Source organism: Artemia sp. Qi Xiang Cuo, chromosome 14, assembly GCF_049724085.1.
Source record: "Artemia sp. Qi Xiang Cuo chromosome 14, ASM4972408v1, whole genome shotgun sequence".
Classification (NCBI taxonomy): Eukaryota; Metazoa; Arthropoda; class Branchiopoda; order Anostraca; family Artemiidae; genus Artemia; species Artemia sp. Qi Xiang Cuo.
Window position 1 is genome coordinate 31,274,274 of NC_142807.1, and position 72,089 is coordinate 31,346,362.

Sequence of the window (72,089 nt, forward strand, 5' to 3'; positions counted from 1 at the left end):
TTTGATATTATTAATAACCGTACCTAAGAATGTTTTAATGGCATTTTTATAACTGGTGTCGATTTTCACAGTTATAATACAAGAAATGCAGATGCATTTCGGCGGCCGCAGTGTGAAGCAACCCGGTCACAGCTCTCTGCTCGGCATGTGTTGCCGAGCTCCTGGAGTCATTTACTAATTGGGGTTGTGCGTGAGTATGACCGAAGTAGTTTCCGGGGAAAATTGAGCGATTTTTGTAATAATATCTATCAATTTGTTTGATTTTTTTTGTTTTTTTTTAGTAGTGCCATAATAGAATTTTTGTTTGTTTTGTTTTGTTAGCCCGTCGGCGGGGAATACTGTTTTGTTTTTATTTATTTATATTGAATTATGTGTTGGAAGTTGGAGTTGGCCTAACGAACCGAAAGGTTCCTTGGCGTTTGTTTTTTGTAAATTATGTGTAAATAAAATTATACTCTTGGAAAAACAAATCCCTCCGTTTTCTACTACAAAATGTTTCCGTATACAAGTGGCAATTTCATAATTTTTTTGGGCCTTATCCAAGAAGCTCTGGAGGTAAAGACTATCCCGAAGGCGTATTCATTTTATCTTTGGCTGTTGCCCAGTACAATAGCTATTAAGAAAATCTGATAAATTTCTTGGGGGTCTCAGGAATCCCAGTCACTTTCCGTTCATAATCTGGCCCAGAAAAGTGAAGGAGGGCTTTTCGATTTCCTATCGAATAAGCTAACAATCCTTCCAACCACAGTGATCGGGGAAAAAAAATACATACTAGGCATACGATTCTGTACTACTTTAACGCCAAAACATTACCCTTGATACCAATCAATGTGCAAAATTTCTGACAAAATTTCTGTAAAATGACAGTACAATACTAATGCAGAATGGAGAATCTTCTGAAAAGTGACACTTTTTAATAGCTTCAAAGGTCCTATAAACTTTATATATAAAGCATTACAAGACAGTAAAAGCTGTTGAAGAGCGGTTTCACTTACCTCGAATATACATAGCTTTCCTTTTCCAGTAATCCTGGCCTTTCCTCGGATAAAGCTGCAAATAAAAATGAATGTTACGTTAACCTAGTGATAATAGCTATGATAACATCTAACTGGAAGTTATGTTGACACAAAATATATTTGAAGAAGAAAGTAGTAAGTAGCTTACCCTGAGTATTTCCTTACTTTGTTAACCAAAATTAGCAAAACCGATGTAACACAAAGTTACAGTTAATTTTCATTTTAATAGTCAGACAGCTTTTGGGTTTTGGACTGTAACTAAGTTGCATCCTAGGCTATTAGTGACTGAAATTCTAAAAAAGGTTTTCATAGCAATAAATACATCAAAGAATCAAATTTTTATGTTGGTTCTAAATATAAAAATACATCAAGTTTAAAGTTATCATTTAAGAAAAAAACTAAGTTTTTGAGGGAAGTAAAGAGCGAAGTTGAAACAAAATTTTTTTTTTGCATCACAGTCTACCTAATATATATCAATAAAACTAGTGCAAATAAACAATACAGTCATATTTCCCTATTTTTGTAGGATTATAGAAAACTAGCGCTTTACTAAAAACACAACACCAAGTATAAAAAACAAAAATTTGACTTATCAGTTTAAAGTGAGTATGTAGCCTGACAACAACAAATTTATTTATTAAGTTTTCAGTAATCGTACACCCGCTGTGATATAAATTTCAGAATACAATTTAAATTATCTTAATTACATAAGCATAAAAGTAAGTATTCTTTTCAATAACCACAAGATCGCTGAACAGCATACAGAAATATTGGATTGATTTATCAGGTAAAATTTTGGTCTCGCCAGCTATAATACCAATAGTGAGCAATAAACAATCTTAAATTGTAAGAAGCCCAAAATGAAGCTCAAATGAGCTATGATATGAACTCAGGAGGTCCAGTAATTTCTCTCTATACAACAGAAAATTTCAAGTTATGATTAAATTTCAAAGCTAGTCTACAGTTCTAATACTATCAAGATGGTTTCGATTCGAATTTGTCAACAAACTAAGGATGACATGTCCTTTTTAGAACCAAAACGAGAGCCAATCGTTGGACTGTACCATTGTGTAGAAGTGTAACCAAATTAAACGAAAAGAAAAATTAAGGAACAGACTTAAAATGCTTTAGTTTTATACTGTAATAGTGTCCTTAATCGGCTTGCTTTTACTGTACTAAAACTCCTATATTGGTTTTTGTTTTCAGTAAAGCGCTAATTTAGTATAATCCTAGAAACATAGGGAAATGTGATTATTTGATGTATATGTACTAGTTTCATTGATATATGTTAGATATACTGTGAAGCAATAACTTTTGTTCGTTTTAAGTTTCAACTTTGCGCTTTACTTCCCTCAAAAAACTTTGTTTTTTTTAAATTAATCTTTGCCCATTCTAAATCTAAATTTATTGTAGAAGCAACACTACAATTATTTTTTTTTTCAGGGGGGAGGGGCAACCCACAAATATACTGAATAATTTCTTTTCGTTTAAAGTTTTAATTTTACTCTTGACTTTCAGTTGCAAAAAAATATTTTACCTCTGATCATTTGTCAAATAGCGCCGAGATATCCATGCTACACAAAATGGTGTACATGATTTTGATGTTTGGCAGTCTCGACAGTTAGGAACGAGTAACTATTTTTCTAAAGAAGATTTTTCAAGTTTTCAAAACCTAAGCCAAAACTTCGTGTGTCTAATTTATTTCACTACCCCCCCCCTCGATAAACACCAATATACTTTAGACATACAGGTGTGGAATAGCAATAAACAAGAATTAGTTGAAAAGTAACCTGATAACTAGAAAAATGCAAATGGGTTCTTAGAGTAGTATCCACCTTTTTGGATCCGGCAACACCCATACCAAAGATTCCAATAACACCCCTGGTTTCCGAAAACATTCCTGAATTCCGACAGCACCCTGGATCCTGACAAAATTCCTAGATTTATAGGCAGCCCTGTTTCAAGCGGGCAGCAGGTGTTAGGTTAATGTTTACATTTAGGAAGACACGCCCCTGGATTTTAAACAATGCTTTATTTCAAGCGCATCCAAGGAAGACACGCCCCCGGAATACGACCGGTCCCAGTTTTATATGCTCAGGTGTTACGTCATTGGTGTATTTACCTTGGGTAAAGACAGCACACAAGTGGATGTTAAACAGCGCACATGTTATGTCCAGGATTTTGTCCAGGATTTCTTTTCTACAAAACCAAAACAATGGTATAATAGAATAAAGAAAATTTGTGGGAAAAAACATAATAATATAGATTTCCATTTCCAAGAAGACCCTTCAGTTACAGCCAATGATCTGAACAAAATTTCTTTCTTCCATAGTTCAGAATCCCCCTCCCCTTTCTTTTGACACTCCTTATTATTTGTGCACCCTCAATTTTCCCGTTTGTTTGCCCTCGTTTGTGGAGGCAAAGATTAAGAACATTAAAAAATGTAGTACTTGTCCACTAGACATCCCGATTGTACTAATTAAAGCCTTTAATGACATTCTCTAAGAGCCTTTGTCTTTACTTTTTAATGAAATAACCTCTACTGGTAAATTTCCAAATTTTTGGAAATTAGGTTTTATTGCTCCGTAAAAAAAGAAAGGTAAAAATCAAGATTTTGATGGTGTCCGTCCCATTACTCTTACTCCAGTTTTTTCAAAGTTAAATGAAAGCTTTTTAGCTGAGAGGTTGAAAGTAAAGACAATCCCAAATGTTGACCAAAGAAAATTTGGAAACCTACGCTCTACATCTACCACCCACTATCTTGTTCACCTTATGGACACAATATGTAACAAACTCGAAAAATCCAATACCTGGCTCAACGTTATAGCTGTTGGCTTGCAAAAAACTTTTGATTTAATCAACCACAAAATACTATTAGAAAAACTATTTAATGACTTTCAAGTTGACCCTTATTTAATTAGAATAATTGCGTCTTTCCTCTCTAATAGAACGCAAATTGTGAAAAACCAGAATGTATATTCTGATCCCCTCCCAATTTATAATGGTGTGCCCCAAGGAACCCTCTTAGGTCCAATTTTATTTCCTACAGTGATAAATAACCTTGGTGTTTATTTTCCGGATAGATGGAAATTCGTTTATGATCTAACTGCCTTAGAAACATGTTTCAAAAATTTAAAAAGCAACCCAATGGACATTCTGGAATCGATTTCAGCTGAAGCTCTTATTGATGATATGAAAGGCAACCCTTTAAAGTCAACAGTTCTTACTATTAATTTTCTTAAAACTCCCCCTTCTTTCTCCGGTCCAATACCCCCTGAAATGTATGTTACCACTATGAAATTACTGGGCGTTACCATCTCAAGTGACTTAAAAAGGATTGTCATATTAATGATACCTTAAAACGTGCAAATGCCGCATTTTCCCTCCTTAAACTCCTTAACAAATTTAAATGACCTAAATCACATTGTTTGAGGATTTTCCTGTTATTTGTATGCCCAACCCTTGAGTACGCCTGTCCTATCTGGCATCCTGGCATTTCCATTGAATTGTCGGACTGAATAGAGGCAGTCCAAAAAAGGTGCCTAAGAATTACCTTCAATGAGGGTAAAGAACCTTATATTTCCCTTCTTAGGAGAGCTAATCTTGTCACCCTTAAGGAAAAGAGAGCAAAAATTACCTCACATTTTGCTAACAATGCCCTTCATAACCCTCGAACAGCTCCCCTTTTCCCTGGTCAATATTCACTCTTTCGACCACGCCTCCCACGTTCTGTGTCAACAAAAATCCCTCTTCTTTCCCCAATAAGAGTTTGCACTGAAAAATATAGAATATTTTCTAACCCTTACGTAGTTGACATTTTCAATCAGTGAATCTCCGCAACCTCCCTCCCCCCCCCCCTCACTCTTTTTTTACCTCATAGTTATTAATTTTAATGTATATTTTGTAAATTTGAAGGTTTTTATTTATGTTTTTTAGTCACTAGGTAACTTCTGTTTTTGTTTAAATTTTTTTTTATTCCTGTGTTAATTTTACGAGTTTTTTTTTTTTTTGCATTTTGCTGACTTGACATCGGCCTTCTAATTCTTTGAGTTTAACTTGTTTTTGTTTTTAACGTTTTTACATATATGGCATTGACCCTTTTATTTTTTTCTGTTGTTGATTGATTGTTTGTTTTTGTTGTTCTTTTTTTACTTTATTTTACGCTTAAGTGCAAATTCGGCTCTTTTGGGCTTGTGATAGCCGTTTTCAGCAATAAATCTTATCGTATCTTATGTAATGTCACTGTATATGTGGGTCTCACATAATGACAGCGCAAGGCAAAGGAATATTATTAAGAAATTTTCCCGAGAAGTTTTTTTGAAGATGTCATTCCATTTCAAGGCGTTTCTCTTCATGAAATTCCATGACACTTCAAGACATACCAAAATGTAAGAGTTTTTTCTTCAAAATGTTTCAAAGACTTTTTTCTTTCAATTAATTCTTTTCTCTAGTTCTAATGTAATGAGGAATGTCTACGGATGACACATTCTCTTGTGAACCGTTTCTTAAGAACCCGAGGGAGTTCTAATGTAATGAGGAATGTCTACGGATGACACATTTTCTTGTGAACCGTTTCTTAAGAATCCTTCATCAATCCCCTAGGAGCATTTTCAAGCTTTTCTCTCCAAAAATAAGCTTGTGAATGAAAATTAAACATGTTTTTTTGTTTTTTTTTTATTTTAACAGTGGGACTTGACATGTCATTGCTAGAATGTAATACTCCAATTCACGCCATATAGAGTTTAAAACATTTCTTGAACGAGCCTACTCCTTATTTCTACTGTTTTGTGTTATAAACATTGACTACATTGTGACACCCGTGGGAAACCCGGAACCGTCATTATAAGCATTTCTAACATTTGAATATCCCTAATGGATATATTTTCTATTTTTATTATTTTTCCACAATTAAAACCTGTGCCACACTATTACTGCTCTGTGGCATCCTCTGACTTCACCTTATCACCCCAAAAATTTTTTCAGACATTTTCAACTAAGGTAGCACAGACAAGACAAACCATGACACAACACTATAAAAATATCCATAGTCATACATTTCAAACCAAAAACTTTCAACTCAGTTTGAAACATGAAATGAGGTAGAACAGACAAGATAAACCACGACACAAGTCTACAAAAGTATAACAAGTCATATGTTTCGAACGATAAATTCCAAGATACGCTTCGAAACATCAACTTAGGTAGCAAAAACAAGATAAAACACGAAACAACACTACACAAATATCCTAAGTGATATGTTTCAAACAAAAAACTTCTAAAACGCACTTTGAAACACCGACTGAGGTAGCACAGACAAGATAAACCACGACACAACACTACAAAAATATCCCTCATATATTTCATACATTTCAAACATTTCGTCATACATTTCAAACGAAAAACTTCCAAAGTGCACTTTCAAATATCAACTGAGGTAGCAAGGATATGATAAACCATGACAAAAAAACTACAAAAATTTCATAAGTCATGTTTCAAAACGAAAAACTCCCAAAATACGCTCTGAAACATCAACTGAGGCAGCATAGACAAGATAAACCACGAGATAACACTACAAAAATATCATAGGTCATTTTTTTTAAGCAAAAAACTTCCATAATGCACTTTGAAACATCAACCGAGGTAGCAGAGACGAGATAAACCACGACAAAACACTACAAAAATACCATAAGTCATACGTATTAAATGAATCTTCCAAAACACACTTTGAAACATCAAATAAGGTATCATAGGCAAGAAAAACCATGAGACAACACTATAAGAATATCCTAAGTTTTATGTTTTAAACGATAATTTTCCAAAATGCGCTTTGAAACATCAACTGAGGTAGCAAAGACTAGATAGACCACGACATATCACTACAAAAATATCTTAACTCATACATTTAAAAGAGAAACTTCCAAAATACACTTTGAAGCTTAAACTGTGGTAGCACAGACAAGATACACAACACCACAAAATTATCGTAAGTCATACATTTCAAACGAAAAACTTCCAAACTTCACTATGAAACATCAACTGAGACAGAACAGAAAAGAAATAACACGATATAACACTACCAAAATATCCTAATTCATACGTTTGAAACAAAAATCTTATAAAATATACTTTGAAACATAACATCAACTCAAGTAGTATAGACAGGATTAACCACGCAACAACTCTACAAAAATTTCCTAAGTCACACTTTTCAAACCGGAAAACTTCCAAAATACACTTTGTTTAAATATCAATAGAGGTAGCACAGACAAGATAAACCACGACACAACACTAAAAAATATCCTAAGGCATACATTTCAAACGAAAAATTTCCTGTATCCATTTTGAAATGCCAACTGAGGTAGCAGAGACATGATAAACCACAACAAAACACTACGCAATTTCCTAGGTCATATGTTTTAAGCGAAAAGTCTTCCTATATGCACTTTGAAACATCAAGGGAGATAGCACAGACAAGATAAAACCACGACACAACACTATAAAAATATCCCAAGTCATATGAGTCAAACGAAAAATTTCCAGAATGCACTTTGAAAAATCAACTAAGGTAGCACAGACAAGATAAAACCACGGCACAATACTATAAAAATGCCCTAAGTCATATATTTAAAACAAATAGCTCCCAAAACGCACTTTGCAACATCAACTGAGGTAGCACAGATAAATAAAACCACGACACACCACTAAAAAACTATCCAAAGTCATACGATTCAAACGAAAACTTCCAAAATGTACTTTTTAACTTCAACTCAGGTAGCACAGACAATATAAACCACGGCACATGACTACAAAAATTCTTAAGTAATACATTCCAAATAAAAAACTTCCAGAATGCACTTTGAAACATCAACTGAGGTAGCAGAAACAAGATAAACCACAAGACAACAGTACAAAACATCCTAAGTCATACGCTTCAAACGAAAAAATTTCCAAAACACACTTTGAAACATCAATTGAGGTAGCAGAGACAAGATAAACCACCCAACAACACTACAAAAATAACTTAAGTCATAAGTTTTAAACAAAAACTTCCAATAATGTACTTTGAAACATAAACTGAGGTAGCAGAGACAAGATAAACCAGTACAAAACAGTATAAAAAAATCCTAAGTCATACGTTTCAAACCAAAATCTTCCAAAACTTACTTTGAAACATCAACTGCGGTAGCACAGATAAGATATAACGATGGCACAATACTGCAAAACTATCCAGAGTCATACGATTCAAACGAAAACTTCCAAAATGCGCTTTGAAACATCAACAGAGGTAGCGCAGACTGAATTTTCTCAAAGAAAAAAAAATTCAAGTTCTGCTCTGAGTTCCCCCAAACAAGAAAAAAGTTTCACTTCAGTTTGGAATTTTCTCAATGATGAGAACAAAAGTTTAAATTCTCATCTGAATTTTTCTATAGGAGAGAAAAATGTTAAAATGCGATTCAGAATTTTTTCCAAAGAAGAGAAAAATGTTTAATTTCCGTTTTGAATTTTTTCGAAGAAGAGAAAATGTTCCGCTTCAATTCTGAAACTTTTCCAAAGAAGAGAAAACAAGTTACGCTTAGATTCTGAGATCCACCGAACCCTTTCGGTGAAATACACAACACCAAACCTTTGTTTTTTTTAACAGAGGCTGATGTTGTATTAGGTTATCATGTCCTTATAAACTGTCATGCAGTTATTTATAGCTATTTCATCGCTTGGTACTTTTAAAAATGTTGAACTTCAACTTCTGCCCCGGCTTGTCTTTTGTCATTATGAAATACATATCGCCGAAACTTAATTTTTTAACATAATTATGGTAAGCATTGATTACCTTGCCCATGTCACAATCCCAAACCGATTATCATAACTATCATTTTCAGTTTTTGCTCGTTTTGACTCCACTGCCACTACTCTTCTAACCCCATTTTTCTTTCTTCTGCATATTCGATTTTCACTACTTTAGACATTTTGTTAATGCTCTTTGCTATATCTATCCTTATTTGTCTAATCTCGTATGAAGGTCCAGGTTGTATATTTGTTAATTGTTAAGGTGGTTGAACAAAAACTTTTTCTTTTTCCAAGGATTTTCATTTATAACCCTTATAAAATATCAGTTATACATGAGTTATACAGTTATACATATCGTTGTTAGAAAAACCCCATTACAGAGTTTCGTTTCTTATAGGTAAAAGCAATGTCTTTTTAAAACATGAAAAAAAGTTGAAAAATTTTTCCGAATCGCTTCTGAAAGTTTACAGAAGTTCAGTTCAGAATCGCTAAAGTTATTATATAAAATGCAAAAATACTTCCAGTACCTGAGCAATAATTTTAATGTTTTAACTCAAACCAGAAAAATGCCTGAAAATTAAAATTTTTGTTTTTCTTTTGTTAGATAGAATCCACTCACTACGCGAATAAACTCGCAACTTTGAACGCCCCCAATTATAAAATTTCAGTAGGAAGACCCAAAAACCAAAACTTGCAATTATTACAATTGATAATTCGACATTTTGACAAGGGATTAAAACAACCTAAGACATTAAAGAAAAAGTTTGAAGCTTAGTAGAAATTGTTGTTGGAAAAAAATTATTACCGAGTTTCTTTTCTTACAAGTATTAGCAATGTCTTTTTAAGACATGAAAAACAGTTACTAGAATTCGGACTTGCTTTAATAATCAAATATCTTTGAAAAAACTACAAATAATCTCAAATTATGTGCGGTCAAAAGACAAATTATCTCAAATTATGTGCGGTCAGAAGGAATCGACGCCCTTAGGGGCGTCGATTCCATTTTGTTTTCTCCGAATCACCTTAACCCTACAAGGTATGTAGAAAAAGCTTTGGGACTTTGCTATCCATTAATATCATCCGTGGTCCTAATCCAGAAATTCATCCTACGCATTTTTACCCATATAGACCAATCAACCTCTTGTCTTGTGTTGGATAGGTCTATGAGGGCTTTTCAATTTAAACCTTTACACATTATCGTAATAAGTTAACCATGCTAGAGATAAGATGTATGGGCTTCGCCAGGAACACTTGAAACTTGAATTCTGATTGCACAATCTCAGGAGTGGGTGTATCTTCTGACAGGGCACGTTTATAAGGTGATTTCTTTCAATGGAGTTTCCGCACAAACGCCTGATGATGATTGATGTATTTTAGGCAATTGTTCTCTCCACGCAGTTCTCTGTGACTTTATTTCCAGTAGGCACTTAGCTAAGGCTGGGGGTCGTCCTGGTAGCACCCAAAATTTCAGTGTTTTTTCTTTTATTGTTAACATTCTTCGAGACCCTGACAACGACATCCCTTGCGCACAAATCAAGTTTAAAACGGTTGCCGATGAAAATACCAAGATTTCTCCTGGTTGATGTTGTCACAATTGTTTGTCAGAGCAGTTTTATTAAAACACACATAGCTTATTTCTTCCCTTCATTGATGTTACAAAATAAAACTGAAACTTTGCACTTTTCTATTTTGATCAGACGTCAACAGTCAATTGTTTCCTGTTGAAGGTTATCAAGATTTCCCTTGATAGCACTGCAGCTATCGTTTGCGTCAAATTTGCACTTTACTGAAAAAGATAGTTTTATCCTTACTTTTATAACTTTAATAAATCAAATAATATTAAGATTTTGATTACTAAATATCAGTATATGTATATTGAACTGGCAATGCACATTCATTTGTATTTTTTCAGTAGAAGTGTAAATTTTGTTCTGACCTAAGGAAGGCATAGGGCTTTTGAGCCCAACTTATGGTAATTTCTGCTCGTTTTGAGTTTGACTCGATTATTTATTGTAATTTCTGTTCGTTTTGGGTTTCATTTATTTATCGATGCTGATTTGTGGTAGTCTCACGCTTGGTAGATTATTTGATTTAATTTTTGCTCATTTTTTGTTTAATGGAATTCTTTACTTTTCTTTGAAAAACTTATTTTGTTGAAAAAGTTTTTTTAATTAATTTCTGTTCGTTTTATATTGACATAGTCTTTCCAGAGAAAAAGAAAATAAAAATTTTAATCTTTTCTTTTTTTTTAAGAATTTTTAGTTTGGCCTGCTATTTGCATGCTGGAGAAAAATTTTCAGCAATTTTTAACAAAATACACCCTCTTACAAATCTGGACACAAAAAGTAGTGTTTAATGTAGTTTCATACCTCCTCTATTTGACCTGAAATGGAAAACTTGATACCATTTGCAAAAAAAATCTGTTTCCGTTTTTGATAGCTTGGATACACTTAAGCTATTTTGATTTGGTCATATTTTAAGAGCAGAAGTAGACACGAAAGTTTTAAAATAATACACTCAGATTTATCTGTTATACTGGTGAGAGGTATCGTGTGTAATGAGAAAGACAGCGTAAAGTTTGGACTTAATCTTATGGCAACATTTTGTTTCTAAACATGATTTAATATAGGTGGGTAAATGACGTAAGGGGATTAGTTTTCCTCCAATCCCTTTCGACTATTAAAAAGGGCATCAGCCCTTTCTATTTCAATCGAATGAGCCCTTTTCGAAGTTCCTAGGACAACTCCTTCGATAAAAAGTGCCCTGGTCTAAACAACAACATCAAAAAAAGAAAAAACAATACATTATACCCACATCGATCTTTACTATAAAAATGTAAAGCCTTCCAATTACTTTCGACTATTAAAAAGGGCACTAGGCCTTTCGATTTCCAATCGAATGAGCCCTTTTTGAGTTTCTACAACAACACTTACTACAAGCACCTTATATGCCACCAGGGCATAAATTACAACTCTTACCCTAAGGGCTGTGAGGGTGGTTGTCATCCTCTAAGATCTAATTTCCAGAACTTTCAACTACGTTTCACAAAATGGCTATCTCAAAATTTTGATCGAATGTGTCTGGGAAAATGGTTGGCGTGAGAGAGGCGTTAGTCTTTCTCCAATCACTTTCAACTATTAAAAACGGCACTAGCTCTTTCAATTCAAATCAAATGAGGCCTTTTGAAGTTTCTACGACAACGATTTCAATAAAAACCTTACATGCCCCAAGGGAATAACTTGCAACCCTCACCCTGAGGGCTGGGGAGGGGGTGGCATTTTGACAGACCTCATTTACAAAGCTCTCAAAGTCGTTGAACAAGATGACTATCTGAAAATTTTGAGTGGATGCGTTTGGGAGACTGGTGGGCATGAGAGGGGGGCTAATTACCCTCCAATCGCTTTCAACTATTAAAAAGGGCACTATCCATTTCAATTTTCAATTGAATGAGCCCCTTTTTAAGTTTTTACGACAATTCTATCACTAAAAACCTTATATGCCCCCAGGGCATAACTTACAAACTTTGCCCTAGGGGATCTGGGGGGTTTGTCATCCTCAAATACCTAATTTCCAGAACTTTCAACTACGTTGAACAAAATGGCTATCTCTAAACTTTGATTGAATGTGTTTGGGGAAATGGATGGCGTAAGAGGGGGGTTAATTACTCTCCACTCACTTACAACTATTAAAAAGGGTAATTTCAATTTCCGATCAAATGAGCCCCTTTTGAAATTTCTACAACAACTTTCTATATAAACCTTATATGTCCCCAGGGCATAACTTACAATCTTTGCAGTGAAAGCTCTGATGGGGTTATCATCCTAAACGACCTAATTTCCAGAACTTTCGTCTACGCTGAACAAAATGGATATCTCAAAATTTTGATTGGATGTGTTTGGGGAAATGGTGGGCGTGACAGGGGTGTTAGTTGCCCTTGAATCACTTTCGACTATTAAAATGGCACTAAACCTTTCAATTTTCAATTGAATGTGCCCTTTCAATGTTTTTACAACATCGCTTTCAATAAAAACCTTAAGACCCTTGCCCTGAGGGTTGTGGGGGGGGGGGGGTTGCCATCCTTAAAGACCTATTTTCCAAAACTTTCAACTTCGTTGAATAAAATGGATATCTAAAAGTTTTGATTGGATGTGTTTGGGGAAAAGGTGGGCGTGAGAGGGGGGTTATTTACCCCCAAATCCCTTTCGACTATTAAAAAGGGCACTATCCCTTTGAATTTCCAATCGAATGAGCCCTTTTTCAAGTTTCTACGATACACATTTCAATGCCTTATATGCCCCCAGGGTATAACTTATAACCCTTGCCCTGAAGACTGTGGGGAGTCTCCTGCTCAAAGGTATAATTTCCTGAACTTTAAACTTCGTGGAACAATATGGCCATCTAAAAATTTTGATTGGATATGTTTGGGGAAATGGTGGGCGTGGAAAGGGTGTTAGTTGCCTTCCAATCACTTTCGACTATTAAAATGGGCACTAGCCATTTCAATTTCCAATCGAATGAGCCCTTTTTGAAGTTTCTACGACGACGCGTTCAGTAAAAACCTTATATGTCCCCAGGGCTTAACATACAACCTTTGTCCTGGGGTCCATGGGGGAGCGTCCTCCTGAAAAACTTTATTTCTGTCTGGAAATCTTCAACACTGAACCAAATGGCTATCTAAGAATTTTGATTGGATGTGTTTGGGGAAAACCTTTTCCGAGAGGGGGGCGAGAGAGGGGGGCTAGTTGCCCTCAAATCACTTTCAATTATTAAAAAAGGCACTAGACCTATGAATTTCCAATCGAATAAGCCCTTTTTCAAGTTTCTACGATAAAGATTTCAATAAAAACTTATATGCCCCCAGGGCATAACTTGAAACCCTTGCTCTGAAGACTGTGGGGGAAGTGTCCTTCTCAAAGATATAATTTCCTGAACTTTAACTGCGTGGAACAAAATGGCTATCTCAAAATTTTGATTGGATGTGTTTGGGGAATGATGGGTGCGGAAGGGGTGTTAGTTGCCTTCCAATTACTTTCGACTATTAAAAAGGGCACTAGGCATTTCAATTTCTAATTGAATGAGTCCTTTTTGAAGTTTCTACGACAACGCGTTCTATAAAAACTTTATATGCCCCCAGGGCACAACTTACAACCCTTGTCTTGAGGGCTGTGAGGGGGTTGTCATCCTCAAATACCTAATTTCTTGAACTTAAAACTATGTTGAACAAAATGGCTATCTCAAAATTTTTATTGGATGTGTTTGGGGGAATGATGGGTGTGGGGAGGGGCTATTTGCCCTCCAATCACTTTTGACTATGAAAAAGGGTACTAGCCCTTTGAATTATCAATTGAATGAGCCTGTTTTGAAGTTTCTACGACAATGCCTTCTATAAAAACCTTATATGCCCCTAGGCCATAACTTAAAACCCTTTCCCTGAGGATTGTGAGGGAGTGTCCTCCTCAAAAATATATTTTCTATCTGGGAATCAACTACGCTGAACAAAATGGCTATATCAAAATTTTGATTGGATTTGTTTGGGGGAATGATGGGCGTGGGGCGGGGGCTAGTTGCCCTCGAATCAATTTCGACTATTAAAAAGGGCACTAGCCCTTCGAATTTCCAATCGAATGAGCCTGTTTTGAAGTTTCTACGACAACGCTTTCTATAAAAACCTTATTTTGACCTTATTTAAAACCTAATTTTGATTGGATGTGTTTGGGGGAATGATGGGCGTGGGGGGGGGGGGGGGCTAGTTGCCCTCCAATCACTGTCGACTATTGAAAAGGGCACTAGCCACTCCAATTTCCAAGTGATTGATCCCTTTTCGAAGTTTCTACGACAACTCCTTCGATACGAGGTGCCCGGGTATGGAGAAAAAAACAAAACAAAAAAAACAACACATTGTGCCCGCATCGTTCTTTACTTAGGCAGCGCTAGCGCACTGCCTATTATAAATGAATTTCATATAACATATTTTTATGCTTTCTATCTGTTAATACGGGTTTTCAGTTCTCCTAACAAGCCCGATTCAGAGCCTAAATTTGTCAGTGACAATATCGATACGGTAGTTTTCTTTGAACGTCATAACATTCCAAGTCATTTTAGTGCTACTAATTAAACTATTAAAAGTATAAGGGCATCGAAAAAATCCAAAGGTACTATCAGTGCCCCAGAGGAGCCAATAGCCCTCTTCTTAGTCTGCAAAAAGCCCCTAAAGCTGGCTAACAGCCAGACGCAAAGAATTTCCAAGAACCACTAGCTAAATAGAGGCTTTGTTCCATTCTGTGCCTAAAATCAGTTTTTATCATTGAATTTCAGCATTTGAGGAAACCAAAATGGCTCCAGTTTTCAGGTTATAATTCAGACTGATCACAATGCTTTATTTGAGCTTTAGAAAATTTTTGGGCTTACTTTTTGAAAGATGTTTATCAATACTTGAAGACTGATACTTGACTTTTTCTGTCGGACTCTCTTTTGTAAGATCGCCAACACTTCTTGATGTGAAACGGGAGGACGGTGCTAAAAGAGATTGGTGCCCTTCTGCATCTCTTTTGTTGATCTTCTTAGAGTAGTTTGTGCTTTGGGTCCGTGAAAATGGTTTATCTTCCGCACTTCCAACACTGAGTAAGAAATGACGAGTTTTAATATATATGAGCAGAGAAACATATTAACCTTCAACGATGTTGATCTTCTTTAATTAAAAACTAAAAAAATAGTTAAAAAAAAACGAAAAAAAATTATTCATTAGTATGTGCACAAGTAATGAGAGTTTTCTTTTATGAATAAATACTTAATATGAATGTATTTCACTCAACAAACTTGAACGACTGGAGAAACAAGAAATTTTCACATTTGTTTCAGTCATGAAATTATACCCTTGGCAATTGCTCGTGCTAACGAATAGCAATTTAAAGAGGGACTTGGGCTATCTGACTCAAAATCTTACAAAAAATGATAACTAGTAATGCATCAACAGAATCAGCTTTAATACTGATTCTGAGTATATTAATTGCAATAGGTTTAAAACTACCTACTAAAAGTTACACGCCTCAGAAAACTGGCCCAATTTTCAAAAAGGGGAAAACACCCTCAAAAAGGCAAGTGATCTTGTTGGGAGTCATACCATTAGGCTTAGCCATCAGAAAATCTTAATGGTGAGGTTTCAAACTTCCATCTACAAATAAGAAGAATTTTGCATTTTATTCTAATGAAATATTACAGATCCTTTTTTTTCCCAGGAGTTGTTGTATCGGACAAATGGTCCTGGAAGATCGAGAGAGAGCTTATCTGAAAGCAAACTAAAAGTTTTAGTGCTCTTTTTAAGTTACCAAAAAGTTAATACCATGAGAAAATGGTGTTTTCTTCCCTTTTGTGACATCAAAGAATGATTTTTCCCAAAAAGGACCACGCTCAAATCAGTTGAAATTCCGTGATAGCCAATCAATTTCAAACTATGAAAAAACAAAACATTCAGCTTCACAGTTGTAGAAGGAGTAGTGCCGCACGGTGGCATATTTGATCCTGAATAATCATGTAGTTCATTCAATAACACAGTCAAAATGGCCATTTGTCATTGTTTGAACTAACTAAGCTGATTCACTTGATTTTAATGAAATGAACTAAAAAAAAAAATTGTCGAAAAAAAGGTTTTCCAAGAAACATAAAGATCCAAATTAAATTTAAGACCACCAGCAACAAAATCTCACAGTGTTTCAAAATAAAAACGAAAACAAAATTACTATTAAAGAATAAATGAAACCTAAAACGAACAGAAATTAAATAAATAATCATGGAAAACACATAGATAATATGTGCTAATTTAATTGAGTAAATAAGTCTTAAAACGAAGGAAAATTAAATGGAGTATCTAAGCCAAAATTAAAACGATTAAAAATCACTACAAACAAACAAGAGCTTTGCTACTCGCACATTCCCATTCCCCCAAACTATAAAAGGGTGAGGCCTTTTCCGTCATTGGTGTTTTATTGATAACTATAAATATTTTGAGCAGTCCTTAGAAGGAACTAATAAAAATGCACTGAAAATTTGACACATACAGATATTAATTGATGAAAACTCATCAATTCAAGATTTCATTTTAATGTAATTTTACTTTTATTTTCAAATTTATTAATATAAAAGAACATATTTGTAAAATAATTGTCATTTGAGCAAAGTGCAAATGACGACAGGAGTAGAAAGGGGGGGTGCTACTCGTGACGGGAGTCCATATATGGGCATAGACTACTGACAGGACATAATTTATTCAAGGATTATTGATCTGTTGATGGATGTTTCTTGGATGTCCTCACTTTGATGGATGTTTCTTGGATGTTCTCACTTTGATGGATGTTTCTTGGATGTTCTCACTTTGATGGATGTTTCTTGGATGTTCACACTTTGATGGATGTTTTCTGGATGTTCTCACATTGATGGAGGTTTCTTGGATGTTCTCACTTTGATGGATGTTTATTGGATGTTCTCACTTTGATGGATGTTTCTTGGATGTTCTCACTTTGATGGATGTTTCTTAGATCTTCTCACTTTGATGGATGTTTCTAGGATGTTCTCACTTTGATTGATGTTTCTTGCATGTTCTTACTTTGATGGATGTTTCTTGGATGTTCTCACTTTGATGGATGTTTCTTGGATGTTCTCACTTTGATGAACAGTGTCGTGAGGTCTCCATATCCAACCCCAAAGGCCCCCGGTCCCCCTAATGCCCCTCGAGCCCCCAAAGACCACCGGAACCCCTCCCCCTCATTTTTTTAAAATAATTTTTGAATTTTTTTAAAATGGTATTTTTTAACTTTTTTACGTATCTTAAAATGACAAGAAATATGCTTACGACTCTACCAATTGTACTCTGTGCTTGTTCATAGACACGACGCGGCTTTCCCATTGGTACTCTATGGCAGGTTATCGACACTACCTAGTTTAATGCGTGCATTAAATCAGTATTTTTTACGCAGTGGAAGGATAAACACACTATTCATATCTGTAAAAAAGTGAAGATGAATTATTCGACGAAAGTATGTGCACATGAAAAAATCATCGTCGTGTTGAATATTGACAAGGAGAAATACCTGAACTATTAAACGAGTGCAAGTGGTAACACTATTGGAAATATATGCATGCGTTGTCATGACAGCGAGAAGTTAGATTTCTTTGGAGTACTCAAGAATTTCAATCGTGTAAACGGTGGATATGCGAGAGTAACTTTACCAGAGAAATTAGTGCTCAAAGAGAATGCAAACTTAAAAATAATTGTAGATGATTGAGGACAACTCCTTGCTACTGTTGCTGGTAACACATTACCTGTTGATACATCCTATCATCATCTTTCCAGTATTAGCATTTTAGAGAGAACAAGTAGAAGACAGGCATACTCCTGCAATAATGTCATTAATCATATCTTGTCAATGTGCCAAAACTGCTATCTATGTAAAAACAATGTGACAATAGACAGTGAAATCGCATGCAGAATAAAAAGGACATTAGCAGACAATATCATCAATGAATATAAAGATGAATTGACGGAAAGTGAAGAGCAAGTGTACTAATAATGTATAATAATGTATTTAACGTATTTATATATTAATATTCTACATATCGTTATTTCATTAAAAATATCTTATGCATTATTTTGTTAAGTGTTCATTATTTTTGGGGTATGCTAGAACGTCAAACGTTCAGAATATCTATAAAAAGGTCAGAGATGTAAGAAAAAGAATTTTTAGAGATAAAGATACTACTAGCAGGCTCAATTTTTCATAGAAGATAGAAAAGTTTAAGATCTCTTCTGAATTTTACCAAAGAACATAATTCAATTCTAATTTCTCCAGAGAAAATAAAAAAGCTTCCACGTCAGTTTTAAGTTCACCAAGCCATAAAAAATTTAAAGTTCAGTTCTAAATTTTTCAATAGAAGATAGGAAAAATTATGCTATGATTGTGATTATTTTCCATGACGATAAAAAGTTTCACTTTAGTTCTAAATTTTCTTAAATTCAGTTCTGACTTTTCTCAAAGAGATGAAAAAATTTAAAGTTCTGTTCCAAGTATTTTCCCGGAAGAAGAAAAGTCCCAAGACATAAGAAATTTAAAGTTCACTTCTAAATTTTTCCGTAGAAGATAGGAAAAGTTATACTTTGATTGTGATGATTTTCAAAAAAGATAAAAAGTTTACATTTAATTCTAAGTTTTCTTAAATATTAAAATGGCTTGAGATATGCTTATGTCTCTACCACTCATTCTCTACGATTGCTTATAGACACAACATAGCAGTATATGAGGTCCTATCTTCCAAACTATCGACACTAGATCGTTCAGTGCATCTATTAAATAAGTATTTTTTATGTAGTGGAAGGATAAACACACAATTTATATCTGTAAAAAAGTGAAGATGTATTAATCGACGAAAGTATGTGCACATGATAAAATAATCGTCATATTGAATTCTGACATGGAGAAATACCTGAACTATGAAACGAGCGCAAGTGGTAACACTATTGGAAATGTATGCATGCGTTGTCATGACAGCGAGAAGTTAGATTCCTTGGAGTACCCAAGAATTTCCATCATGCAAACGGTGGATATGCGAGAGTAACATTACCAGATAAATTAGTACTCAAAGATAATGCCAATGTAAAAATAATAGTTGATGAAGAGGCACAACTTCTAGTTAATGGTTCTGGTAGCATGTTAGCCGTTGATAGATCTTATTGCTATCTTTCTGGTGTTAGCATTCGAATGAAAGCGAAGGGACAAAGAAGACATGCATACAGCTGCAGCAACATCATAGATCATATATTTTCAATGTGCCAAAACTGCTATATATGTAAAAATAATGTGACAATAGACAGTGAAATCGCAGACGGAATAAAAAGGACATTAGAAGACAATATCATCAATGAATATAAAGATGAATTGAAGGAAAGTGAAGCGCAAGTGTACTAATAATGTATAATAATGTATTTAACATATTTTTTATATTAATATTCTACATGTCGTTATTTCATTAAAAATATCTTATGCATGATTTTGTTAAGTGTTCATTATTTTTAGGGTATGCTAGAACGTCAAACGTTCAGAATATCTATTAAAAAGGTCAGAGATGTAAGAAAAAGAATTTTAGAGATAATGATACTACTAGCAGGCTCAATTTTTCATAGAAGATAGAAAAGTTCAAGTTCTCTTCTAAATTTTACCAAAGAACACAATTCAATTCTAATTTCACCAGAGAAAATAAAAAGCTTCCACTTCAGTTTTAAGTTCACAAAGACATAACAAATTTAAATTTCACTTCTAAATTTTTCCGTAGAAGATAGGAAAAGTTATACTATGATTGTGATTATTTTCTATGAAGATAAAAAGTTTCACTTTAATTCTAAATTTTCTTAAATTCAATTCCGACCTTTCACAAAGAGTCAAATTTAAAGTTCTGTTCCAAATATTTCCCCGGAAGAAGAAAAGTTCAACTTCGATTCTAAATTTTCTCAATGAAAATGAAATAAGTTATTGATCAATTCTATTTTCCCAAAATAATATAAAATTTTCCACTTCAATTCAGATTTTTCTCAAAGAGATGATAAAATTTAAAATGCTGTTCCAAAGTTTTCATAGAAGATAGAAAAGTTCAAGTTCTCTTCTGAATTTTATCAATGAACATAATTCAATTCTAATTTCTCAAGAGAAAATAAAAAAGCTTCCACTTCACTTTTAACTTCACCAAGACATAAAACATTTAAAGTTCACTTCTAAATTTTTCTGTAGAAGATAGGAAAAGTTATACTATGATTGTGATTATTTTCAATGAAGATAAAAAGTTTCACTTTAATTCTAAATTTTCTTAAATTCAGTTCCGACTTTTCACAAAGAGATGAAAAAATTTAAAGTTCTGTTCCAAATATTTTCCCGGAAGAAGAAAAAGTTCAACTTCCATTCTGAATTTTCTCAATGAAAATGAAATAAGTTATTGATCAATTCTATTTCATCAAAATAATATAAAAAGTTTCCACTTCAGTTCAGATTTTTCTCAAAGAGATGAAAAAATTTGAAATACTGTTCCAAATTTTTCTTAGAAGATAGAAAAGTTCAAGTTCTCTTCTGAATTTTAGCAAAGAACATAATTCAATTCTAATTTCTCCAGAGAAAATAAAAAGCTTCCACTTCAGTTTTAAGTTCACCAAGACATAAAAAATTTAAAGTTCACTTCTAAATTTTTTCATAGAAGATAGGAAAAGTTATACTATGATTTTGATTATTTTCTATGAAGATAAAAAGTTTCGCTTTAATTCTAAATTTTCTTAAATTCACTTCCGACTTTTCTCAAAGAGATGAAAAAATTTAAAGTTCTGTTCCAAATATTTTCCCGAAAGAAGAAAAGTTCAACTTCGATTCTGAATTTTCTCAATGAAAATGAAATAAGTTATTGATCAATTCTATTTCCCCAAAATAATATAAAAAGTTTCCACTTCAATTCAGATTTTTCTCAAAGAGATGAAAAAATTTAAAATACTGTTCCAAATTTTTCATAGAAGATAGAAAAGTTCAAGTTCTCTTCTGAATTTTACCAAAGAGCACAATTCAGTTCTAATTTCTCCAGAGAAAATAAAAAGCTTCCACTTCAGTTTTAAGTTCACCAAGACATAAAAAATTTAAAGTTCACTTCCAAATTTTTCATAGAAGATAGAAAAGTTCAAGTTCTCTTCTGAATTTTACCAAAGAACACAGTTCAATTCTAATTTTTCAAGAGAAAATAAAAAGCTTCCACAGATTATTTTCCATGAAGATAAAAAGTTTCACTTTAATTCTAAATTTTCTTAAATTCAGTTCCAACTTTTCTCAAAGAGATGAAAAAATTTAAAGTTCAGTTCCTAATATTTTCCCGGAAGAAGAAAAGTTCAACTTCAATTTTGAATTTTCTAAATGAAAATGAAATAAGTTATTGATCAATTCTATTTCCCCAAAATAATATAAAAAGTTTCCACTTCAGTTCATATTTTTCTCAAAGAGATGAAAAATTTAGAATACTGTACCAAATTTGTCTTAGAAGATAGAAAAGTTCAAGTTCTCTTCTGAATTTTAGCAAAGAACATAATTCAATTCTAATTTCTCCAGAGAAAATAAAAAGCTTCCACTTCAGTTTTAAGTTCACCAAGACATAAAAAATTTTAAGTTCAGTTCTAAATTTTTCTATAGAAGATAGGAAAAGTTATACTATGATTGTGATTATTTTCTATGAAGATAAAAAGTTTCACTTTAATTCTAAATTTTCTTAAATTCAGTTTCGACTTTTCTCAAAGAGATTTTAAGTTCTGTTCCAAATATTTTCCCGGAAGAAGAAAAGGCCCAAGACATAAAAAATTTATAGTTCACTTCTAAATTTTTCCGTAGAAGATAAGAAAATTTATTCTATGATTGTGATTATTTTCCATGAAGATAAAAAGTTTCACTTTAATTCTAAATTTTCTGAAATTCTATTCCGACCTTTCTCAAAGAGATGAAAAAATTTAAAGTTCTGTTCCAAATTTTTTATAGAAGATAGGAAAAGTTATACTTAGATTGTGAACATTCTTCACAAGGATATGGAGCTCCACTTTAATTCTGAGTTTTCTCGAAGAAGTGCAAAATGTACAAATTCTCTTCTGAATTTTAATAGAGGAGAGAAATAAAATTAGCTCAATTCCTAAATCTATAAATTAAAATAAAAGAGATTTCACTTCAGTTCCTATTTTCTCAAAGACAGAAAAAATTTAAAATTAATTTCTAAATTTTTTTATAGAAGATAGGAATAGATATAGTATGATTGTGAATATTTTCCATGAAGATAAAAAGTTTCACTTTATTTCTAATTTCTCTTAAATTCAGTTCATTCATCTAACCATCAAAAACAATAGGTTAGGTTAGGTTAGGCATAAATAAATATTAATAAATAATTAGAAACATTTCTCCATGTTTAAGTTAGGTTAGGTTAGGTTAACTTATCTTGAGCGCACATGATAAGGTAACCTAACCTAACTTAAACATGATAAAAAGATTAAATTAGGTTAGGCTAGACTAGATTAAGTTAGGTTAGGTTAAGTAAGGTTAGGTTAGGTTAGCTTACGTACACGCGCGTACGTAGGCTAACCTAACCTAACTTAACCCAACCTAACTTAATCTAGTCTAACCTAACCTAATTTAATCTTTTTATCATGTTTAAGTTAGGTTAGGTTAGCTTATCATGAGCGCTAATGATAAGTTAACCTAACCTAACCTAACTTAAACAAGGAGAAATGTTTCTAATTATTTATTAATATTTATTTATACCTAAACTAACCTATTGTGTTTGATGGTTAGATGAATGAACTGAATTTAAGAAAAATTAGAAATAAAGTGAAACTTTTTATCTTCATGGAAAATAATCACAATCATAGTATATCCATTCCTATCTTCTATGGAAAAATTTAGAAATGAACTTTAAATTTTTTATGTCTTTGAGAAATTAGGAACTGAAATGGAAGCTTTTTTATTTTCATTGGTAAATTTCAGAATTGAGCTAACTTTTTTTCTCTTCTCTATGAAAATTATTTTTTACATTGGCATTTTCTCTATTATTTTTACATTGGCATTCTCTTTGAGTACTAATTTCTCTGGTAATGTTACTCTCGCATATCCACCGTTTGCATGATGGAAATTCTTGGGTACTCCAAAGGAATCTAACTTCTCGCTGTCATGACAACGCATGCATACATTTCCAATAGTATTACCACTTGCACTCGTTTCATAGTTCAGGTATTTCTCCTTGTCAGCATTCAACACGACGATGATTTTATCATGTGTACATGCCTTCGTCGAATAATTCATCTTCACTTTTTTACAGATATGAATTGTGTGTTTATCCTTCCACTGCGTAAAAAATACTGATTTAATGCGTGCAATAAACTAGGTTTTGTCGATAACCTGCCATAGAGTACCAGTGGGAAAGCCGCGTCGTGTCTATGAACAAGCACAGAGTACGATTGGTAGAGCCGTAAGCATATTTCATGTCATTTTAAGATATAAGAAAATTTAGAATTAAAGTGAAACTTTTTATCTTCATGGAAAATAATCACAATCATAGTATAACTTTTCCTATCTTCTACGGAAAAATTTAGAAGTGAACTTTAAATTTTTTATGGCTTGGGACTTTTCTTCTTCCGGGAAAATATTTGGAACAGAACTTTAAATTTTTTCATCTCTTTGGGAAAGGTCGGAACTAAATAACAGAAACTTCAGAACTAAAGTGAAACTTTTTATCTTCACTGAAAAAAATCAAAATCATAGTACAGCTTTTCCTATCTTCTATAGGAAAATTTAGAAGTGAAATTTAAATTTTTATGTCTTGGTGATGGTAGAGCTGAAGTGGAAGCTTTTTATTTTCTCTTGAGAAATTAGAATTGAATTATGTTCGTTGATAAAATTCAGAAGAGAACTTGAACTTTCCTGTCTTCTATGAAAACTTTGGAACAGTATTTTAAATTTTTCATCTCTTTGAGAAAAATCTGAATTGAAGTTGAAAATTTTATATTATTTTGGGAAAATAGAATTGATCAATAACTTATTTCATTTTCATTGAGAAAATTCAGAATCGAAGTTGAACTTTTCTTCTTCCGGAGAAATATTTGGAACAGAACTTTAAATTTGACTCTTTGTGAAAGGTCGGAATTGAATTTAAGAAAATCTAGAATTAAAGAGAAACTTTTTATCTTAATAGAAAATAATCACAATCATAGTATAACTTTTCCTATCTTCTACGGAAAAATTTAGAAGTGAACTTTAAATTTTTTATGTCGTGGTGAACTTGAAACTGAAGTGGAAGCTTTTTATTTTCTCTGGTGAAATTAGAATTGAATTGTGTTCTTTGGTAAAATTCAGAAGAGAACTTGAACTTTTCTATCTTCTATGAAAAATTGAACCTGCTAGTAGTATCATTATCTCTAAAATTCTTTTTCTTACATCTCTGACCTTTTTAATAGATTTTCTGAACGTTTGACTTTCTAGCATACCCTAAAAATAATGAACACTTAACAAAACAATGCATGAGATATTTTTAATGAAATAACGACATGTAGAATATTAATATAAAAATATGTTAAATACATCATTATACATTATTAGTACACTTGCGCTTCACTTTCCGTCAATTAATCTTTATATTCATTGATGATATTGTCTGCTAATGTCCTTTTTATTCCGTCTGCGATTTCACTGTCTATTGTCACATTATTTTTACATAGATAGCAGTTTTGGCACATTGACAATATATGATCTATGATGTTGCTGCATCTGTATGCATGTCTTCTTTGTCCCTTCGCTTTCATTCGAATGCTAACACCGGAAAGATAGCAATAAGATCTATCAACGGCTAACATGCTACCAGAACCATTAACTAGAAGTTGTCCCTCTTCATCAACTATTATTTTTACATTGGCATTCTCTTTGAGTACTAATTTCTCTGGTAATGTTACTCTCGCATACCCATCGTTTGCATGATGGAAATTCTTGGGTACTCCAAAGGAATCTAACTTCTCGCTGTCATGACAACGCATGCATACATTTCCAATAGTGTTACCACTTGCACTCGTTTCATAGTTCAGGTATTTCTCCTTGTCAGCATTCAACACGACGATGATTTTATCATGTGTACATGCCTTTGTCGAATAATTCATCTTCACTTTTTTACAGATATGAATTGTGTGTTTATCCTTCCACTGCGTAAAAAATACTGATTTAATGCATGCAATAAACTAGGTTTTGTCGATAACCTGCCATAGAGTACCAGTGGGAAAGCCGCGTCGTGTCTATGAACAAGCACAGAGTACGATTGGTAGAGCCGTAAGCATATTTCATGTCATTTTAAGATATAAGAAAATTTAGAATTAAAGTGAAACTTTTTATCTTCATAGAAAATAATCACAATCATAGTATAACTTTTCCTATCTTCTACGGAAAAATTTAGAAGTGAACTTAAAATTTTTTATGGCTTGCGACTTTTCTTCTTCCGGGAAAATATTTGGAACAGAACTTTAAATTTTTTCATCTCTTTGAGAAAAGTCGGAACTGAATTTAAGAAAACTTAGAATTAAAGTGAAACTTTTTATCTTCATGGAAAATAATCACAATCATAGCATAACTTTTCCTATCTTCTATTGAAAAATTTAGAACTTAACTTTAAATTTTTTATGTCTTGGTGAACTTAAAACTGACGTAGAAGCTTTTTTATTTTCTCTGGAGAAATTAGAATTGAATTATGTTCTTTGGTAAAATTCAGAAGAGATCTTAAACTTTTCTATCTTCTATGAAAAATTGAGCGTGCTAGTAGTATCTTTATCTCTAAAAATTCTTTTTCTTACATCTCTGACCTTTTTAATAGATATTCTGAACGTTTGACGTTCTAGCATACCCAAAAAATAATGAACTCTTAACAAAATAATGCATAAGATATTTTTAATGAAATAACGACATGTAGAATATTAATATAAAAATACGTTAAATACATTATTATACATTATTAGTACACTTGCGCTTCACTTTCCGTCAATTCATCTTTATATTCATTGATGATATTGTCTGCTAATGTCCTTTTTATTATGCATGCGATTTCACTGTCTATTTTCATATTATTTTTACATAGATAGCAGTTCTGGCCCATTGCCAGGATACGATTAATGACTTTAGTGCAGGACTATGCTTGTCTTCTTCTTGTCCTCTCTAAAATTCTAATATCGGAAAGATGATGATAGTATGTATAAACAGGTAATGTGTTACCAGCAAAAGTAGCAAGGAGTTGTCCCGGATCATCGACAATTATTTTTAAGTTTGCATTCTTTTTGAGCACTAATTTCTCTGGTAATGTTACTCTCGCATATCCACCGTTTACACGATTGAAATTCTTGGGTACTCCAAAGAAATCTAACTTCTCGCTGTCATGACAACGCATGCATATATTTCCAATAGTGTTACCACTTGCACTCGTTTCATAGTTGAGGTATTTCTCCTTGTCAGCATTCAACACGACGATGATTTTTTCATGTGCACATACTTTAATCGAATAATTCATCTTCACTTTTTTACAGATATGAATTGTGTGTTTATCCTTCCACGGCGTAAAAAATACTGATTTAATGCAAGCATTAAACTAGGTAGTGTCGATAACCTGCCATAGAGTACCAATGGGAAAGCCGCGTCGTGTCTATGAACAAGCACAGATTATGATTGGTAGAGCCGTAAGCATATTTCATGTCATTTTAAGATACGTAAAAAAGTTAAAAAATACCATTTTAAAAAAATTCAAAAATTATTTTTAAAAAATGGGGGGGGGGGGCAGGGGTCCCGGGGGTCTTTGGGGGCTCGAGGGTCATTAGGGGGACTGGGGGCCTTTGGAGTTGGGTAGGGAGACCTCACGACACTGTTCAAATGGAACTTGTGTATTATAACGACCACAGAGTTTCCCCCTTAAATCCTCTTCTAAAACATCTTCTAACATCATCTTTTAAAATGTCTCTAACTGTTTCACCAAAATAATTCCCTAAAATGTCTAAAACGGTTTCGCCCAAATAACCCCTAAACGTAGCTTAAACGTGTTCCTTTTGTTTTTGGCATCCCTGCGCTGTCACATTTGAAATTTCTAGGAAACCGTTTCCCGCGTTAATCTCTTCATCTCATAAATGTTCCTAGCTATACTATTAAGGTTTCGTTAGAATATCAATTTATCTCTCCGACTTAAAGATGAGTGAAGCCGTATTTAAAAATAGAATTTGTATCTCTTGAGACTCCAGCATAATTCCAAGAAAACAAGTAATGTCATTTCTAATTCCTGTCACTAAAGATCGATGAAGCCCTATTTAAAAATAGAACATTAATTTTTCTCTCTGACCTAAAGAGCGTTTATCCCTCAGACCTAAGATCAAAGAAGCCATACTTGTTTCTTTATTCCCCTTTTCGTAAATCAATAATCCCCCTAGTGATTATGTAAATCAAATTCTCAGAAATTCTCTCCCCTTTCGTGAATCAATAATTCCACTCGATTATGTAAATCAATTTCACCGAAACCATGAAAATACATCAAAGTGAGAAAAATCATGTTTTTTCATTCTCACTGACAAAAACCATAAAACAGACACAAATTGCTTTTGACATACTAGAAAAACATCAAATACATTGACCAAAAATCAAAACCACCCAAGAAACATCCATCAATGTGATAAAAATCCAGTTTCTTCATTCTCACTGACAAAAACCATAAAACAGACATAAATTACTATTGACATCCGAGAAAAACATCAAATAAATTGACCAACAGTAGAATAGGTATAATGAATTTGCGGAGACATATAGCAATTTCCATGTTATTTGCGGAGACATATAGCAATTTCCATGTTATTTACGGAGACATATAGCAATTTCCATGCTATTCTGGGCCTTTACGTGGCGCCCCCGTACCAAACAGGTTTTTCTGGTAGAACCTTATACTTTGCGTACGCCCCCGTACCAAACAGGTTTTTCTGGTAGAACCTTATACTTTGCGTACGCCCCCGTACCAAACAGGTTTTTCTGGTAGAACCTCATACTTTGCGTACGCCCCCGTACCAAAAACAGGTTGGGCATAATCTGTTTTGGTTCAAGTTTTTCTGACACAATTAACTGAATTTCTTTTTCATGATATACAAGTTTTTTTTTACGTTAAATCCGTGTCGGAAAAACCGGTGTGTTTTTTTTAGCTGCCAATATATTCAATTATTTTTTGTATATATTCAGGTTTCAAATTAGTTTCTTCAAGAGTTTTGAATAGTTTATTCAACTTAACACTACTGACATTTTTTGTGAACATTTACGTAGAAATGGATAATCCTAAGCATTTTCTGGTGAGTAAAATTTTCTCACTATTATTATAATAAAAAGAAATTTTCTTGTCATTAATTTAAGGAAGAAATTCTTTCCTTACACTGTGTGGTTACCTCTTTTTAAAAAAAGCTTCCTTCATCATTAAATATTAAATGATTCCCTGTATTTCAATTTTAGTAAATATTCAAAAAAAGAGAGACATGTTCACTTAGATTTTGGTTCATTTTATATGAAAAATTAAAATAAAATTGGCAGAAAAAACCACTTGGCTACTGATTAATCTTTTTGACTACTTAAGACAGACAATAGAACTAAGGGTACTTATGAGCCTAGATGCCTAATCCTTAGGAGTTAAAACCTCTACATAGCTCTCTTATAGGCTAAAATTTACGGTGCGATTTTTATCAAGATCAGTGGGCCTTTTTAGGGATGTTTTTGAAAATCAGGAAATTTTTTAAAAAAGTGCTTAGCTTTCGATGGGTAATTTCTGGTTAGAATCACATGTTGATTCTTTTAAGGTATTAATAATTACAAAAGTTTCCTTTTTAGAGTTTCGGTTAATATTAGCCTGATTCGCTCCTTGCTTATAGTTCTTGCCAATGTACTGTTTGAAAATATATTTCAGTGATATTTTAGATCATTGTAATCTAATGGCGCATTTAGTCTTTAGACGAAGAACCAGAAAAATTTAGAATCTATGATGATTACCTTATTTTAAGAGCTATAAATCATTCAAAAAAACCTAGATTTGTAACAATTAGTATTTTATTTTGATAATAAAGGAAAATATAAATATTTATTTAATTGAATAAAAAAAAAAAATTTCAAGCTCCCCCTATTTTTATCCCAGTTTTTCAAAGCAAAACTAGATACAAATTGCACCTTGTTTAAATCAGAATAATCCGTGGATTCTTAATCTTTATGACCCAAGGACCAAAATGGCCCCATTCTCCCTGCCGGCTTTTTAGCAGAAAGATAAGCATCTTGCAACTTTTTCGAAGCAGAAAAAAAAAAGGCTCAAGTAAAGTTTTGTAAAATTTCGTGGGCAAACCCAGTTTTGTCGGATTAAGACTCAGTTGCTCAAAAAAGTTATAGAAAACCCCTGATTTTTAAATCAAGATGTTTTTTACACTACTATAGATAACTAACATAAACTTAATTATTTTCCAAACCCAAAATGCATTTTTTTTTCATGCTAAATTTTTGCCTTTTTTTTTTAAATGAAGAAGATACGTGCTATAATGCCCATCTGAAAAAGAAAGCGAGATGGAGCGAACCTGCATTAATGCAAGCCACAAGGCCATCTATTATCAAATATTCTGGTAGAATTACACATGACCTGGACCAGCCAATGGCCGCGAATCTTTTAATGCTAGGGTTCTCTAACGCCGGTGTTAGCCCCAAGCAAGCTGGAAAAAAGTTGAAAAGGGAATGGACTGCTTCATATACTTGCTCAGCCTCATCAGATCAATATAGGAGGGACACTTCTCTTTTAGCTATGCCAGGGACTTCTGATGTACTGCCAGAACTTGAAAATGTATATATTTTTTTTTTCTTTTTTTTCAAAAATAAGACAACATTTTCTCAGGCACATAGCTTTTGATGAGTAAAACTTAAAATTTGTTTATGAACTATTTCATTTTCTTTCATTAACCAAATTAGCGGTATATAAAGGAATGCTTATCACGCATTTCTATAAAAAAAAACCTTACCTTGTAACTTCTAACCACGCCCCATTCTAATGCAATAATTCCAATATTCCTTTTAAAAACAAAAACTAACTATTTGAAAAACGAACAATTCACTATTTCACAGATCGTTCTCAAAGTACTGTATATTTTGTATTAAGCCGTCGCGCATATCCAATGTTTATCAAATTACTCCATCGCTATTTAATCCGCTTTGAATTTTAAGTAGGGTTTCATGTGACAGGATGTGTATTTGCGATAAGAAGGTTTTTTTTTAATAATCACCGATTATGTATTTCACAATGATGCGAAGAAACATTATTTTGGGCAAACTCAATTCAAGCAATTATTTTCGTTGAAAGATGCATTCGAGAAAGAATTTGAGGCTGTTCTATTTGAACAGTGTTGTGAAGTCCGATATCTCAACTCGAAATGGCATCGATCCTCCTACCTCGAAGGAAACCCCCGGTTCCCAAGGGGTCCTCCCCGGGAGGGGTTGGGGGGGGGCTCTAAAAAGGAAAATCCAACATTTTAATTGCACTTTAATTGTTGTTATGGAGGGTGGAAAAAAAAGTTCTTCTCTCTAACAATCATATATTTAGCCCATGTCAACTACATCCACAACTTCAAACAAATCCGTTGGCAAAAGACACAGGAAAATACGGATTATTGAGAAAGTAAAACCACCAACCAGCAACATATGGGATTCGTGTCCATTAACTGAAGCTGAGGAGCAACTGTTCATACAGCATACCACGTCAATTGAACGATGGTTAAATTTTATTGAGAGTTATAATGAAGAGGTTCAAGCACTAGAATTGGACCCATATTTTTCATTTTTATTCTAAAAACTTTTGTAATAAAAGCATTAGTTTTTTTTATCATTCTCTTGTTCTAACTTACCCTCTAAGAATAAGACTACATTTCCCTGACTAAAAAAAAAACAATATATATTTTCTAACATGTTCAGTTGACATTATGAAAGACAAAAGGCAATGTAACTTTTTTTTCTTCTTCTTTTAATTTTTCAGGTGGTGGTGGGACAATGACTATGATAAATTGACAAAGTTTATTAACTATAAAAAAAAATAATGGTTATTTTACATAAAAAATAAAACTTTTTTTTTCTACAGATTGAAAATATAGAACCATCAGCGACACCAGTGCGTGATGAAGCAAGGGTATTTACAGAGACAATTACTTCACCGACAGCAGCGTTTATAGATGTAACTACTAGGCTTTTAGAGGATATTGTCGAGGAAGGGGGGGTCCTTAACCATGTTTTGGGTATCATTACCAGCCTAAAAGACTTAACTTGCGATATTGACATGCTTGAGGACTCAAAATGGGTACATAGTCTCATGCGTGATAATTTAGATTGTGTTAATAGTACATCTGAACTGGGTCCTCATAACGAAATTCCACCTCAAGACAATAAAAGCTGGCTCGACTGACTGTCCCCAAACACCTTGGTACATGTTTTAGGAGACCTCAGGTCACATCCCCCCAATATGATTGAACAGAATGGGAGTGGTGGTGGTGTTATTGAAAAGTCCGTCATCCTCTTACACCATTCCACTTAATGATCTATATAGTAGTAGTAGTAATACAACAGCAGCTAATTTTTCCGGGGACATTTTAAACAGCAACTTTACTATTAGTGAATTGAGTCCTGAACAAACAGGGACAGGACATGAAAATAGTGCTACGTCCCCAGAATTTCGTGAATTTTATTTGTTAGAATCTGCTCTAAGTCATTTGCAAACATACAGGGTAGATTTTAGCCTTCCCGAGGAAAACGCGAGCATTATTTTAAATGACCCAGTGAAAGTTCTCCATAGCTATATCGACAAAATTCGAGCAAAAATTGAGATTCAGATCCAGAATTGGGGTGGTCGAGGGGGAATTAAAGCGTCGGTGAATTAAAAAGTTTACTTACAAATGGGGACAGCTGGGAACATTTTTTATTTTCATCTTTTGACAGGCAACCTGGCTTCTTACCCAGATATAAACCAATTTGAAGACAATTTTTTCAACTGTTTGAATAAACTAATTTCAACTTTGGACACATTTAGCTAGAGGGGGACTGGTTCCGCAATTTTATAAATTGAACGCATGTATCTGAATCTCAGTAGATTTAAAAAAAACTTTATTTTAAAGTATGGACGGGGTAAAAGAATAAAACGTCACCCAGATTTAACGACTACAAGAGGGGTTCAAGGCTTCACATTTGACACGGGACTGCAATGCTTTAAAATAGCATTTTTAACAGCAGCCTATGAAACATTATACAATGATTAAACTAAGAAAAGTCGTAACAAACTTGCTCGCAACGGCGTGAACAATTACTATAAATTAAATTTTTACTGTTTACTGGTAAATTAACGAGGTCCATTGAAATAAATAAGCATTTTCCAGAACCCAATTGAAAATTTGGGGGGGGGGTGTCTTTTTCTTAAGTACGACACTGAATTTGGAGATGGGGGAAAAAACCGAATAAAAAAGGAGTTTTGTATTCAGTGAGGACACCGTCGATGGAAAATGTTAAAAATTTTGTATGGGTTATTTATGAGCCTCCCAAAGATGTAAATTCGTATGGTCATTTTTTCCCCGTCACAGCAATAAGTCGACTCTTATCTCAAGGCAAGAACAAAGGAGAATGTTTCTATTGCCCCATGTGCCTTTCCTCATTCACACCGGAGAGAACGTTTTCAGATCACATGAGACCCCGCAAAATTCACGAAAATCAGAGAATAGAACTGCCAATAGAAGGCAGAGACATTATACAATTTAAAAATTTTAAAAATTCCCTTATACGATCTATTAAAATGTTTTTGGATTGTGAAACAAGAATGGTTGAGGTATCGGACCCATCAAAGCCAAATATAGTCAAAGAACACAAAATAGTTGCATGTTCCTACGCACACGCCCGTCGTAACTACAACAATAAAATGCAATCGGAAGAGTTTTTTTTTACTATGGACGAGGAAGGAAGTATGGAAAAGCTATTGATTTCTTTAATAAAAACGACAAACAATGCAATTTCACGATTACGTCTTACCAATTATCCAATGATATTGTCGGATAAGGAGCAACTGGCGCTAGAAAAGGGGACAATTAGCTGGGTGTTTAAGAGTGCCATTGCCCCAAAAGACACGGTGCAGGCCCACAATCACCTTATTGACCCCAATTCAATGGGAAAAAGTAACTTTCGTGGGTGGGCTCACAATTTGTGTAATTTAAAAATTAAACAACATCTTTTTCTTCTGGTTTTTATACATAAATCTAACTACGATCTGAAGTATGTGCTACCTGCGTTGGTTCATCTTCAAAGAAATGGAACAGTAGATGATGATGCATGGGTGATAGACAGCTTTACGTTCAAGATCATACCTAAATCATCGGAAAAGTTGCTTGTTTTGGAATTTATGTGGAAATTTGTTGAAGCCGGCGTTGAGTACACGAATAAAATTCACTTTTTAGATTCCTACAGTTTTTTCCCTAAATCATTGAGCGAATTAATTCAAGTGCAGAAAAACGATGACGGCTGCAATGCTTTCCCCCTTCTCAAGCAACAATTTCCAAATGATTTATATGATTTGTTAATGGTCAAGGGCATTTATCCTTATGACTATTATTGTTCCATGTCGAGATTCACCGAGGAATCTATTCCTCCAATTGAATCGTTTTATGACAGTCTGCGCGATCGTAGTTGCACCCCTGAGGAATACAGTTTTGCTAAAAAAGTTTGGGCAGAAGGAGGGTGTAAAAACTGGTTTAACTACTGCAGGCTGTATTTGTCGAGTGACGTGTTAACCCTGTTAGATATTATGTGAAAAAATACGGATAAAATCTATGAGGAATTTAATTTTAATTTGGGGTATTATTTTTCTTCACCTCATCTAATGATGGGCCTCATCCTAAAATTGTGGGGGGAAAAAATCGAGCTACTCAATGCCCGTGCATCTCCCCTAGTCATTGAGCGTATCATGAGGGGGGGGTGTAATGGTCATATAAATCGTTTCATAGACTCCTGCCAAGCGGGGTGGCCTACAGCGACAACCTCGGCTGCCGAGATCATTAATACAAATCCTCTCTACCACTTAGCCCAGTGCCATTATGCACTACCATGAGGTGACTATAAATGGCTCAATGACCCTCAAGCTCCCCATTTCCCCAACATTAACAGTGTTGAAGAGAATGGGTCGGTTGGATGGTTTTTTGAAATTGATGGAGAGATACCAGTCGAGCTTCACGATTCAGTAAAGAATTTTGTTTTCCCGTGCATCAATAGACCTGTGACTAAGGACTCTTTGAGTCCTCGCAATAGGCGTTTAGTCGAGGTGGACGGATTGCATTGGGCGCCTTCAAAACAAAAACTTATTGCTGACCTTCTGCCGAAAAAAAACATAGTTGTACATCATGTGGCTTTAAAAATGATGTGAAACAACGTTTTCAACGTCACAAAGGTTCAAAGAGCACTTGAGTTTAGTCAAAAACCCTATTTGAAAACATTTGTTGACACTTTTGTCAGAAAACGTTCTGCAGCACAGACGAAGGCCGAAAAAGAAATTTATAAACTCATTTTGAATTCGGCTTTCGGCAAAATGTGTGAGAGTGTTCGCGATAGAAATCGTTGTGACGTTGTGACCGATCCAGAACAATGTGCTCGAATTATTGCCGATCCCAATTACACTTCCTTCACAATCATTGGCCCGGACATGGTACTTTTGAATAGGAAAAAAAGACGCATTGTTTTTAATAAAAATTTTTCTGCAGTCAGTGCTATCTTGGAGATCTAAAAAAAGCTCATGTGGGAGTTCTACTTAAATATGGCTAGGACACACTGGCCTGAGAAGAAGCAAGTAGAGGTCTGCTACGGTGATAAAGATTCTCTACTGTGAAAAGTTAAAACCTCAAATCGACTGGAAGATTTGGCAAACAGTAGTATTATTAGTTCCCGTATGAACTACCCTCATTGGCATGGTCTTTACCCTGAACTAGTACAACGTGGGGCGCCCAATCAGCTTTTATTTTTTAAATCTGAAACGGGAAGCGACTTGATTTCCCGTGGTATGTTTGTAGGTCCGAAGGTGTACTTTATACAGACATACGACGAGGAAATCAAGAAACGTTGCAAAGGAGTACCCACGCGCTATGTGGACAAGAATTTCGACATGAACATTTATAGGAATTGTATTGTTGAAAATGGAATTCCACGAGCCAAATTGTTGGCAATTCGTTCCCACAACTACAGGAACTTTACTGTAAATGTAGAAAAAATAGCCGTGAGTACCATTTCCGACAAGGTCTATGTTTGTCAAGACAGTGTGACCACCCTCCCCCTTGGACACTATCTAACTTCAGACCGGAACGAATGTATTGCCCAAAGGGAAAGTCTCGGTTTAAATAAAGTCCTGTAAATTATTTCCTAAAACCTTTGGGGGGGGGCCTCGCGGCCTTTGGAGGGGGGGGGGGCGGCTGCCGCCAGCGCGGGGGGCGCACCGTCACCAAAGTTATCTTTTTTTTGGACTTAGAGCAGATTTTTTTTTTCAAGTGCTCTCTCTAATTTAATGTTTTTTTTCTCTATAAATAAACAAAAAAAAGTGTTTTTTCTCTCTGTGCCCATGTAAATGTTGTATTTTTTTATTATAAATAAATATTAAAAATTGTTTTTTTTTTTCAATGTATTGTTACTTTTTTTGTGCATATAATAAAAGAAAAAATATGATTCTTTCTTCGTCTTTGTCTTTTTCTTCTTGAAGAAGAGAGTAGTAGTAGGGAAAAATTGTTTATTCATTCTACAACTAAGGTCTGCAGTTAGTTGTTTAGGGGAAATGTTGAAAGTAGCATATATAAATTTAAAAAACCATTCTGATTGTTTCTGTCTGGGTCCTCAATGTCAGACAAAACAACACTCTTAACTAAAATAATTAAAAATTGTGATAAAACGTTTGCGAACAAGCCAAAAAAAATACACTACTGCTATAGTACTTGGGAGGAGTCATACAATAAAATAAAAGCAATTGCTGCTGCCATGGGATCAGTGCAGATACAGTTCATACAGGGACTTGATTTTTTCAACATTATTGAACCAAACTCTTGGCTGATCATTGACGATCTGGGTGAATCTATTGAAAATTGGTCTCAGCAAATTTTACACTTGTTCACTGTTCGCTCTCATCATGAACAGATTTCCGTTACTCTGGTTCTACACAATCTTTTTCATCAGAGCAAATGTATGCGAACACTTGCATTGAATTTTACCTACTGTATCATCTAAAAAGCTGTTTCTGATTCGTTCTTGATAATAACGCTCCATGCATCGATCCATCCGAAAACAACTAAGTTTCTACTCTCAACATTCACTAAGGCACCAAGGAAAATCCACGGTGATATCCTCTTGGATCTTCATACAAATAACCCTGATGAACTGCATGTAGTAATATATATTTTCGACAATAATACAACAGTATACCAACTCGATGTCGCTAACCGAACCTATAATTCGATATAATGACACAACATAAACTACATGAACATAGACACTTGGTTCTAGTTATGTTCACATCAACACATCCGCATAAACACGTAATATTCTAACACGATATTGAAAACGAGTCCATTAATGTAATATCCGATCTATGTTTAAATTTGACTGAGGGTAATGTTCAACTCCCAGAAGTAGTTAAGCAACAGGCAAAGCAACATCGTTCCATTGTACGTGCATTGGCCTCTAAAAAGAAAGGAAAGAATTTTAAAAGGAAACGACTTCTTCAGACAGGCGGTAGCTTTTTCACACTTTTACTGCCAATAATTGCAGGACTTGTAAACAGTTTTTTCTAGAAAGAGAATGGCAAAACCCTATAAATTGACTCCAATAGAACTCGCTCTCTCACCCGTCGAACACTTTGAGGACAATCTGAGTAAATTCCTCGAAAATGAAAATATTGATGATGATAAAAAACTGATTTTACTTCAAGATGCAATTCATAGAGTAGACCAATACTATCGATCAAAGTCCACTGCTGCTGCTGATCTTAAAAAAGAATCTTCTCCTCAAGAGTCTGCTGCTGCTGCTGCTGGAACAAAATTAAAGATGGTTTAACTAGATTAAATTTTATTGAAATTCGTAAATATAATGCCCCACACATATCGTTAACAACTAAAACGACTCCTAACCTATCTCTTGGAAAGTGGTCAAATTCAAGTTGAGAGCAATGGGGAAAGGATTATAATTCAGGGCAAAAGCTATAATTTACTTCATTTAATGTATGACATGGTTACAAATCGTAAAGGACTATTATCATTTGACACTCATCTATACAACTTTCTAAACATATTAAACTTCCCCAAAAGTCTTATTGGCAATAGACAAATTCTAAAAAAATTAAATGAACGTGCATCATCATCATCAACATTAAAATATGAACTTTAATAAGAATAAGATTTTAAATCAATTTTGTAAAATACTAGCACACCACTGGTGGCTAGACAAAAGCGAAGACGTATCAAGTCAACGTCACCAGCAGCCAGTACACAAAAAGGTATCGGACATTACACATCGCGTTTACGTTCAAAATGGCTGAAGTTCTGAAAGGCGCTTATAAAAATATTGGCAAGGCGGGGAGTTTAACTTCTACCTCCACTCTTTCCAAAGTCACAGGTATTCACACTAAAAGTGTACAAGGCTATCAACAAAATAAACCAAGTTAGACTCTGCATAGAAATCATAGACTTCATGCCAATCAATATCGAAAAACTAAAGCCTTTTACCCATTGCATATAATGCAAGCAGATCTCCTGACTCTAGATGAGCTTCAAAGGCGTCACAATACACCGTACAAGTACATTCTACTTGCAATCAGTGTTTTTAGTCGCTATACATATGCAATTCCATTGCGATCAAAGAGAGGTGTTGAAGCTGTTCAGGCCATTGAAAGTATTCTCGAAAAGGATTCATATAAAAAAATTCAAACGGATCGCGGTAGTGAATTTGTTAATCCTCATGTTGTAAAAGTACTAGAGAAATATAGTACACTGCTCTATCATAGTCACAGTCCTATAAAGGCTGCATTGGCCGATCGATTGATAATAACTATTCGTCTTTTTAGTTCAATATATTGTAAATTTAAAAATAAGCTGGATTTTATTCATGATCTAGATAAAATCATGTTGATTTATAATCAACGACCTCATCGATCATTGTCCAACTCTTCACCAACGGAAGTTCATCATTCGGATCATAATACAATTGACACCTTTCTTAAACAATATTCCAATGAATCAAAAGTGAAGAAGAAGAAAAATAAATTCAATGTTGGTGATACTGTTCGAATTAATAGAACAACTAATGTTTTTGAAAATGGGAATTACTTGTGGTCCACTGAACTTTTTAAAGTGGCAAAAATCCTAGACACTAAACCCATAAATTATCTCATTCGTGATACAAAGGATGAAGAGATTCTCTGAGGCTTTTATGACTATGAATTGCAAAAAGTTAAAAATGCTAGTGAAATCTATCAAATTGAAAAGATATTAAAGACACGTACTCGCGGGGGTAAGAAACAGTTACTTGTTCGGTGGCTAGGATACAACTCTGATTTTGATTCTTGGATCGGTGTTGAAGATATTGACAATGCCCCATGATTTCTATGTAACTTTCATGTCCAACGTTTCCGATCCTCTTTACAATGACTTGAATGTGACAAGTGATTTTTGGACAAAACTCTCACCCGCCATCAAATTTGACGGTGGATATGAAGTTGCTCTTGTCGACTGTATTCTCAAAATACCTATGACATCCTGAGAAAGGATCGTGTGTATGATATAAAAGTTATACCATTCGATTGGACTATGAATGGGTTGGGCCATGTCGACTATGAATGGTTTGAAGCACTTAAATCTAGTGACTATCCACATGTCGGATTGAAATATATTGAATATGATAATATGGGGGATTTGTGTCGTACAATCAATAGAAAAATCTCATACCGTCGGAATGGTACATTCCATTTTAATTATTCATTGGAATATGATAGGATTTACATTAGCTCACCTGTTGACACTGAAAAAATTATTCTCAATGACAATTTGAGAGATGTTCTTGGCTTTAAACAGAATATGATCCATGGGAAAAATGCTGGCACCGTTTACGGGATGGATCAAGTTATTTTTGCTTAATATCCACCTGGTTTTGCCTTGTACTCTTGAACATATATCTATGCATCATTTTTGTAAACGTCGAGAGTCTGTTATTCAAATGTCCCCATAATACGTGTTCTTGAACTAAAATCAACTCATGAACTTGTTCGTCGCTATAATATAAAGCATCTTCAGTATGTTCCTGTAAACACTTCATATTTGGAACTCTGTCAGTTAACACTAAGAAGTGAATTGGGTGATCCTCTAGTAATAACATAAGGCTTAGCAGTGATTACATGTCTTTTTCGACCCATTGTCAACAACGACGGTACAATCACCTAAAATGAACAATAGAAGAATTCTATTTGTCTGTCCTGATATCGATTGTTATCTCGGTGCTTTGAGTCCACGTCAAATAGGCAATGGATTGGACTACTGCAAGGGGCGTACTACAATGTCTGGCTATGGTCTTGGTAGCTGGTTTGCTAGGCTATTTCGTTCTGCACTACCCCTTGCCAGAAAATATATTGTACCTGCTGCATCAAATTTTGCTGCGTTCACACTACAGGACTGGGGGTCGGGTAAGAATTTCAAGGAGAGTGTTAAGGAAAATATTAGATCTTCAGCAAGAGCCGTTGGTGAACAATTAAAATCTCGACAAAATGGGGAGGGATTGAAAAGGAAGCGTTCGCGTCAGTCACTCATCAGTCTCCACCCAGGCAGGAAGCAAAGGACATCAACAAGGACTTTGAGAAATAAAACAACGAAGGGCAATAAGCAGCAGAAGAAGAAAAAGAAAAAGATTGGTCGATCAAAGAAGGATTTCTTCTCTTAAGATGACTTATCTCCCCCACAAGGAAGCATATCCATCAATCAGTTCCTCATTGAATCTATTCAATGCTGAAAATGTTGATGTCAGTGTCAAGTATGGCTACTATGAACAATTTCCTCCTCAACAACCCCTCTCGGAAAATATACACTTTCAAATATTTTCCAATGAAGACTATTTCATTGATTTGTCGTCAACATTTATTGATTTAACTGTCGTGATGAAGAAAAAGTAATATCAGGCAATTCCGACTTCTGGGGATGGTCTTTCCTGTGAAAACTGTATTCGGAACAGCATAGTCAAGCAAAATATTGCCTCTATTCATGGGACATTTGTGAGGCCACGCAACAATTTATCAAACTGGAAGCGTTGCATAAAAGTCATGATGATGACGCCAAAGACGTACAAATAGTTTAGAGGACAACTACTGGGCTCTGAATATCGAACAGCTGTTGATACTGACGGTGAGTTGACTACTGCAGTGACCCAAAAGTATCATCTAGTTGGAAAATTAAATCATGAGATATTCAATATATGTCAATGGCTACCCCCCAATGTCAAGATTGACATAAAGTTACAGATGGCCCCATCGAATTTCATTTTGAGAAAAACACTTCCAGCAGCACCCGATGCAAATGTTATTATCACATCGGCAATTCTCCAGGTCCGAAAACAACAGGTTATGAGCTCTGTTGCATTGGCAGTGGAGAAACTAAGTGCCAATGGTAACAACATTAAACTTCTCCCATACAATCACCAATCAACATCACATTGCCACCGGTTCTCGTAGCTATAGCGATTCATCATTTATCAATTTAGAAATCCCATCAAAATTGGCTTTGGCCTTTGTGACGAGTGGCAGTGCCGTTGGATCCTTGACTGAATCCCCCCATGATTTTAATTTTTTTGGTCTATCTAGCCTTGTGTGCAAAGGGAATCTTATTCATATGTACACTATCTTTTGACAAAAAATCCTGTAGAACTCTTTATGAGTTGACCATACAGTCCTTAGATCAAGATTCTCAACTTTTTAAAAATAGTTTAATTAAATCAATGTTTTCAAAAATCACGTGGTAATTGTGTTGGACTTGTCAGGCACACAGGATATGACCATAGTACGAACAGGGAATGTACGTTTAGAGTGTACATTTGCCGATGCTCTGAGTGAGAGTATCACGCTAATATCACTAAGTCAATTTGAAACCTATTGGGAAATCACGCCCAACGGCATTGTTCTACTAGACCTATCGCCTAGAACAAAAACCAAAAAATCAAGGTATTAAAGTATGGATCCATACATGTCCCACCCCAAGTTCTATTGCATACCCTCGGACTTTGTTAAAAAAGTTCCAAGTGTTAACAATACCCTTATCATTGTTTATAGCAGTCAATCAACTTTGAAGACCGGCCATTGGCTATGCATCTTTCAAACAGCGAAGAATATTAAGTTTTTCGACCCTCTTGGCGTATCATATAAATTCTATACTCCATACATCAGCAACTTTATTGAAAGCAGTGGGAAAACCATTATTCAAAATCAACGAAGAGTAGAGGATTTAACGACTAAGACATGTGGGTTTCATGCACTAATCTTTTTCATGTTCAGATGTCGTGGCTGCACCTACAAGCAGTTTCTCAACATCTACGTTGACTTAACTCAATTGAACGACTTTCTAGTGGAGAATATACTTACAAGTGTATTTAATATTGATTTTAGTGCCCTAAGAATAAAATGTTCTAAAGATGTATGTGAAATTGTTTATTAATAAAAAAAACTATATACATGATAAAACGACTTTTCTACTCTTTAGATTTCATCCACTACTAGGTATTTGTCGACAACAACTAGTGCAGGTAGATTGTCTGAATTCACAGTGTACTGATCCTGATGTACTGCAATGTCGGGGTCACATTTTCTACAATAGAGTGTAACTTCACTCTTGTCATATCTCTTTGTATAGTTAATTATACTATCCACATTCATCCTATAGAATTCACTTGTTTCAATTTGCTTATTTGAAGCAATTTCATAAACAGTGTCCTCAAGTATCGAATCACATTCCGTCACAGCCCAATAAAAATCAGTGGGCTTATAATCATAACACCCAGTGTCTTCACAACGATGACGTAGAAACCATATTCTTTTGTTGTTCCAACAGTTGAATCGTTGACCCGGTTCCTCCTCCCAGAACAATCTAAAACCACGTCGATACCAATCTCGTACCAGTAAACTAAAATCGCAGTCAGGGTTTTTTCTAATCAGCCCTTTATATGTATTCTCCCACTGGTTAAATTTATCATACTGACAATTGGAGACTAGATAACCTCTAGGATGAGAGTCACACAACTCTTCATGACAGAAAGTTTGTCCCTTAATTTGCACAGCACATCCTCTATGCAATTTACACGGGATGCATAATCTACACTTTTCATCATACTCCTCAATCATTGTGCAGTTCTCACATGATGACCAGCTGCCCAGTGAGTACATACATAACGGACATGTATGGAATATTTTCTCATGTGTTGACACTCTCACTACCACAATGAAACTGAGCTAGCAACAAAAAAAAATTGTCCGAGAGAGAGAGAGAGAGGAGTAAATCATCCTTGAGCACCATCTTTCTCATGAAAAAGTCCTAAATTTCTAAACTAATGTTTAAAAGCATATCCACAATATCATTTTTCCGTGTCGTGATCAATATATCAATAAATTGTGTAAATGCATTTGGACCACAATGTAGAAGCTTCATACAATAGTCTAATGATGGAGAATCAGTTTTCATTATATCTACAAGCATTCCCCGAGAAAATATCTTCCTTTGAATAGACAACTCTAGAAAATCTACGTCTAGAATTAAATGATTTTCCATAAGAACTAGATTCCTCATGATTCGATCTTTCTCGAAACTGTCCATTTTTTTTAGTCCTAACTCTCTCACAACCAACTTCAGACTAAACAGAATCTATTTTTTCTACTCTAGAAAATATACGCTAGTCTACTATAGAAAGAAAAAATACCATTGATTTAGAAACAGTTTTATTGAACATAATTACAATAATAATATTCACTGATGCATTTTGTTCTCATCAATATATTTCGATAGGACATCTAATGCTGACCGAAGTTTATTTATATGGAGAATATTTACTTTTCCAGCAATACATAGCTGCTCCTCCTGCTTAAATTTGCTTAATGATATCACGTATCTAGCATACATAGTGTCCTATTCGAGACATAGTCTACAGCCAACAGTTATTTCCACAGCCACATTGGGTACTCGTACATCGCTGCTGCTGCTGCTGTCGGTTCCATCATTAATCTCCAATAATGTAAATGCACCGCTCATTTTTTTTTCTCCACTAACAAATTTTCAAATAAAAACTATTCTCTTTGAATTAAATTACCTTACTAACATCAATTTTAATTAAAAATATTCCTTTTATTAAAATTCTAATCACCAATCAATTTGTACTCGTTCCTCTTAGCAAAGATGTGATGACCTGTAGAATAGGACTACCAGAAAAACCTGTTTGGTACGGGGGCGTAAGCAAAGTATAAGGTTCTACCAGAAAAACCTGTTTGGTACGGGGGCGTACGCAAAGTATAAGGTTCTACCAGAAAAACCTGTTTGGTACGGGGGCGTACGCAAAGTATAAGGTTCTACCAGAAAAACCTGTTTGGTATGGGGGCGCCACGTAAAGGGCCAGAATAGCATGGAAATTGCTATATGTCTCCGCAAATAACATGGAAATTGCTATATGTCTCCGCAAATAACATGGAAATTGCTATATGTCTCCGCAAATTCATTATACCTATTCTACTAGCAACACACATAACCATCCAAGAAACATCCATCAAAGTGAGAACATCCAAGAAACATCCATCAAAGTGAGAACATCCAAGAAACATCCGTCAAAGTGAGAACATCCAAGAAACATCCATCAAAGTGAGAAAATCCATGAAAAATCCATCAAAGTGAGAAAACCCAAGAAACATCCATCAAAGTGAGAACATCCAACAAACAGCCATTAAAGGGAGAACATGCAAGAAACATCCAACAATGTGAGAACATCCAAGAAACATCCCTCAATGTGAGAAAATCCAATAAACATCCAACAAAGTGAAAACATCCAGGAAACATCCATCAAAGTGATAAAATCCAAGAAACATCCATCAAAGTGTGAACATCCAAGAAACATCCATCAAAGTGAGAACATCCAAGAAGCATCCATCAAAGTGAGAACATCCAAAAAACATACAACAACAGATCAATAATCCTTGAATAAATTATGTCCTGTCAGTATTCGATGCCCATATATGGACTCCCGTCACGAGTAGCACCCCCCTTTTGACTGACAGGTTTTAGACTGCACAGTTAGGGGAGGGGAAAAGGGGTGGTAGCCAAATTCCCACCTGCAGTAATTTCTGTTTGTTTTATTTTTGAATTGAACATTCAATATAATTTTATTCATTTTAAGAGACATTTATTCATTTATATTAGTATATGCTATGCAGATATTTGCTATGATATTTCATCTAATTTATGTTCGTTTCTTGTTTAGCTTATTATCTGATGTATTTCCGAAATGATTGTTTCGTAAATATCTTTTCGTTTTAGTCTTTAATAGTAATTTGTGGTAATTTTGAGTTTGAATTACTAAAAGATTTATTTCTACTGGTTTTAAGTTTAATATGGCTCTTTACTTTTCGTTGAAAAACCTCTTTTTTGGAAAGTTTCTTAATTGTTTCTGCTCTTTTTTTATTGCCAGAGTCTTAGGCTTTTCAACATCACCTTCTCGACATCAAAGTTTTTTTTTTGTTCAATGTAAAAGTTCATCAAAATTTCAAAACTTCAAACTGATGTTTTTTCAACATCAAAGTTTCAAAGTTCTACACCCCCCTCAACATTATCTGAGATCACCCAAAAGAAGATTTAGTAGTAGATACAAATGGTTACTGTCATGATTGTCATATGATTCATTTGGAAATAGTCACAATTGCAGTTGCATCCAGTCTCATTTGCAGCGGCAATAGTAGTCAAAGCTGCCCTGAAGGTTTCAAGTTACTTATTCACACCTTACTTACACCTTACTTACCTTACTTATTCATCAAACCTTACTTATTCATAAGATATTGCAGATATACCTTTTTGATAACTTTGATGCAAAAAGTTTTTTTCTGATCTAGCTCAGTATACCCCTAAGCATTTATCAAAATTTTGCCTTAATACCTAAAACCCTTTTGAACACACCCTGGATAAGAAATTCTACCCCTTCCCAGTGATAAATCCTGCATATAAAATGGATAAGTTGCACAATTTATATTCCTTACCCTGAAGGCTTTTTGGGCAGGGCATCCCCAGAGGCATTACTATTTGACGAGGTGACTATTTTGAATTAAATAGCTTTTTAATATTTTTACTAGTGCTGAGAAGGACAAAAGGGAGAAGGGTTTGTTGCCCTCCATGACTTTTTTGGGCAGGGCATTCCCAGAGTCATTACTGTTTGACGATGTGACTTTTTTTAATTAAACAACTTTTTAATATTTTTACTAGTGGTGAGAAGGACAAGAGGGAGAAGGGTTTGTTGCCCTCCATTACTTTTCAACATTCCTCTCAACATTTTTTTAAGGTTTCAACTTAACACCATTATCTGTTCGTTAGAAATTGCTGTTGCGTCCTTTTAGCATCTCTCCTGTATATAGTTTGCTTTGATTTTGTTTGACATCACCTGAAAACTTTCTGGTACTCCTCTACTAAACGGACTCTTTTATATACTGCTAGTTTGGTTAATGCTAATGAAATGAAATAAAATAGGATGAATATACAGTAGTTTAGAAACAAATTTGGGCCATTTATTTGCTCATTAGGGGGTGGGGTTGGGGTGGAGGGTAAAGCATAGCATATATTATTACGTAACCTAAACTAAACTAGGTACCTTCCCCCCTCCCTTAAACCCCAAAAAACAACAATTTCAATATCGTATTCGCAATGAAAACTACGCTATACACTGTATTATTCTATAGCGGTGTCTTGAATTATCCTTTCAAAAACGGGTTTTTCGTGACTGGTTTCCATTGCAGTATATAAAAGAGTCCGTTTATTACAGGAGTACCAACTTTCTAGTAGTTTTGCCTTAACACGCTTTAGCCTTTTTAGATACTCTGGATCAAACACACACCCCTTCCCAATGAATAACCTTCTAAATAAACAGTAGACAGCCTGTATAATTTATCTAAAAGCGTTTGGGCCCCCAGAGCCCTAAAAAGCCCCAAAGCCCAAAGTTGACAGAGATACTGAATGGCAATGGAACTAAGCCAAGAACATAGTATAGTAATGTATCCATAAGAAAACCGGTAGCTGCAATGGAGATGTACAAAAGAAAAAAAGAAGAGAAGATAAATATAAATTTGGTAATTTTGAAGCTGTTGGTGTATGTTTTATGTTTTGTATTTTGTATTCTGACCAATTGAGGGTGGCTGTCATTATTTTTCTTATGAGGGAGGTCTTGGAACCTTTTGGCTTTTTTATCAGAAAAATACCCTTATTGTAAGTTTAACTTCATTTGTCTTCAATTGTAATATTTAAACCCTAGAACCAAGCTGTTGCTAAGAGACGTCATGAAAGAATTTCCTAATTAATTAAAGCCAAAAAGTGTAGACGGAGATGACTCATACATCTTCAAAGGGTTCTGGGTAATATCAATTTGATTCTGCTATTCATAGCCAGAGGTTGAGAACTAAGCGCTTACCTCCGTTTAAGAATTTACGTGTGAGGTGTTTATAATATTTTAAATCAAGCTTGTTTCTGCTTTAAAAGCGTAAGATTCTGTTGTGAATAGTAAACTTTTTCCTACTTTTACTTTTGTAAAAAAGGTTTACTGACAGTGGAATATCCAGTGTCTTAGAAAGTTTAGACTAATTTGGGTCAAAAAATGGATTAGCTTATTGAAGCATATTTGAGTGGGTCTGATAATATTTTTGATAATAGAGAATTTGAGGATCAACCTCCTCCAGATAAAAAGGGATGATATTATTCATTTGAAACTAACCAGAATGAAACATCTGTTGCTACAAGTGACCAAATTTTAGCGTTGCTTTATCTGAAACTTCTCTTACAAATACCTCTTTAAACATCAACCCAAACATTCAGGAAAAAGATACCCCGGTGACGGGGAAAAATATTAAACACTATGAATGTGAAATTCGTGCTAAAGTGTCTTCTACCATCTCTTAGTTATCTACTTAGATGGGAACTCATAGAGGAGAAAAACTTTATACCTGCAATGTATAAATGAATTTCTTGAAGTTCAAATTTATCTACCCTATGAAGATTCATACCGGTGAGTAGATACCTATATATAACTCCGAACAGTACATAATTTATGCATGTTTTTATGGTTTTCTCAGTGAGAATGAAAAAACAGGAATTTTCTCACTTGAAAAAACAGGAATTTTCTCACATTGATGTCTGTTTTCATGGATGGTTATGTGTGTTGATCGATTTATTTGATGTTTTTATGGATTTTGTCAGTGAGAATTTGAAAAACAGGAACTTTCTCACATTTTTGTATGTTTTTATGTTTTTTGTCAGTGAGAATTTGAAAAAACAGGAACTTTCTCACTGAGAAAACAATAAACCACGTGGTCCTGTCAGCATTTTTAATGCTGACGGGGCACCAAATATGGGCATGGAATCCCCTGGGAAATTGATTGCGTAATCGATTGGGAATTTGGAACACCTGTGCTGTCAGTCATTAATCAAATTGTTTCCAGACAAAGTTTAATAATGTCTGACAGGTACTGTCAACATTTCTCCAGAAATAGATCCAAGTCATTAATGTCTTTGCCTCGGAAACAACTCGTTTCGTCGAACTCCAAAGATATTAATAACCAAGCGCCATGGAAACAGTTCTCCAAGAAACATCTTAGCGATGAATTGTTTTAGCGCGGGAATCAGGTTTCTTATTAATTTGAAATGCGTTAGCGCAGAGATGCCAAACAAAAGGAACACGCTGAAATTACGTTTAGGGATTATTTCGGCGAAACAGTTAGAGACATTTTAAAAGAAGATTTTAGGAAAGGTTTTAGAAGAGAATTTGAAGGTGAAACTCTGTGGTCGTTATAATACACAAGTTCCATTTGAACAGTGTCGTGAGGTCCTCTACCCCAACCCCAAAGGCTTCCAATCCCCCCCCCCAACCCCGAAGGAAGCCCCGGTACTCAAAGGTCCCCCCAACCTCCCAAAGAGCCCCAGCCCCCCCAAACGCCCTACTCAGACCCTCAAAGGCCCTCCCCTGGTCCTCAAAGGGCCCCCGGACCCCAGATGCCCACCCCCCCGTCCTCAAAGGGTCCTCGGACCCTCAAAGGGCACCCCCGACCCCACAGGACCACCCCCCCGTCCACAAAGGTCCCCCCGGCCCGAGAAGCGCCGCGGGGCCGGAATGCGCCGCATGGGGATGCGCCGCAGGGGGATGCGTCGCGGGTCGGGGGAAGAGCCGCAGGGATGCGCCGCAGGGAGGCGCCGTAGGGATGCGCCACAGGAATGCGCCGCAGGAATGCGCCGCAGGGGGATGCGCCGTGGGTCGGGGGAAGCGCCGCAGGGGATGCGCCGCAGGGAGGCGCCACAGAGATGCGCCGCAGGAATGCGCCGCAGGGATGTGCCGCAGGGATGCGCCGCAAAAAGTAAACTAAAAAGTAAAAATTTCGAAAGGTTATCCCCCAAACGCCCTCCTCAGACCCCCAAAGGCCCTCCCCTGGTCCTCAAAGGTCCCCCGGGCTCCCAAAGGGCCAACCGGCCCCCAAGGGTCCCCAAAGGTCCTCCCCCGGTCCCCAAAGGTCCACTGGGCTCCCAAAAGACCACCCAATCCTCAGGGGTCCCGGATCCCCAAACGCCCTGCCTGGGCCCTAAAGGCCCTCCCCCGTTCCCCATCCATGCACACAAAAACTTACACACACACAAAAACTTACACACACACATAAAAACTTACACAAACACACGAAAACTTACATACACAAACACACTAAAACTTACACATACACGCCAAAACTGACACACACACACACACAAACATACACACACACACACACACAAAAAAAATTACACATGCACACGAAAACTTACATTCACAAAAAAAAAAAAAATAACAAAAGAAAACAAAAATGTAACTCAAACACACACACTAAAACTTACACACACATGAAAAAACAGACACACACAAAAAAACTTACACACACACACACACACACAAAAACTTAAAAATGAACACAAAAAAAACTCACACACACACGCACAAAAACTTACACACACACACACACACACAAAACTTACACACACACACACACACGAAAAATTACACACACACTCAAAAAATAACACACACAAAAACTTAAACAAACACACACACACACACACACACAAACTTACACACACACACACACAAAAAACATACACACACAAAAAAAATAACACACACACACACACAAAAACTTACACACACACACAAAAAAAACTTACATCCACACACAAAAGCTTAGACACACAAAAACTTACACACACACACACACACAAAAACTTACACACACACAAAAACTTACACACACGCACAAAAACTTACACACACACACAAAAACTTACACACACACACACGAAAACTAACACACACACACCAAAACATACACACACACACAAAAAATAACACACACACACACACAAAAAAAAACAAACACACACACAAAAAAACTTACACAAGCACACGAAAACTAACATGCAAACAAAAACTTACATGCACACAAAAACTTACACACACACACACACACACACACACACTAAAACTGAAACACACGCCATAACTTACACACACACAAAAACTTACACACACACACACATACACACAAAAACTTACACATGAACACAAAAACTTACATGCACACAAAAACTTACATGCACACAAAAACTTACACACACACACAAAACTTAAACACACAAACACACTAAAACTCACACACACACGCCAAAACTTACACACACACAAAAACATATACACACACACACACACACACACACAAAATATTACACATGAACACAAAAAAACTCACACACACACTCACAAAAACTTACACACACACACACACACACACACACACACACACAAAAACTTACACACACACATACGAAAACTTACACACACACGCCAAAACTTAAACACACAAAAACTTACATATTCACACTAAAACTTACACACACACACACTAAAACTTACACACACACTCCAAAACTTACACACACACACAAAAACTTACACACACACACACAAACACAAAAACTTACACATGCACACGAAAACTTACATGCACAAAAAAACTTACATGCACACAAAAACTTACACACACACACACACACACACACACAACTAACAAACACACACACGAAAAATTACACACACACGCCAAAACTTACACACACAAAAACTAACACACACCCACACACACCCAAAAACTTACACACACACACACACAAAACTTACACACACAAAAACTTACACCCACACACAGACACAAACTAACACACACAAACAAAAAACATATATCCACACGCAATATCTTATAGACAAAAAAACTTACACACACACACAAAAACTTACACCCACACGCAAAAACTTACATGCACACAAAAACTTACATGCACACAAAAACTTACACACACACAAAAACTTACACACACGCGCAAAAACTTACACACACACACAAAAACTTACACACACACACGAAAAATAACACACACACGCCAAAACTTACACACTCACTCCAAAACTTACACACACACACACAAAAACTTACACATGCACACGAAAACTTACATGCACACAAAAACTTATACACACACACACGAAAACTTACACACACACGTCAAAACTTACACACACAAGAGCTTAGACACACAAAAACTTACGCACACACACGAAAACTTACACACACACACGCCAAAACTTACACACACACAAAAACTTACACACACACACACACACAAAAAAACTTAAACATGCACAAGAAAACTTACATTCACACAAAAACTTACATGCACACAAAAACTTACACACACGCGCAAAAACTTACACGCACACACAAAAACTTACACACACACATACGAAAACTTACACACACACACGAAAACTTACAAAACTTACACACACACACAAAAACTTACAAACACACACACACACGAAAACTTACACACACACGCAAAAAATTACACACACACACACAAAAACTTACACACAAAAAAACTTACACACACACACACACAAAAACTTAATACCACACTAAAAAAATTACAAACACACACACAAAAACTGACACACACACACGAAAAAACACTCACACACAAAAACTGACACACACACACAAAAAATTACACAAACACACAAACACTTACACACACACACACACGAAAACATACGCACACAAACCAAAACATACACACACACACGCAAAAACATACACACACACAAACAAATACACACACACACACACACACAAAAAACTAACACAAACACACGAAAACTTAAAAGCACAAAAAAACTTACATGCACACAAAAACTTACACACACGAACAAAAACTAACACACACACACAAAAACTTACACACACACACAAACACGAAAACTTACGCACACACACAAAAACTAACACACACACAAAAACTTACACACAAACACACACACTAACAAAGACCCACATACACAGACACACAAACACTAACACACAAACACAAACAAAAACACAAACACACAAAAACACACAGAGAAATAAACACACACATACACTCACACACACACATATACTTAGACACATATACACATACAGACACACACAAACAGGAACAGAAACACAGAAACAAAAACACAAACAAAAAAAGACAGACAGACAAAGACACACACACACACAGAGAGACACACACACACACACAGAGAGAGAGAGAGAGAGAGAGAGAGAGAGACACACACACACACACACACACACACACACACACACACACACACACACACACACACACACATAAACACACACACCACACACACGCACACACATACACACATGCACGCACACGCACACACACACCCACACATACACACACAGAAACTTACACATGCACACACAAACTAACACACACAATTAGACAAAAAATAAATATGACACAATGACATAAATAAATTTAAAGTTCAATTCTAAATTTTTCTGTGTAAGATAGAAAAAGAAATACCATACTTGTGAATATTTTCCCGGAAAATAAAAATTTCTAGTACAATTTAAAATTTTCTCAACGAAGTCAAGGAAAGTTCAAGTTCTCTTCTGAATTTTCTCAATGAAAAAGAAATAAGTTATTGATCATTTCTATTCGCACAAAATAATATAAGAATTTCCACTTCAGTTCAGATTTTTCTCAAAGAGATGAAAAAATTTAAAGTTGTGTTCCAAATATTGTCCCGGGAGAAGAAATGTTCAACTTCGATTTTAAATTTTCCCAATGAAAATGAAATAAGTTATTGATCGATTCTATTTTCCCAAAATAATATAAAAATTTTCCACTTCAGTTCAGATTTTTCTCAAACAGATACAAAAATTTAAAATACTATTCCAAATTTTTCATAGAATTTAAAAAAGTCCAAGTTCTCTTCTTAATTTTACCAAAGAACACAATTCAATTCTAATTTCACCAGAGAAAATAAAAAGCTTCCGCGTCAGTTTTAAGTTCACCAAGACATAAAAAATTTTAAGTTCATTTCTAAATTTTTCCTTAGAAGATAGGAAAAGTTATCCTATTATTGTGATTATTTTCCATGAAGATAAAAAGTTTCACTATAATTCTAAATTTTCTTAAATTCAATTCCGACCTTTCTCAAAGAGATGAAAAAATTTAAAGTTCTGTTCTAAATATTTCCCGGGAGAAGAAAAGTTTCCCGGAAAATAAAAATTTCTAGTTCAATTTAAAATTTTCTCAACGAAGTCAAGGAAAGTTCAAGTTCTCTTCTGATTTTTCTCAATGAAAAAGAAATAAGTTATTGATCATTTCTATTCGCACAAAATAATATAAAAATTTCCACTTCAGTTCAGATTTTTCTCAAAGAGATGAAAAAATTTAAAGTTTTGTTCCAAATATTTTCCCGGGAGAAGAAAAGTTCAACTTCGATTCTAAATTTTCCCAATGAAAATGAAATAAGTTATTGATCAATTCTATTTTCCCAAAATAATATAAAAATTTTCCACTTCAGTTCAGGTTTTTCTCAAACAGATGAAAAAATTTAAAATACTGTTCCAAATTTTTCATAGAAGTTAAAAAAGTTCAAGTTCTCTTCTGAATTTTACCAAAGAACACAATTCAATTCTAATTTCACCAGATAAAATAAAAAGCTTCCGCGTCAGTTTTAAGTTCACCAAGACATAAAAAATTTTAAGTTCACTTCTAAATTTTTCCATAGAAGATAGGAAAAGTTATCCTATGATTTTGATTATTTTCCATGAAGATGAAAAGTTTCACTTTAATTATAAATTTTCTTAAATTCAATTCCAACCTTTTTCAAAGAGATGAAAAAATTTAAAGTTCTGTTCTAAGTATTTTTACGAGAGAAGAAAAGTTCAACCTCAATTCTGAATTTTTTCAATGAGAATGAAATAAGTTTTTGATCATTCCTATTTTCCCAAAATAAATATAAAAATTTTCCACTTCAGTTCAGATTTTTCTCAGAGATGAATAAATACAAAATACTGTTCCAAATTTTTCATAGAAGTTAAAAAAGTTCAAGTTCTCTTCAGAATTTTACCAAAGAACACAATTCAATTCTAATTTCACCAGAGAAAACAAAATCTTCCACTTCAGTTCTTTATTTCACAAAGACATAAAGAAATCTAGTTTAGAAGTTCAATTCTAAATTTTTCGGTGAGAGATAGAAAAATTAATACCATACTTGTGAATATTTTCAAAGAAGATAAATACCATACATGTGAATATTTTCCCGGAAGATAAAAAGTTCTAGTTCAATTTAAAAGTTTCACAATGAAGTGAAAAAAAGTTCAAGTTCTCTTCTGAATTTTCTTAAAGAAGAGAAAAAAGTTAACTAAATTCTGAATTTTACCAATGAAAATAAAAAGCTCCCACTTCAGTTCTTAATTTCTCAAAGACATAGAACAATCAAAGATCTCTTCTAATTTTTCCAAGGAAATAAAAAGGTTCTATTTCACTTGAGGTTTTTTTCTCAAAGAGATGAAAAATTTAAAGTTCTATTCTAATTTTAAATTAAATTTTAGCTCCTTTGTCTTATAGATTTACCCCTCAAATTTCTAAATTAGAAAATGAGGGACTCGATCTATTATTAAAGACAATCGTTCAAACTCGTTCATCTAACCTCCAAAACAATAGGTTAGGTTAGGTATAAATAAATATTAATAAATGAATAGAAACATTTCTACATGTTTAAGCTAGGTTAGGTTAACTTGTCATGAGCGCTCATGATAAGTTAACCTAACCTTTCCTGGCGAGTATGGTTAGGTTAGGTTAGGCTAGATTAAGTTCGGTTAGATTAGGTTAGGTTAGGTTAGGTTAGCCCACATACGCGTCACTTAGGTTAGCTTAGGTTAGGTGAGAGACAGGCAAAACGATAGGTATATGATTAGGTTAGGTTAGGTTAGATTAAGTTAGGTTAGGTTAAGTTAGGTTAGGCATGGTTAGCCTACGTACGCGCGCGTACGTAGGCTAACCTAGCCTAACCTAACTTAACCTAACTTAATCTAACGTGTGTGTGTGTGTGTGTGTGTGTGTGTGTGTGTGTGTGTGTGTGTGTGTGTGTGTGTGTGTGTGTGTGTGTGTGTGTGTGTGTGTGTGTGTGTGTGTGTGTGTGTGTGTGTGTGTGTGTGTGTGTGTGTGTGTGTGTGTGTGTGTGTGTGTGTGTGTGTGTGTGTGTGTGTGTGTGTGTGTGTGTGTGTGTGTGTGTGTGTGTGTGTGTGTGTGTGTGTGTGTGTGTGTGTGTGTGTGTGTGTGTGTGTGTGTGTGTGTGTGTGTGTGTGTGTGTGTGTGTGTGTGTGTGTGTGTGTGTGTGTGTGTGTGTGTGTGTGTGTGTGTGTGTGTGTGTGTGTGTGTTTTTGTGTGTGTGTAAGTTTTGGCGTGTGTGTTTTAGTTTTCGTGTGTGTGTGTAAGTTTTCGTGTGTGTGTGTGTGTAAGATTTTGTGTGTGCATGTTAGTTTTTGCGCGTGTGTTTAAGTTTTTGTGTGCTTGTAAGTTTCTATGTACATGTAATTTTTCTTGTTCATGTGTTAGTTTTTGTTTGTGTATGTGTGTATTAGTTTTTTTGTGTGTGTATGTTTTTGCGTGTGTGTGTGTATGTTTTCGTGTGTGTGCGTAAGTTTTCGTGTGTGTGTGTGTGTAAGTTTTTGTGCGTGTGTGTAAGTTTTTGTGCGTGTGTGTAAGTTTTTGTGCGTGCGTATGTTTTCGTGTGTGTGTGTAAGTTTTTGTGTGTGTGTGTTAGTTCTTGCGTGTGTGTGTTATTTTGTTTTTGTTTTTTTTTTTGTGTTTTAGGGTTAGGGTGAAAGTTTTTGTGTGTGTGTGTGTGTAATTGTTTGAGTGTTTGAGAAAGTTTTTGTGTGTGTGTGTGTGTAATAGTTTGAGATACTAATAGAGTTTTTTTTTAAGATTTTTATTTTTATTTTATTTTTTCTTGTTTGTTTTTATGATTTTTTGTGTGAATGTAAGTTTTCGTGTGAATGTGTAAGTTTTTGTGTGTGTGTGTGTGTGTGTAAGTTTTTGTGTGTGTGTGTAAGTTTTGGCGTGTGTGTGTAAGTTTTCGTGTGGGTGTGTGTAAGCTTTTGTGTGTGTGTGTATGTTTTGTGCGTGTGTGTAAGTTTTTGTGTGTGTGTAAGTTTTTGTGTGCATGTAAGCTTTTGTGTGCATGTAAGTTTTTGCGTGTGGGTGTAAGTTTTTGTGTGTGTGTGTAAGTTTTTGTGTGTCTAAGCTTTGCGTGTGGATATTAGTTTTTGTGTGTTTGTGTAAGTTTGTGTGTGTGTGTGTAAGTTTTTGTGTGTTTAAGTTTTTTTTGTGTGTGTGTGCAAGTTTGTGTGTGTGTGTGTGTGTGTGTTTAATTTTTTTTCTGTGTTATTTTTTTTGTGTGTGTGTTATTTTTCTTGTGTGTGTGTATAAGTTTGTGTGTGTGTGTGTGTGTAAGTTTTGTGTGCATGTAAGTTTTTGTGTGCTTGTAAGTTTTCTTGTGCTTGTGTTAGTTTTGTGTGTGTGTGTTTGTGTTTAAGTTTGTGTGTGTGTGTGTAAGTTTTGGCGTGTGTGTGTAAGTTTTCGTATCTGTGTGTGTAAGTTTTCGTGTTCATATGTAAGTTTTTGTGTTTGTAATTTTTGTCGTGTGTGTGTTATTTTTCGTATGTGTTTGTGTAAGTTTTGTGTGTGTGTGTGTGTTTTTGTGTGTTAGTTTTTGTGTTTGTGTGTGTGTGTTTTTTTGTGTTCTTGTGTAAGATTTTGTGTGTGTGTGTGTGTGTGTGTGTGTGTGTAAGTTTTTGCGTGTTGGTGTAAGTTTTGGAGTGTGTGTGTGAGTTTTCGTATGTTTGTGTGTGTAAGTTTTGTGTGTGTGTGTGTGTAAGTTTTTGTGTGCATGTAAGTTTTTGTGTGCATGTAAGTTTTCGTGTGCATGTGTAAGTTTTTGTGTGTGTGTGTGTGTAAGTTTCTGTGTGTGTAAGTTTTGGCGTGTGTGTGTAAGTTTTCGTGTGTGTGTGTGTGTGTTAGTTTTGTGTGTGTTTGTGTGTGTGTGTGTGTGTGTAAGTTTTTGTGAGTGTGTGTGTGAGTTATTTTTGTGTTCATGTGTAAGTTTTTGTGTATGTGTGTGTGTGTGTGTGTAAGTTTTGGCGTGTGTGTGTGAGTTTTCGTGTGTGTGTGTGTGTGTAAGTTTTGGTTTTGTGTGTGTGTGTAAGTTTTTGTGTGCATGTAAGTTTTTGTGTGCATGTAAGTTTTCGGCTGCATGTGTAAGTTTTTTTGTGTGTGTGTGTGTGTGTTTTGTGTGTGTGTGTGTTAGTTTTTGTGTGTGTGTGTTAGTTTTGGCGTGTGTGTGTTAGTTTTTGTGTGTGTGTGTAAGTTTTTGTGCGTGTGTGTAAGTTTTTGTGTGTGTGTGTAAGTTTTTGTGTGTGTGTGTAAGTTTTTGTGTGTGTAAGATTTTGTGTGTGGATTTAAGTTTTTTTTGTGTGTGTGTGTAAGTTTGTGTGTGTGTGTGTGTGTAAGTTTTTGTGTGTGTGTAAGTTTTTTGTGTGTGTGTTTGTATAAGTTTGTGTGTGTGTGTGTGTGTGTAATTTTTTTTGTGTTTAAGTTTTGGCGTGTGTGTTTAAGTTTTAGTTTGTGTGTGTGTTTGTAATTTTTGTGTGTGTGTGTGTGTGTGTGTAAGTTTTGTGAGTGTGTGTTTGTGTTTTTTTGTTTTCATGTGTTAGTTTTTTTTTGTGTGTGTGTGTGTGTGTTATTTTTTGTTTGTGTGTAAGTTTTTGAGTGTGTGTGTATGTTTTAGTGTGTGTGTGTGTGTGTGTATTTGTTTTGTGTTTGGTTGTTTGTTTAATTTTTTTTTTTCATTTTTTTTTTTTTGTGCTTTTAGGTGTTCGTGTTCTTGTGTTTGTTTGTTTTTTTGTGTGTTTGTGTGTGTATTTGTTTGTTTTTGTTTTTGTGTAAGTTTTGGCGTGTGTGTGTAAGTTTTTGTGTGTGTGTGTAAGTTTTCGTGTGTGTGTGTAAGTTTTTGTGTGTGTGTGTAAGTTTTTGTGTGTGTGTAAGTTTTTGTGTGCATGTATGGGGACCGGGGGAGGGCCTTTGGGGCCCAGGGAGGGCGTTTGGGGATCCGGGGCCCCTGAGGATTGGGTGGTCTTTTGGGAGCCCAGTGGACCTTTGGGGACCGGGGGAGGACCTTTGGGGACCCTTGGGGGCCGGGGGGCCCGGGGGGAGCCGGGGGGCCCGGGGCGGCCCCGGGGCGGGCCCGGGGGGGTCGGTGGAGGGCGTTTGGCGGATAACCTTTCGAAATTTTTACTTTTTAGTTTACTTTTTGCGGCGCATCCCTGCGGCGCATCCCTGCGGCACATCCCTGCGGCGCCTCCCTGCGGCGCATCCCCTGCGGCGCTTCCCCCGATCCGCGGCGCATCCCCTGCGGCGCACCCCTACGGCGCCTCCCTGCGGTGCATCCCTGCGGCGCTTCCCCCGACCCGCAGCGCATCTCCCTGCGGCGCATCCCCATGCGGCGCATTCCTGCCCCGCGGCGCTTCTCGGGCCCGGGGGACCTTGGTGGACCGGGGGGTGGGCATTTGGGGTCCGGGGTGCCCTTTGGGGGTCCGGGGGCCCTTTGAGGACCAGAGGAGGGCCTTTGAGGGTCTGAGGCGGGCGTTTGGGGGGGCTGGGGCTCTTTGGGAGCTTGGGGGGACCTTTGAGTACCGGGGCTTCCTTCGGGGTTGGGGGGGGGGATCGGAACCCTTTGGGGTTGGGGTAGAGGACCTCACGACACTGTTCAAATGGAACTTGTGTATTATAACGACCACAGAGTTTCACCCTCAAATTGTCTTCTAAAACCTTTCCTAAAATCATCTTTTAAAATGTCTCTAACTGTTTCGCCGAAATAATCCCTAAACGTAATTTCAGCGTGTTCCTTTTGTTTGGCATCTCTGCGCTAACGCATTTCAAATTAATAAGAAGCCTGATTCCCGCGCTAAAACAATTCATCGCTAAGATGTTTCTTGGAGAACTGTTTCCATGGCGTTTGGTTATTAATATCTTTGGAGTTCGAGCAAAAGAGTTGTTTCCGAGGCAAAGACATTAATGACTTGGATCTATTTCTGGAGAAATGTTGACAGTACCTGTCAGACATTATTAAACTTTGCCTGGAAACAATTTGATTAATGACTGACAGCACAGGTGTTCCAAATTCCCAATCAATTACGCAATCAATTTCCCAGGGGATTCCATGCCCATATTTGGTGCCCCGTCAGCATTAAAAATGCTGACAGGACCACGTGGTTTATGGTTTTGTCAGTGAGAAAGTTCCTGTTTTTTCAAATTCTCGCTGACAAAATCCATAAAAAAAAACAAAAATGTGAGAAAGTTCCTGTTTTTCAAATTCTCACTGACAAAATCCAAAAAAACATCAAATAAATTGAACAATACACATAACCATCCATGAAAACAGACATCAATGTGAGAAAATTCCTGTTTTTTCAAGTGAGAAAATTCCTGTTTTTTCATTCTCACTGAGAAAACCATAAAAACATGCATAAATTATGTACTGTTCGGAGTTATATATAGGTATCTACTCCGGTGAAGAGTCATATACCTACAACAAGTGTCGTAAAATTTTTCTCAGAGTTATAGGCTACTGTTTCTACTCATATGAAAGTTCACATTAGAGAAAAATGTATACTTGCATTATCTGTACAAAAATTATTTTCTGATCTCTCTAGCTTATCCAAACACACGAATCAAACAGTTCGTGTTAACGAACTGTAAGTAAGGAGCGACCCGACTCAACAGTAACCGAATCTCTAAAAAATGGAATTTGAAACCAATAGATGGGTGAAAAGAATCAGATTTTAATGTTGATTTCAATATTTAAGTTTCATCAAGCTTAGTCTTACCCATCAAAAGTTACTTGCCGGAGAAAATTTGCCTTATTTTAAAAAAAAAGGGGAAAACACCCTTAAAAGTCATATAACCTTAATGAAAATCACACCATCAGATTCAACGTATCAGAAAACCCTACTATAGAATTTTCAAGCTCCTATGCGGAAAAAAGGGGAATTTAGTATTTTTTTGCCAAGAGACAGATCACGGATGTGTGTTTATTTGTTTTTGTTTTTTTTCAGGGGTGGTTGCATCAACCCAATGGTCCTAGAAAATCGCTGGAGGGATCATTCGAAGGGAAATTATAAGTTCTAGTGCCCTTTTTAAGTGACCAAAAAAGGAGGGCAACTAGGCCCCCTCCCACGCTCATTTTTTTCCCAAAGTTACCCGATCAAAACTTTGAGATAGCCATTTTGTTCAGCATGGTAGAAAAATACAATAACTATGTCTTTTAGGATGACTTAATCCCCACAGTCCCCGAAAGAGGGTCTGCAACTTATGAACTTTGCCCAATGTCTACATATAGTATTGGTTATTGGGAAGTATTCAGAACTTTTCAGGGGAATTTTTTCTAGTAGTTGGGGGGGGATGGGTCGGATGTTACGTGGAAGGATCTGCCCATTTGGGAAGTTTTCATGGGGGTAGCTATATTGCTATGAAGGGGGCGCCAGGTTTCCCAGCCTTATTTAAGAAAAACGGTCAGAAATTAAATAAAAAAAACATTTTTTTTCAACTGAAAGTAAGGACCAACATTGAAGCTTAAAACCAATAAAAATTGTTAAGTATATTGTTAGGTTCACCCCCTAGTCATTACCTCACTCTTTACGCTAAAGTGGTTTTTGTACTTTCATCAGAGCTATTTACTCTAATTAACGGCCTTTGTGATTAAGGGTCATTCTTAAAGAAGTGGAACAAAATTCTAACTTTGGCATAAACAGCGAGGTATTAAATCCCCTAATATACGTAATAAAAATTTACGAATAAAGAAGTTTGTTACGTAAGTTGTTTCGTAAGTTACGTCAGACCAAAATTTCGAGAACGCCATTAAGCCAAAAAAAGGTAAAATTAATATACAAATTTCGTTTTAATTATTCATGTACGGTGAGCCAAAATCAAAGCTGAAATAATTCAGAAATTAAATAAAAAACAGTTTTTTTTAACTGAAAGTGAAGGGGGACATTAAAACTTAAAACGAACAGAAATAATTCCGTATATGAAAGGGGCTGTCAGTAGAAAGGCCTTATTGACTCCCATCCCTCACCCCTGCTGCCACCTACAACTTTTTTACATAATTTATGCATGTTCTTATGTCTGTTCGTTGTCAGTGAGAATAGAAAAACATGAACTTTCTCCCATTTATGGATGACAACAGCAATTTATGTCTGTTTTATGTATGCTCGTTGTCAGTGAGAATGAAAAAACAGGAACTTTCTCACATTTATGGATGTCAACAGCAATTCATGTCTGTTTTATGGTTTTTGTCAGTGAGAATGAAAATACAGGAACTTTCTCACATTAATGGATGTCAACAGCAATTTATGTTCCTGTTTTATGATTCATTGTCAGTGAGAATGTACATGCTCGACGCAAATGTTATGAGTTTCCAGGAAACAGTTAGATCACGTGTTTCCTTCTCAGCCAATCAGCGAGTAGGTTACATCCCCCTTCTCAGCCAATCAGAGGGTTGGCTACATATTAGCGGCGGAGGGAATATAAGGAAAGGGTTTTTTGCTAAAGTTTTATTAGTCTGTGAATAGAATTCAAAGGAGTGAGAAGAAGAAGAACAGTTTGACTTTACTCATTTGGATATATCTTTGTGTTGATGATGATGACGAGTGGAATGTTTACCCTATTAGAAGTTGATAGTGGAGTTGATGATAATAGTACAAGAGCACCAAGCATTGCGGTGGAAATCACGAAAGGATCAGGAGTTCAGAGGAGACACTTCTCCTGTGATTCCTGTAATTTCGGAACCTAACCTGTGTACAAAAACGTTTTTAATTCATGTTTTTGATAAGACTTCTCTTGTGAATTATTTATAATCTGGATACCTGCAATTTTGCAACCTAACCTGTGAATAAAACGTGAATAATTCCTCTCTTTGATAAGACTTGTGAATGCTTCGACTTTAGGTGACCCACTAATCTATTTAACTTTCTTAAAATAGTGAATATTTAATTTTTTGGCAACTGAATAGTAAACACTAAACCAGATTACTGGTACTTTTCTCGTTATTGTTGATTATTTTGAATTTATTGTGAAACAATTTCTAATTAGTGTTCGAATTTGTGAGTTTTAATAGCTCAAATGTTTGGAAAAAAGGAGCCTCCAAAACAACCTCCTGATAGGGATATGAGTAAGTCACCATTTCAACCATCTTCAAAAGCCCTTGCTAGAACCCCCCCTAAATCTGCGAATGTACCAGCGACCTCTCTGAAGAGTATTCATACCCTAAACATGGATACCACCCAATGTCCATCCCCCTCAACAACTGATACTGAAAAAGATGAAGAAGGCTTTAAGATAGTAAACTCGGCTAAGCGTAGAAGACAGAGAACAAAAAGTCCACCAGATTCAGCAATAATACATCTAACCGATACCACGAACAACTCTTCAAAAAATCCAGCCGATTCCCCGGTAATTATTCAACTAGTTCCCCAATCTGATAATTGCTTGTTTACCAACCATGATCTACCAAAGTTGCGAGTGTCCCTCTTCAAGACCATTCGTTGCAACTTTAATATGAATATAAACAGATCAGGATCCCTAGATATCCTTTTGAACGATCCCACATCAGTGAAAAAGGTAATGGAGCTAAAAAGTGTTGAAAATGTTGTTGTCACAGCCCACCTGTGGTCCCCAAGCCCGATAAAAACAAAGATAGTGCTCTACAATATCCCTAAATCATTTCTAAACTTGGACCTGATGGAAGCATTGATGAATGGAAAAGGTGAATGCATTCCGGTCTCTAGTGTTCATACCCTTGGTCGCGAAACCACTGAAACCTCAAATTTTAAAACTGTGTTGTTTGAGCTTCAAGGACAATTTAATATTGACAAAGTGTTCCTCTTTGGCCAACAAAAATCTTTCAAGCCTTACAAAGAAAAGCCATTACAGTGTACTAAATGTCTAAAGCTTGGGCACTCAGATAAATACTGTAGAGAGGATTCCAACATTTGTAAGATTTGCCTTGGCAAGGACCATAATGAGTCAAACTGTCAATTTGACCCAATATGTACTAATTGTAAGGGCAAACACCAGTCCCTAGATAAAGGAAGCTGTCCCAAATATAAACAAAGGGCAGAGATACTAAGATTAGCAAAAGAGCAACAACTTCCAATCCCTTTTGTAGCAATGCAAGTCCCAAGGACACCAAGAGTCCCCCGTCCCCCAATAGGCCTCAGGCAACCAACAGCCCCTGAACCACCAACAGGCCCCAGGCAACCAGCATCCCCCAGGACACCAAGAGTTCCCAATGCTTCCCCTAGTGTTGAAAGTTTTCAGAATAATCTCATCCGAGACAAAACTAATGCATGGTTCCCCTTGATAGCAAGTGCCCCCCAAAAAAAACCTGAAGAACCCCCTTTCGGAAAATCCTGCGCAAGGAAAGACATCAAGACCGACAAAACTACCTGGAAATACTCCCCATAGATTTCACACAGTTTCTCCAAATGCTTTGGAATATGAATCAAACGTGTAATTTAAATTTGCCAGCTTTACAGTTACCTCTATGCTCATCTCCCAATTAGAGTTACCCACTCAGTTGAAATGCATTATTCTGAAGAATTTGGCAAACACTCACTTTGGCGAGACCATAGTTTCCGAAGCAGAAATTCAAATTGAGAGTGTTTTAAGCCAACATAGGCTGATTGAGTCACAATCAGAACGCCTGACGACTATTTAATGTGTGACTTTTCGTTTTTAACTAATTTATCCCTTTCCAATAACATTGTTTTTAATTATCCCGATATAGATGATAATCAGCATGCCAACCCTATAAGCAGCCCCCTGGTACCTTAACAAATGCTAGTTGTAAATACCTTGATATTTTCGATTTTGCTACCAATGTGAAGCCAAAACTAGTAAATAATAATTCCCTTAATGTTCTTTGTTTCAACATTAGAAGCATCCGGGATAAGTGGCTCAAGTTTAAAGATTTAATTTCAATTAATGGTGTCTGCCCTTTCGATGTAATAGGATTAACAGAGACATGGCTTTCCGATAATGATGATAATAGTGATTTTTTACTCCCTGGTTACCAAATAATCCATATGCACAGGAGATTGACTAAGTGTTCTGGTGGTATCTCACTTTACATCCATTCGAATATAAATTTTACCAGGCTATCAGAGTGCGAATCTATTTTCTATACAAAAATAAATCTCAGATGTATTTATTCAATAATTGTTAAGATAGTTATTAGCCAAAATTCCTATATACTCTCCTTATTTTATAAACCTCCTCCAATTCCGACCTTATGTTTTTGTAATCTATTTGATGATTTTTCTAATTTTATTAATCTACCCCATAAAAAGAAAATAGTTCTTGGGGTCTTTAATTGCAACCTATTCAATGTTGGTAAAAATATTGAATCTGACACTTTTTTTTGAATCGGTAACCACGAGTGGTCTTCTACCCACAATTTTTTTCCTCAGTAGAGTCGATCCTGTGAGATCAACTTCAAAATTAATTGACAACGTTTTTGTATCCACTTCCCTGGGAAATGACCTGTCCTCAAATATAGTATTTTAGGATCTGTCAGACCATTTTCCTATTTACTTGTCTCTACCTTCGCAACCACTACCTCTGCGGTATAGAATTAATATCCCAACACCTACTCGAAACTACAGTTCTACAAATATAAACCATTTCATCGATTGCCTAAGAACCACTGACTGGTCCGATGTCTTAAATTGTCACGAGGTAAATTCTGCCACAAATGGTTTTGCGCAAAGGCTAAGTGAGATTATCCATTCAACTTTTCCTATTCGTAAACCTAACCGGAAAAATATCCCTATTTGCCCCTGGATGTCACATAGCCTCATTGTCTCCTCATATCGTAAAAACAAATTATATAAGTTAGCCTGTAAGACCCGTAGTGATATTGACCTATCTAATTATAAACATTATAAAAACTTATACACTAAACTCATCCGTGAAGCGAAGAAAAATTATTATTATACACAAATTCTCAATTGCAAAGGAAACCTGAAAAAGATATGGTCCACCATTAATGATATACTTTCAAAAAATAGAAAATCAAAGTCTATACCTATTCGCCTTAAAGACACAAATGGTAGATTAATTGACCCTTTACGTGCACCTGATGCATTTAATAATTATTTTTTGAATGTTCCTCATACTGACTCCCACTCCTCCTCACAGGCTGTATTCCCTTGCTTCAATTTTAAATCCATGTTTCTCTGCCCAACTGATAGCAATGAGGTACTTCAAATCATCGGTTCTCTCCCTAATAGTTTTACTCCTGACTGTCTTGGATTAAGTAATAAGCTCCTGAAGACCATATCTCCTTTTGTTTACGAGCCCATCAAGCATATTGCCAACCTATCTTTAACCCACGGAGTTTTCCCTGATTTACTAAAGTCAGCCATTGTTATTCCAGTTCTTAAAAAGGGCGATCCAACTGAGATAGGTAATTATCGTCCAATCTCAATCCTTCCTGTTATATCCAAAGTGCTCGAGAGAATCATCTTCAGACGTCTGTCTCCCTTTCTGTTTGACAGTCAGCATTCCGTATCCTTGATTTCTCCTCACCAATATGGCTTTAGGCCGAAAATCTCAACTTCTCATGCTCTAGTTGACGCCACACAGTTCATACGCTCACAACTCGACCTTAAAAAAACTGTATTGGGCTTATTTTTAGATTTTTCTAAGGCCTTTGACATGGTCGATCATGGTATTTTAATAAGGAAATTAAATAGCTATGGTATTCGTGGTGTTCCCCTCTCTTGGTTTGATTCTTATCTATCTGGAAGGGTACAGAGTGTGAGCCTGGGTGGAGTATACTCTCAGCCCTTACCTGTTCGGAGGGGTGTCCCGCAAGGCTCCGTTCTAGGCCCTATTTTATTTCTCCTGTATATCAATGATCTTGTTATAGACCTGGGCCCTTCAGTGCATCCTGTATTATTTGCTGATGACAGCAACTTCTTCATCACTGGCACCAATCTACCATTGGCAATAACCTCTGCCCAAGTCCTTCTGAACAGAGTCCAGGTGTGGTGCCTTACGAATAACATGACCATTAATAGCAAAAAAGTCAAATAGTGTTATTCAGAACCCCCTACAACAAAGACGTTATTCAACCTGCTATTGGTCTCAGGTACTCCTCCGACATCATCCCACAAGTGGAGGTTGACAAGTTTCTTTGTGTATTTATTGACTCATGATTGTCATTCTCTAATCATATTTATTACATCACAGCAATAATTTTGAGACAAGTTGCTATGATTAACCGTGTGAATTATTTTCTTCCTCCTGACATCCTAGTTACCCTCTATTATTCCTTTATTTTTTCTTAACTTTCTTATTGTGGATCAGTTTGGGGAAATACAAAACGGTCCTTCACTAAAAAACTCAAATTTGCTCAAAACCGCGCCATTAAAGCAGTTTTTTGGCTTCCCCGTCTATATCCAACTCGTGATTTGTATTCAGATTTTGGCATAGCTCCACTTGATCAAATCATACAAAAACTAAATTTATCGCTTGCTTACTCTGCTTTCCACAATAATCTTCCACCTCAACTCCTAACATATTATAATATTAATAATTCGGAAGCCCAGTGTCTCCGTTCATCCAATAGAGCCTTTAAAATTCCTAAATGCGTTTCTAGTGCTGCCCAGCAATCTCCCATTTACAAATCTATTATTCAATGGAACAAAATTCCCTCCATTGTTGAACTAGCCACAAGTTTCTGCAATTTGTATAAAAATGTAACAAAACTTGATGGTATAATTTAATATTTCAATTTTTAACAAATTGGGTCACATTAGCTCTGTTTTATTCTTCTATTTTTTTTTTATCTTTCAGTGTTGCTTTAATTTTTTTTTCTATTGGTCCTTAACAAGTTATATTATATGATCTTTATTGTTATTAATGTTTGTGTTATGTTTTTATTCGAATAAATTGAATTGAATTGAATTGAATTGAATCACGTCTTTGTTTGGAATGGGATGCAGTATATGCAAGATATGTGATATCCTTGAGCAAATTTAAAATGGAGGATCAATTATGTTTTGCCGCTAAAGTTGATATAGCACATGTGAATAGACTTCAATGTGCTTTAAGTGCATTGGTGAAACATATCGAAGACAATAAACAGTATCGCTAATTGTACATGCTCTATATTATTGAAGTTGTTGTAATTATTCTATAAAAATGTTTCGAAATTGAAAATCTTTTCTTTCTTTTCTTGTTAGGGCTATGGGGCTAACGAATCAGGGTCAGTCTACAGTCAGCAGTCGGAGTGAAAGGTTTGAAAAATTAACAAATTTGAGAAAGTGAGAATTAGATCAAATCTAATATTTATGGAAAAACATTTGATTTTGGATGATGATTTTCTCGAGTTATCTCTTAAACGCAGGATATTCTCTTGTCAGGGAATACTTGACAATATAATGAGGAGTGATTCTCACCCCGTTGAACTATTGTATGAAACATTTAAAATTTGATTCAAATACTTATACTCAATTTATTGATATTTTAATTGGAAAAACGCAGATTCCTAGTTTGGACATACTTTTGAAAATATTGACATTGGATTCAATGGATTTGGCTCCCCCGTCAGTTGCAAGTGGTAACGTCCCAGATTTACTCCTGTCCCCCATTTCCCTTTCAGGGAATTTATGGTGCAAGGACGCTCAGTTTCGTTTTAGCTGTAAGTGAGTTGACATTGGACACCGAAAAATGTTCTATATATGTCCATTGTGCATGTACACTCTTGGCAGTTGGACTCAATGTGAGAATTGTACAGTTATAGATGAATATAGTGACAAGTGTAAATTATGTAATCCTTGTAAATTACATAGAGGCTATGCAGTACAAATTAAAGGATGTAATTCATGTCTTGAGGAGGTGTGTGACTCACACCCTAGAGGGCACCTGTGGTCCAATTGTCACTATGATAAATGTGATCAGTGGGAGAATACTTACCCTGCTAGGATTGGAAAGAATCCCAAACGTGAGTTTAGTTTATTTCTACGAGATTGGTATCGTCGCGGATTTAAATTACTCTGGGAAAAGGAATATGGTCTACGATTAAACTGTTGGGCTAACATGACAATTTGGTTTTTACGATATCGTTTTGATGACAATAACAACAATGATTATAAGCCAAGTGATTTTTATTTCGCAGTTAACGATTCTGACTCACCAGTTGAAAACTATGTTTTTGATATTGCTTCAAATAGACAGATTGAAACTCGTGAATTTCATAATATGAATGCAAATAGTATCATTGACTATACACAGAGATATGACACGAGTGAAGTTACATTGTACTGTAGAAAATGTGACCCTGACTTTACAGTCAATCAAGATCAATATACAGTGAATCCAAATGATTTAACAGCATTAGTGGTTCACGACAGTTGCCTATACACCGAAGAAGAAGAAATCTAAAGTGAAGATTTAAAGACATTGTTGTATATATATGCATTTTATTAATAAACAAATTCACTAACATTTTTTAAGCACTTTACTCGTAGGGCACTGAAATCGATACTATATAGGTCTGAGAGGATATTTTCCACTAGAAAGTCATTCAGACGTGGATTGTCAACATAAATGTGGAGAAACTGCTTGTAAGTATAGCCGCGACATCGGAAAACAAAATATAGTAGTGCATGAAAGCCGCAGCTTTTAGTCGTTAGATCCTGAACCCTCTTCCGATTTTGAATTATAGTTTTCCCACTGCTCTCAATATAGTTGCTGATGTGAGGCGTTTAGAATGTATAGGGTAGACGAAGAGGATCAAAAAATTCAATCGTCTTCATTGTTTGAAAGATGCACAGCCAATGACCCGGCAGCACAGTTGACGGACTGCTATTAACAATAATCAAGGTATTGTTGACACTTTGAATTTTTCACAGAAAGTCCAAGGGCAGACAATAGGATTTGTATTGGGACATGTAGGGATCCATATTAAATACATTTATTATTTGACTGGTGTTCATGGTGCTAAGTCTAGTAAAATACTGCCTTCGGGAGTGATTTCCCAATAGGTTTCATATTGATTTAGTGAGATTAGTGCAATACTCTCAGACAACGGGTCGGCAAATGTACACTCTAAACGCACACTCCCCGTACGTACTATACTCATATCCTGTGTACCAGACAAATCCAGAACAATGATACCATGTGTTTTAGCAAACATATCTTCGGTTATACCATTTTCAAATAGTTGAGAGTCATGATCTAGGGTTTGCATGGTCAACTCGTACAATACTCTATAGGATTTATCAAAAGATAGATTGTAGAGTGGGATGCCGTTTACTTTGCACACAAGAGATGAAAGTCCAAACATCTCGAATTTATGTGGGCATTCAGTCCATGATCCTATTGCACTGGCGCTTTTTACAAATGCCAAAGCAAGTTTTGACGGAATTTCACCATTGATAAAGGATGAATCGGTGAAGGTGCGTGAGCCCATTGCAATATGATGCTGATTGGTGATTGTATGAGGAACAAGTAGTTTAATATTATTTCCATTGGCTTTCAGTTTTTCCACGGCCAAAGCAACAGAACTCATGATCTGTTGTTTGCATACATAAAGTGTTGCCGTAGTGAGAGAGAGGCTTACATCAGGATTGGAAGCAAGTTCTTTTCTCAATATGATATTGCAGGGTGCAAGCGTTAGTTTTATATCCCCTTTAACATTGGGCAGCAGCCATTGGGGTATATTAAATATTTCATGATATATTTTTCCAACTAGATGTAATTCACTAGTTGTAGCATTTTTCAGTACATCTGTACTATCAGTATTAGTAATATATTCATATCAATTTAAGATGCCTCTCAATTCCTTGTATCACTTGGGTGTCATCTATATGAATTGTATAGAGCTCGTGTAGTTGGAAATATCGTTGCTAGTGCTGAACAGTGTGCCATTAATGTAAACACTGATTTGACGAAATAAATTATGTAATGTACAATTTGCATAGGATATTCCTTCGGCTTAAATTGGCATTGCATTATCGGATTTAAGGAATTTCATTTGCAAATCTATAAATGTTGAAGACATTTCCATAAAGTAGTCTTCATTGGAATAAATTTTAAAGTGGATATTATCGGAGAGGGGTTGTTATGGATAAAATTGTTCATAGTATCCATGCTTGACACTCACTTGAACATTTTCAGCATTGAATAGATTCAATGAGGCGGTGATTGAAGTTTGAGAATCCTTATGCGGTAGGTAGGAAATTTTAGGAGAAGAAATCTAGTTTCGATCTAACAATTTTCTTTTTGGGACTTCTTCTTCTGTTTGCAGCACGTGTCGGCGTTTTCCTTCTTTTCTTTGACGAGAGGGATGATGTCTTTCGTTTCCGACCTGAGTAGAGACTGATGAGGGATGCATTGTTTCTTGAACTTTTTAAGCCTTTTCCATTTTGTTTTAATTTCTCGCCAAGGGTTAGCACACTGGACCTGAGATTTTCCGTAGCACTTTTTTTAAAATCATTGCCAGAACCCCAATCGTATAGTGTAGAGGATGCAAAATCTGTCGCAGCCGGTACAAGATATTTTCTAGCCAGCGGTAGTGAAGAGTGAAACAGCTTAGCAAACCAACTGCCAAGACCGTAGCCAGACATTGACGAGCGTCCTTTGTAATAGTCCATCCCTTTTCCTTGTGTCTTGGGCCAAGAGTATTAACATAGCAGTCAATATCAGAACAAGTGAATACCACTTTTTTATTAGACATCTTGCTTTTTAACGATGGGTCGAAAATGACATGTAATCATAGCCAAACCCTTTGAAATTGCTATTGGATCGCCCAATTCGGTTCTTAGTGTTAACTGACAGAGTTCCAAATAGGAAGTGTTTACGGGAATATACTGAAGATGCTTTATATTGTAATGGTGAATATGTTCTTGATTGGTTTTTCGTTCAAGACGTCGTAGGAGGAGAACATTTGAATTACCAACCCGTGATGTTTACACAAATGAAGCATATAGGAATATACATGTGCCCGTGGAAAAGGCGGGCGGATGGTAAGTAAAAATGAAATTAGTGTTTCCGGCACTTTTGCCACTGATTATATTGAGCATAAAGCCAAGAACATCCTTTAGATTGTCATTGAGAATAACCTTTTCACTGGCAATAGGTGAACTAATGTAGATCTTACCCTCCTCCTTTGAATAGTTGAAATGAAAAGCTCCCTTTTTACGAGCGGAAATTCTTTTATTAATAGAACGACATAAATCATTCATACAGGTGAGTTCCTCGTAGGGTAATTCAATATATTGATAATCCATCCAATTGATTTTTTGAATTTGTTCTTGATCACTTGAGGATGGTGGAGGCGGCCAATCATAGGGTCTAATATTTATTTCATATTCACGGTCTTTTTTCAGGATGTCATAAGTGTTTTTGAGAATACAGTTGCCAAGAGCCACTTCATACTTTCCATTGTCATCGAATCTGATGGTGGGGGACAATTTCGTCCAAAAATCACTGGTTCTATTCAAGTCATTGTAGAGAGGATCAGAAACATTGGACATGAAAGTCACATAGAAATCATTGGGCATTGTTAATGTCTTCAGCACTGACCCAAGAATCAAAATCTGAGTTGTATCCTAGCCAGTGAACAAGCAACTGTCTCTTACCATGGTGTGTACGACTCTTTAATATCTTTTCAATTTGATAAATTTCGCTAGTGTTTCTAACTTTTTGCAGTTCATATTAATAAAAACCGCCGAGAATCTCATCATCTTTGGTGTCTCGCAGTCGATATGTCGTGGGTTCAGTTTCCAGGATTTTGGACACTTTAAAAAGTTCAGTAGTCCATAAATAATTCCCTTTTTCAAAAATATTGCTGGTTCTATTAATTCGAACAGTATCACCAACATTGAATTTCTTCTTCACATTTTTTTCTCTTTTTCACCATTGGAGTATTGCTTTAG